Genomic DNA, 67,162 nt, shown 5'->3' with positions numbered 1-67,162 from the left:
TGTCATATTAACTATTTAGATATTATATGTGTAGGATCTATTAAATAATTTTGAATATGATGATTTAATAGTATTTAGATTTGAATGTCATTTCATATAGACATCATGCCCATACAATTTTATAATTTTAATATAGCATGTCTATATTTATTTTAATTAATATTTTTAACATACCATTTTCTATAGACATCATGACCATATGATTTTATAATTTTAATATATCATGTCTATATATATTTTAATTAATATTTCCTAACATATTAACTATTTAGATATCATGTCCGAAGAATTTATTTAGCGTGATAAAAATCATATAAAAATCATATCTATAGGATTAAAAGAGTTTTTGATATTTTATTTAGAAATTATGCCAATAGGATTTTAATAATTATTTATCATATTATATTAAAATCGTGTCTATAATATTTTAATAAATATTTCAACATATAATGGTATTAAAAACATGCTTACTATTTTTCATAAATTTTCAATATATTGTTAGAAATCATGCTTATAGAAATTTAAGTAAGTTTTCATAATATTATTTTATAATGAGATTATGCCTATGACATTTTAATAAATTTTCAATACAACATTTAGAAACCATATTTATAGTATTTTAATAAATATTCAGCATGCTATTAACTAAAAATCATGCTAATAGGATTTTATAAATATTATTAGTTAATAATTAAAAATTATCAAGAATGTCTTTATTTTATCATGTTTGAATTTTTTGCATTAAATATCATATATCTGATTGTATGCACACACATATAATTATTACAACTTTTACTATTTATCTGTATTTTCAAGCATGCTAAATAATTATTCTAGATGCTTACTTGAGATTTTATGTGCTTACTGTTCGTCCCATCTATTTGTTTTGGTGATGTGTCTAATTAGGATGACTATATTTTTTTTAGTCTAAAACCTACCATAATAGTACGTCCAATGCCTCTTGGATATTAAGTCGGGATGTTAGACATCTTTTAGGATGTTAGATTTTATTATTTTTTTAGATCATTTTAGGATTATAACAATAAATAAACTTAGGAGGGGTAGGGGTAGATAGGCCCTTCGAAAATGATGGAAGTCGACCCGAGCAGAAAAATGACAAAATACTATATTTTTGTCTTCCGATTAATAAGTCGGCGCTAATCCGAAGAATATGAATACATAAATATTTTTTTTTCTATTTTAAAATATTTTGTTTATACATATTTGGGGCTAGTTTAATGTTAAAAACTAAAATGTTCCTTTTAGGCGCCACTAATTTCTATTGCCTTTACTATTATTTAATTAGTTAATTTTATCCTAATTCTAACATTAATAGTTTAGTTTAGCTTAATTAAATCCCTTGAGGAGAAACCATTTTTTTATGATCGTTTGTTTCATTTAAATTATTTATCCCACTTTTATTTCATCATTTTTATACCAAGTCTATCACTCTTATAAATTATCTTAAATGTTTTAAAATTTATACTTCTTTCAAATTGTTTAATGCTTCGATTATTGTTAAAAAATACATTTTCCCAAAGTTAGTTAAATAATTTTCAAATCGCCAGACAACCGCATGTTAGCGGCTATTTTAAGTGCTAAAACCTTCTTAAAATAGTAATATGAACCTCGTACCTTTTTCTCTAAATTTTTAAGACTTAAATCTGTTAGGGTCTTTTAAATTAAGTTTTCTTAATTTCTTTAAAAAATTAAGTGGTGACTCTTCTTTTCCAAAATTGATTTTTCTCTAAAAAATTAAAATTAATTTTAAACCGTCTTTTTCTGACATAACAAGTACTTCATTCCAGAATGAGTTGGTACTCTGTAAGGACCCCATATATCACAATGAACTAGTTCAAACACAGATTTATAAGCATGATAGCTAACAAGAAAAGGCAGCTTAGTTTGTTTAGCTAAGAGACAGACAGTACAAGATAAATGCATAGTGGTATGTACAATATCAAGACCAGTAGACCTATTTATTATATCTATGGGGGCATGGCCTAATCTTCTATGCCACAAGGAGATAGACTTAGATTGACTTGATGGAGAAGAAGAGATATTGGTTGAATGTGCTGAATGAGGAGAAACTGGAACTGAGTTGATGAGATCTTCCTTGAGGATGTAGAGATCTTGATCTTCTCTACCAATCCCCCTGATCAGTCCATTGGAGAGATCCTGAAAAATATAAAAATCAGGAAAGAAAGTTGCCATGCAATGAAGTTCTTTTGTAAGTTGTGACATATATAGCAAGTTACACTTAAAATCTGGAACAAACAGCACACATTATTAATACTTTGGCCACCAAATACTTTTGTTCTCCTAGTATGTGAGACTGATACTACATTACCAGTAGGCAGATGGAATTCTCTCTCTCGGAACTAGGCACTATTTGAACTGTATCAAGCACATCAAGTCTAGCTTTCATATGGTCTGTGGCTCCAGTATCAACTATCCAATCCATAGGCACATATTTGGAGACTAAGGCAGACAAGATACTACCTGTAGTAGCTTCTTTAGTTGAGTTCTCTCCTGTATTTTCACGTTCTTTTGTCAATATTTTCATGATCTGCTGATACTGATCTTGTGTGAAGAAGGTTGCTGGAGCTGGAGGATTCGGAATGGTAGTAGCATTGCCAGCAGGTTGAGAGGTTTCAACTTGATTGGCATAGGAGTTGGTGGTTCCACCTTTCTTTTTTAATCTCCAGCCAACAGGATATCATTTAACTTTGAAGCATTGCTCCTTAGTGTGTCCCCTGTATCCACACACTTCACATACAACAACAACCTTCTGAGGCTTCTGTGGTTGTAGCTTGTATTGAGAGTCATAATGTCCTCTATTTGTATGACCATCACCACCTACTGATTGAATAGAGTTGTACTTTCAATAGCTATATGAAGAGAAGCAACTGAACTTGTATGAATCAGATTTCTCTGACTTTCATGATCTATGATGAGTGAGAACGCTTTGTTTAGATTAGGAGTAGGAGTCTGTAGCAAAATTTTGCCTCTAACAGCTGAGTAGGATTCATTCAATCCCATTAGAAACTGAAGTAGTCTTTGATACTCACAATGTTCTTTAAATTTTCTAGACTCATCATAGGAGCATTCTGGACAAGGCATGATGGAGTCGAACTCATTCCATAGACTCTTAAGTGTAGTATAGTAATTTGTTGCTGACAAAGTTCCTTGGCTAAGATTGTGAATCTCCTTATGAAGGTGAAACACATGTGCACCATTAATCTTGTCGAACCTTTCCTTTAGATCACACCACACTTTGTGAGCATCATCACCATACACTACACTGCTAAGCAAATCTGGCCTTACAGCATTCATAATCCAAGACAAAACAACAACATTGCACTTCTCCCAAATATCAAAATACTCAGGGACAAATTTAGATTTAGGAAATCGACCATCAACAAAGCCTAGTTTACTCTTTCCCAGTAGTCCAATGCGCATGAATCTACTCTAGATTGCATAGTTTTCTGATCCAGTGAGTTGCAAAGTGATTAAGGAACTACCTGAAGTGTCATTAGGTTGAAGATACAGCGGATGATTGTGATCTATAATTGGAGAACTAAATTTTACTGTTCCAGTAGTAGTATTTGTTGTGTTTGAGTTTAGGTTGCCATTTCCCATTGATCCAACTTCAAACTCTGTTGTAATTTCCATTGTTTCATAGCTTCGAGACCTGATTTTATACTTAGATGCTTACTAGTGATTCAACTACTTCTTAGCTTCGAATATTATCACTTTAGTACACTACACTGCAGTACACAGTGATACTTTTGGTCTGAGAACTACCACAGCTCTGATACCATGATAAACTCCATTAATGGAGCTTTGTAAAAATAGAAACTAAGGAAAGAAAGGAAGAAGAGAAAGTAGTTAGATCATCTTCATTCATCCAATACATGTGTATAACATGTATACTTACAGAGTGCATGTAGAAGTCACTCTTCCAACTAACTCTAACTAATTTCTACAAACTTCTAACAAACTTAGTTAGCTTAATTAATCATGATAGCTTGCCTAACTAACTCCCTAGTTAACAAGAGGGGGTGAGGATGAGGTAGGACATGGGGAGAGAGAGAGAGTATTTAACATTTATGAGAAAGACATCACGATAAAAAAAATTAGAAATAATATTTTAATATTATCTGCACATTGCACAAGTACGTATACTAGTTATAATTAAAAGAAAGAAAGTCTAGATTAGAATTATATCAAGTGGCAGCATAATATTAATACATGTGTATAGCATGTGTACTTATAGAGTGCATGTGGAAGTTACTCTTCCAACTAACTCTAACTAATTTCTAACAAATTTCTAACAAACTTAGTTAGCTTTACTAACCATGATAGCTTGCCTAACTAACTCCCTAGTTAATAAGAGGGGGTGGGGATGAGGTAGGACATGGGGAGAGAGGGAGTATTTAACATGTCCTAGAAAGACATCACGATAAAAAAAATTAGAAATAATATTTTAATATTATCTGCGCATTGCACGAGTACGTATACTAGTTATAATTAAAAGAAAGAAAGTCTAGATTAGAATTATGTCAAGTGGCAGCATAAGATTAAGCCTTGTGTTAATTTTAGGATAAATTAGTTAAGTTAGGTAATAATTAACTTTTATTTTAATTAACATTATTTGACTCCTTTTCCCCCTCTGTTTTTGATTCCTTATTTTTTTTAACTAAAATTATTTTTGTTTTTTCAAAATAATTAAGGAAGAATTTATATTAATTAAATTAAGTAGCAGAGGATAAACAATAATATCTTCTTCTTTCACAATACTTCTCCTCAAGTTCAAATGGAGATTCTGATGTCGTTGTTGTTATTCCGGCCAACTGATTTATTTTTTTTTGATCTTTATCTGCTAATTGGCATGTGATTTCTATGGCTTTGGTTTTTGTTGGCTTCTTTTTCCTTTTCCCTTTCTTTTGTCGGTCTTCTTCCTCGCTCCATTTGTTCATTTTTAAGGTGTTTTCTTTGAGTGACTGTTGAAATTTCTTATATGTTGTTCCTGCTTGTCATATTTGTCTCTTGATTTTGACTTTCAGGTAAATACATTTTTCCTTTCTTCAATTTGACCCATTTCGATGTTGAGCTGCTGCAAATTCCTTGTTGTGTTCCTTCTCTTCTCTGTTTATACTTCAACCAACTCATGCTCCTGTCTTCCTTTCATCTTCTGCACGACCTGATTCTTAAATAAGGAATAAATATTTTATCATTGTGTACTATTCTCCTGCCTTGAGGTTCCAACTCTTGAAAGTTGTTGACTATAATAATTCCTTTTTCTAGTACCACATTTGCTAGATTGTCAGCCAATTTATTCCCCTCTCTGAGTACATGTGTTATGATAATTGTTTTGCCTCGCATAATTTTTCAAATCATTTTCAAAATAGTCACAATTTGCCATGGCACTTTCCAAGTTCTTTCAATAGTATTTTTGATTAATAGAGAATCAGTTTCCATAATTACTTTTTTTAACCGTGTTGTATCTAAATATTTGAGAGCATGTAAGATTGTCAGTGCTTCTTCTTTTGTATTAGTGCTGGATGAATCCTGGCTTGTGCATGTATTATATTTTCTTCTATGTTTCTCTCACAAAAACCAATAAAACTCCTTCCTGGATTACCTTTTGAGGACCCATCTATATTCACCTTAACCCATCCTGTGTTTGTTGGTTAACAAGTTACTTTGATTACCTTGACTGCAAAATTGTACATAAATAAGGCCTCTACCAATGTACTCTATTTATGTGGAATATATCTACAATTCTTCCTCCTTGTCTTAATGAACAGGATCAAAGTATGCATTATCTGATAGATCAACTTATTATTGGCACACTTCCCCCCATGTCTTAGTGTGTTTCTCCTCTTCCATAATTTCTACACTATGATAGAGGGGGCAGCTTGAAAGATATACTTAACTTGCTGATGTGAATTTATCTCCCACCACTTATTAATCACTTGATATAAGAGAACATTATCAATATTGATACCTATTGGCCTACAAAAATGTTTTCATACCATTTGGGCTGTAAGAGAGTGTAGAAAAACATGAGGTATGTCTTTCACTTTGGGATTATCACAACACTAACATCTAGAAAGAAATTGAATTCCCCACTTCTTCAATATATCACCTAGGGGTATCTTAGCTTTCCACAGTTTCCACATAAAAAATGAAATCTTAATTGCATACATTTAATCCACATGAGATTGTATACTTTATTGACTTTCTGTCTCAGTCTAGTAAGTTGGAAAACAGTGCTCACTGTAAATTTTTCACTCGTTTCCAATTTTCAGTAAGATTTGTCCAATTCCTCTGTATCTATTGGTGGGAAGAGTCTATGTAGAATATGTTCTACCAGGTCTTGAGGTAGTAGACTCTTCAAGAAATCTTCATTCTAGTGACCTGCTTCAGCTGCTTCTTTGACCAAAATCACAGTCTGATCATATCCAAAGCCTGGGGGGATGATTTTATATAGTGCTCCCAATCTTGTCCAGTTATCTAGCCAGAAGTAACAATTACCTTACTTTATTAGCCACCAGATCTCAGGTTCTGTTTCATATTTACAATTGAGCATTTTCTTCCAAATATAGGTGCTTGTCTAGTTTTGTGCCATTACTACATGATTGTTTTTCAAGTATTTACTACTCAAGTAGCTTCTCCATAATGATTATTTAGTCTTCATAGTTCACCATAATTTTGCAAATAATGCTTTAGAAATGACTTGTAAACTTTTAAACCCTACTCCCCCTTCCTCTTGTGGGTGGCATAGTACTGCCCATGTGGTCCAATGTCTGCTAGAGTTACCAACTGAATTGCTCCAGAAAAACTTTGCAAACATTCTATGTAGTTGGGCTATAACTCCAGAAGAAGGATCACAGGCTGATAAGAGGTGAATAGGCATACTTTGTAGGACAGCCTATATTAGTGTTGTTCTTCCTACAATAGTTATCAATTTTGCAGTTCATGAACTCAATCTATTTTGCACTTTATTCAACAATTCCTTATAAAAGATATTTCGTTTTCTACTATAATAGACTGGTACTCTCAAATAGGTGAAAGAGAAATCATTTCTTGGAATATGAGTTACTGAGAACACCTGATCCACTAATCCTTATGAGGCTTGAAGATGCATGAAGACAACACTCTTTGATTTCTTGATCAATTGCTCACTGACATTCTCATAATTTGCTAAGGTGTTCATAATCAGTTCTAGAGAGTATTTGTCTGTTGAAGCAAATATGATTGTATCATCAACATAGACTAAATGATTCACATACGGACTCCATTTTGACATTCTATATTCCTTGTACCTATCATTTAGATGAAGTGCATTCAACTCTCTGGATAAGCATTCCACGGCCAATATGAATAGTGTTGGTGATAAAGGGTCTCTTTGTTTTACTCCTCTGGTAGACTTAAAGAAGCCCTTTGGTTGTCCGTTAACTAGTACAGAGTACTAGTTGTTGGATATAATTTTGTATACTATATTTATCAGTATCTCCCCAAAACCCATCTTTCTTAACACTTTAGTCAAGAAAAGCCATGATTCTCTATCATAAACTTTTGTCATGTCTAGTTTGATAACAACATTGGTTGTCTTACCTTTGATTCTGATATCATGAACTATTTTTTGCACTAGTAATATATTCTCCACAATACTTCTACCTTTAACAAAATCTGGTTAGTGCAGCGCGATTAGCGTTGGTAGCAACTTCACTATTCTCTCATGAATGATTCTTAAAATAACCTTGCTAGTAAAATTACTTGAACTAATAGTCCTCATGTCTAAAAAAGTGGTGATTTCTTTCTTCTTGGGAATTAAAATCAAATTTGTACATGTAATGTATCTGGGTAGCTCATGTCCACAAAAGAAAGCTTTTACCATTTTTGTCATATCTTTAGCAATTATATCCCAACAAACTTGACAGAACTTTCTTGTGTAGCCATCAGGTCCATCAGTTCTTTTTGCACTTAGCCCAAAAACTGCATTTTTTACTTCATCCTATTCTGGCAATTCTTGTATTTGTGCATTTTGTTCTGGTGATATCATCTTAAGGATATGGTACAACATCTCAAAATCAGTGGGTAGATTTTCTTGAGTAAATTGCTCTGTGTAAAATCTGACTGCCTCCTGTGTAATATCCTATTCTGTGTCTAGCCACACTCCTTTGTAATCTTGAATTCTATGTAGTTGTAATCTTCTTCTTTTTCTATTTACATGAGCATGAAAAAAAAATTTATTTCTATCTCCATCAGCAAACCATTGCATTCCAGCTTTTTGTCTCCAAAATTTCTCCTCCACAATATAAAACTTAATTAATTTAGCTTGTACCTTCTATAATTTTTCTCTGTTTAAACTGGTGGGATACTGATCGAATTCTTGTTCATGCACTGTACAACTTCCTCTAAGGTTGCTAACTGTACAAATATATCTCCATAAGTATCTCTACTCTATTTTGATAGTGTTGTAATGACCCTGAAGGTTATTTTTGATATTTTTGATAAAATTATTATTTTACCCTTTCTGTTAGTTTTTTTGAGTCACTTTTGTTTGGGTTTAGAAGTTAGTTTTTGGAAATCTTGTAAAACGTTGAAGTTTTTCTTGAGAAATGGGTTCTAAAGGTATAAGTTCTCAAAATTTGAGTTTCGAAGTCATTCAGAGTTTCAAGTCTCGGGATGGAATTTCGTCGATTCCATCAGCTCTAGAATACGAAAATTGGTCTAAGAGAGTTGTTGGAATCATATTCAGAGTTAAAATGGAAATTTTAGGTCCGAAGTTGGAAATTGAGTTAAAGTGTGATCCAAGTTTGACTTTGGTCAACATTTGAGGTTCGGGTAATCGAATTGGATTTCTGATAGTTCCAATGATTTCAGAATGTGATTCTAACACTAGAAATGACTTCGTTATAATTTTTAGAGGTCTCAATGATATTTTGGATATTTCAAGTGCCGAAACTAGTTTATTTGCGACTTATCGAATTTCGGGTCAAGGAGGCCTCAAATTTAAATTTCGATGATTCTATTGAGTTCGAAACGTCGAATTTAGTAGGGTTGCATTAATAGTTTGTGTGCACCAAATTCTTAACGAATCTCGAGGGTCTATTCCGTGACTTTGAGACTTGCCAAAGATCTGCTATCTGGTTCTTGATATTTCCTTTTACGTGTTTGTAGAGGATATGCCGGATACGCGGAGCATACTAAGTCCTTTCTCTGCTTTTGTTGAGTGTATTGAATCCCTTCTCCACATTCGCGGAGGGTGATCCGCGTTCGTAGAGATATATCTCCACATTCGCGGAGTAAGTTGTCCGTGTTCGCGGAGAACAAATGTGGCCTGAACAGTGTTTAGTCGGGCTTTAAGTCATTTTCCACCATTTTTGAGTTTTCAAGTTTTGGAGAGGCGATTTGGAAAGGGTTTCTTATGGGAAAAACATTGAGTAAGCTATTGTAACTTAATTTCTTAATTACCCATTACTTATTTGAATTTTTAGACGTGAAATTGATGATTTTGAGTTGGAGGAATTGCGGTTTTTCAAGAACAAGGTAAATTTGGTTTTCTAAGGATTATCAACTTATTTTAACCCAATTTTCAAATGAATTTTACCATTAGATTTCTGATTACTTAATGAATATCTTCATCTAAAAATAATTAGATTTCGAGTTCAATTTTTGATATGAGATTTTTGATTTTTTTCACCTAAATTTTTTTCTTGATTTTAGTGTCAATAGATTCGAAATGTGATTATGAGTCTATATTTGATTAGATTGTGGTGATTCTGTAGTCTTGTCAAAGATAAAAAGCGGTGATTTTTTATTGTTCATGACTTTTTGGCTAAGGCAAGTGGAGTTCTAATCTTTGTTAAGTATGTTGAACCTTATATTTTCCTATGTGAGGGATTAGGGTGTGTTGGGTTATTAGATTGCATTGAATTATATGAGTTGAAGGGTGATTGTCACGACCTAATTTCGTAGGTCATGATGACACCTACTATAACCCTCTAGTAGGTAAGCCAACCCGTCAACCCGAAACTTCAAGTAATGTGTTTGAAAGCAAGAACTATATAAGAGCATTGAATTATAAAAGTAAACAGAATAAATAAGCGGAAGTAAACCAAAACATGTTTTAAACAACTAAAGATCCCTCCCAGAACCTGGAAGTCACAAGTACAGAGCTGCTACAAAATAAAATACGAGTACAAGTCCCGAAAGTGGACCAAAAAGATATAAAACAACTGGCTAGTCTCAGAAGGAAAAAGACGGGCCATCCATGCTGAAGGAGACAAGAATGATCTAAAAACGCCAAGTACTCACCCTAGTCTCCGAAGTTGACTGCAACAGGCTCGATTTATCCACGGCGATAGCTGGTGCTCGGTCCTGCATCACGAAAGTAGATGCAGAGTGTAGTATGAGTACCAAGACAACAGGTACCCAGTAGGCATCATAGGCCGACTGAGCAGAAAAGGTAAAAACAATATGAAAAAGAAGAATAGCCTAAATAGGAGTCAACATAAGCATCAAAAGGGAAAAGAGTACTACCTATGAAAACTACAACTAACTATACCCAACTGGGCCCCCATAAGCCCAACCGGGACACTCGTGCGCAAGTTAAATAAAAACTCGGACGAACCCCCATAAGCCCGCCGAGTACACAAAGTAGCTACAACTACCAAGGCTAGGAACCAAGAATCTGCGATGTTAGAAGCCGAAGTATTATATCATTTCCAAACCCAGAATCTCTAAGAGTCAATCGATCTAGTGGTGACTTAGGGGTCGAGGCTGGGACTGGGACCCAGAGGCTCACCCGAATGTTCAAAGTGGTCAAGGCCGGGACTGAGTACCCGGATGCTTGCTATAATACATAAGTGCGGTCGAGGCCGGGACTGGGTACCCGGATGCTCGCCATAACACATCGATATGATCGAGGCTAGGAATGGATACCAAGATGCTCGTCATACTAGCAAGTCGGCGGAGGCCGGGGCTGGGTACCCGGATGCTCCTCGATAATTCAGAATGGAGGCCGGGACTGGGTACCCGGATACTCACAGATATTTTATCCTATGGTGCCGAATATTCTCCTTTCCAACTAAACAATAATAGTACCGAGAATCTCTTTTCCGATGAGTCAACCAATATGCCGCCAAAACTAAAACCGGAGCCAAAGTCAACGATCACGAAATCTAGTGCTGTCGATGCCTCACAAAAGTCACGATTATATCGAGTTATGGATGATGGTATTTTTAAGAGCAAGAGTAACGCCTAGCTAAGGCCAAACTACCAGGCACTAGCCCGCTACGCCATTCTACAAGGATCTAAGTCTACCGGAGCGACGCCGGGACATCTAAAGCAAGTTTACATCCTATACTAAGGCCAATATACCCCACCGTATCAACAACATGCTCATTCAACTCTACTTATAATACTTAACAAATAACGACAAGATACACATGCTTCTAAATATCCAAAAACCCGATAATAAGCCTAAAGCATGATTTCTAACACCTGAGATATACAATTAAACTATCCAACCAAAATCCCAACTATTTCAACATGCTTTCACATATTCCAACTCAATCTAAAGAAAGGTAAACCGTAGCCTACCTGTAGGCCAAACACGCGGGCTCCAAATCACTGTGATGTAGCTTTTCCCTTTCGAACGGCCTCAGAACGCTGCCAAGCTGTTAAAAATAGAACCACAACGTCGATATAGTCGTTTATACACTAATTTCATAATTTTTGGAGAATGACCAATTTTTGGGTCGAAAACGGGAATTATGGGACCCACATACGAAATTCCGGATTTGACCCCCAAACAGGTTCTAATCATCACCCCAAGCTCAAAAATCAGATTTATAATACAATTCGGGGTGGAAAATTATGCAAGACGATCAAACAACCAAAACTCATAAATTCGGACTAAAGGACAAAAAATGGCAGCATCGAAATCAATAGATTTTGGAAATACGAGACTCTTTCAACCCAAAAAAATTATACTATGATGATCCTTGCGAAAAACCCCACAATCTAGCCTCAAGAATCACTCAAAACGGAGTTATATTGACCAAGATACACTTTTTTCAAAATTTCACAAAATTTCATTCCGAAAATGACTAAATCAGTAACTAAAAACGCATTTTTACCTCAAACGAAGCTTCTCCTAGCGTTTCTGAGATTACCACGAGATTCCTCACGAAATAAGGGTTCAAAGTTGAGGAGAAAACCCAAAAATGTTTATTTTGTTTCTGCATCAGCTTTTTGCTGCAATAGGTGATTTTGGAAAATTCCAAAATCTCCGACGGGGTGCTCGGGATTCGTTCGGAATCCGATAAAAATAAACCAAATATGCTACCCCACTAAATTCGACATTCCGGACTCAATGGCGCATTCAGAATTTCCATACAAGATCATTTTAATAAAAAGTGGGCCCCACACCCAAAAGTCATTTTCCACAACGGGTCTCGATATTAGCTCGGGAGCCTCGGAAAGCGAACGAAAGGTCGTTCCTGACCAAAATTGACATTCTGGAACTAACCGCGCTGTCAGAATTTTTATTCGAGCGTGTTTTCCAAGAATGTTGACCAAAGTCAACTATAGGCTAAGTTTCAAAGTCAAAAGCGTCAAATGGCCCCAAACTCGTATCAATTGCCTCGATAGTCATTCCAACAGTGTTACTAGCCTAATTTGGTCATTCTGGAGCTGATGGAACCATCAAAATTTAAATCCGAGATCTCGTTGATCCAAAACTCGAAAAGTCGCAACTAAACTAACTTAGGCCTTTAAAATACCAAAATAGACTCGGGACCTCTAAAAATTCAACCAACACTTCTTCTATACCAAAAACTATCTCCCGAATCCAACAGAGTCGTCGGAATTCCATTCCGAGCATCGGAACTCCAAAAGTTGACCAAAGTCAAACCTTGGCTTAAAGTTCCTTAAATTCTCAACTCAAGGCCTCAAATCTTCGTTACAGCTCCAAAACTGATTCCGTAAAGTCTCCTAAGCCTATTTCGACATTTCGGAGCTGCTGGAATCGACGGAATTCCATTCTGAGACCCGTAGCTCCAATTGACCCCAAATACCACTTTTTAACACTTAAAGCTTATGAAACTCGGAGAAAACGTATTGCCTGGATAAGGCCCTAACTACTATACTCAAGTCTGCTACATTATGTCATACAATATTAGTCAATAACGGTAACTAACGGTAATTAACACTACTGTTCATCATCTTCATCGGTAGAAGACTGCCGGAATGGCTTCACCACCGCCGGTGGAGCTTCACATACCACCGGACCGTAATAAGAACATAGCTGAAGAAGCATCAACCTTTAATCCAGCTAAGAGTACTTTGAATCTGCAAAAAAATACTGACAAACCAGTAGCAATTTCAAGTAAGGCAGGATTGATTCAAGTTGCAACATCACAAAATCAAACCCACAGCTCCTCCAATCTGCAAAATACACCTGCGAACACTGTAGATATTTCTGAGGAGGAGCTGCGCCGTGCTCAAAGAATCATTGATTTGAAGAACAATGGTTTGATTCGAGTCACAAGACCTGTATCATCTGATTCCTTATCATTTGGATTACCTATAGTCCAAAAATTGGATCAAAATACTACACAAATCGTGAGCACTGATCCTGCAATTAGTGCGCTGGAAAATGCACAGTCGCCGGAGGTGCGCCTTGAAATTCGACCTAGTTCCGGCGATATTCGAGCCATCGCACCACCTGGGCTTTGTTCTCAAGGATATGGCGCCCCTCAGGGAACAAAAATCTCCGGCGAAATCATCGCCGGCGAACAATTCAGCGTCGGCGGCGGAGCTCCGGCGAACAAAACTGAACAAGATGAATACCAAAATGATCCTCAAGCTATTGCCCATCTTCCCAACCATGAGAGACAACTCAATTATACTCCAATTGTTTCGAATTCACATTTGAGTTCTGACAACAATGGAGTCGCCGGAGATTCGGCGACTGAATTCATCCAAGACCAATACCAAAAGGTGAATAACAGTGTGGAGAGGCATTCTAACAATAAAACATGTCTCGAATCTCCACAAATAAGTTCAAATTCAAAAAGTCGTCAAGACGACTTTGGGGGTGCCGGAGCTCCGGTGAACCAATTGGCATAAGACCAATTCCAAAAGGTCCATCAAGGTGTTAGGAGGTTCCCAAGCTATGTAAAGTGCCTCGAATCACAACCAACAAGCTCAAACTCAAAAAGTCGCAAAGACACTCATCTTAATGAAGAACACTGTGACAGTGTTCTTCAATCTGAATTTGTAACTGGTGCGGTGGATCATGATACATATGACCAACAAAAAAATAGAATGGGAACATTGGAAGGCATTGAAGAGTATGATCAAGTCCCCAAAGAAAATTCGAAGGGGAATTTCTTTGTTGAGCAAAGGAACAGTGCCCCTACAGTGGTTCCTCCAGGTAAGTCCTCCAACTATTTCAATCAATATATAATAGAACATACTAGTCATAATCACAATGTTGATCAAATGCATATTGATACTGTCAAATTTCATGAAGTTAGTCTAACTGATAATAATACTCAAAAAGAAAATATAGCTAATGCAGCTACTGTTAAGTCTACTGATCTGCATCTTGTTATGTCCAAAAATAATGAAGTACTGAAGACTTCTACTCACAATGTTGATATTGATCTTGTTGATAAACACAAGGAGCAGGGGAACATATTACCTGGAAATGTTGAAAAAACCAATCAAACTGCCCAGTTGAACAGGGGTCTCAATGTGAAATTTCAACATGTCCAAAAACCTTATGTTCCTAATAGTAACCCAATGAAAGTGTCTAATAACTTTGATGCTTTCAAATCCAATAATAAATCTGCTACTATGAATACTGGAAGCAATTTAGGTCCCAAATATCCAAACCAACTTAGAGCTCCAACTTTTAATACTTCTATTTCTACTAATCATGTGGTGTCCCCTACTAATCAGTTACATGTCAAACAAAACAAGCATCCCAATACTAATATTCCAACCCCTCCAAATCCTGTCATCCATCAGACCTTGGCTACTAAGTTGAGAGCCCAAGAAGCCATTAAAACAGCCATTATTGATATTACACCCCCCAAAATTACTACAAAACAAGGCTATCCAGCTATAGTATTTACAGAAGAAGATTTCTTGGTGAAATTGGCTATTGATTGTAAGTATACTCTGATAGGAAAATTCACTAATACTATGCCTAAGATAGAAACCATTAGAAAGGAATTCATCTTGCAAACAGAGCTCAGAGGAGGAGTGAAAATTACTCATTTTAACTCTAGGCATCTGTACATAGACTTGGACAATGAATATGATCACTCTACTGTATGGTCCAAAGGAAAAATGTACATAAATGGACAGCTTATGAGACTCCAGCTATGGACCCCCACCTTCAAGCCTGAAGAAGAAACCTCTCTAGTTCCTATATGGGCTATATTACCAGAATTACCTTGGCACTGTTATCGTCTTGAAGTGGTAACCCCTTTACTGTCCCCAATTGGAAAGGTGTTGTTCTTGGATTTGGCAACCTACAAGAAAACAAGGGGTAGTGTTGCCAAAGTCAAAGTACAAATTGACCTTACAAAAGAAAGACCACAGCATGTATGGATGGGCTATGGTGAAGATGAAAATGGAGCAGGAAGATGGCAGTCTATTCAATATGAAGGGGTGCCAGATTACTGTCAACACTGCAAACATCAAGGTCACACCATTTATGTTTGTACTGTTAAAAAAAGGGATGAGGATAAGCAAAAAAAGCAAGTTCAAGAAGAAGAAGCAAGACACAAAGATAAGGACAGCACTGACAAGAATAAGCAACAACAGAAAAATGAGCTAAAGCACCAAGAAGACAAACAAAGTAAGGAACAACAAAATACTAGCAGGGCTGCAGCTGAAAAAAGAGACCAAGAACATGCAGGTTGGCAAATTCAAAGGAGGAAAGGTAAAAAAGAAGAACAACACCACCAACAACAACCACAACAACATAAAACACAAGTATACATGACAAAAGGGGAAACTTCAGCACCCCACCAACATAATATCAGCAGCAGCAGAGAAGGGAAAAATCCACAGCAGGCAGGTATGGTTAATAGCTCTAAATTTAATACTTGTACTAACCAAACTTGTAATGTAGACTCTAGAGTCCAGAGCTTACTCCCTACTCCCCATACAACATTAGATCCCATCCCCCATAAGCCTATACAGCAGGTTCTACATGGTACTGGAAGTAGCAGACCTGCAGACAAACAAAAAGAGCAAAATATTACAGCTATTTGTACACCAAGTACTGCTGTGAACAATGTGGAATGCAACAATGCCTATGGAAAAATCCCAGGTATTGACTCAATGCTCCCACACCCCCATGGCTCCCCTAATTACTTTAATGTCTTAAATGGTATTACTGTTGTGGCTGATGAAGTCTGTGGAGGTGAGGATGGGGGAATACAGGAGAAAACCACTAATCTGCAGGAAGGGGAAACCAAGGGGAAGGAAAATTTGGCTGAACATAGAAAATATCCTAGAACCCCCGTCAACACTCTTCCAGCAGAAATAAGGTACTCTATGCATTGGCAACAAGATGATATTCAACAAGTTCCAGAAGACAGGTTACAGCTCACTAAAATGGATAAGGAAGGTGCAGAATCTCCAAATAGATGTGAAGGAAATATGGGTGCAGTTACTAAGCTCCTGAATAATAAATATACTCTATCTCTGAGTAAGAAGAAGAGGGATGCAATGAAGAAAAAGTTAGCTTAGAAACAAAAAAAATCTCTATCTGGAAAAACACAACACAGAGTGAACTATGTGTTGGTTGATGAACAAGTAGGGATTCATGTGACACCTCTTCAAATTCAATCTAGTTCTACTGAAGTGTGTGTTCTTGATAAGAAAGCCATATCACATGACAATGAGGATGAATACAGACCTATTCAATCTGAAGATGAAGAGGATCTGGACCAAAGGGAACAATCTCAAGATGAGGAAACTATTGCCTCTCCCTTTAGAGCATTGGAGGATATCACAGATACTACAATACAGGAGGAGGTGCTGCAGGTCACTGAGGAGAAGGGTCTATCACCCAGGGGTCAGCAAGATCAGAACAAGAAGAAAAAGAAACAAGACATCTCCACCAGTTCAGATAATGCTACTTGTAAGAGTGGCATCAAAACAAGGTCCAAATCCATGAAACCTTGATGATGAATACAATATGCTGGAATGCAAGGAGTATTGATACTCAAGGTGCTTTGGATAGACTCCAAAAACTCAAGGATTATCATAGTCTCTCTATGTTGGCAATTCTTGAACCATTTGCTCATCAATCACAGATCAACCAATACAAAAATCAGCTTAGAATGAATAATGCCTGTTATAATCCTAATAACAAGATTTGGCTATTTTGGAATCAGGATGTGGACTGTCACATTAGAGACCAGGATGAACAACAGGTCACTTGTGATATTAAACATATGTCTAGCCCCAATTCTCACACTATTACATTTGTCTATGCCAAGTGTAAAGATTACTTGAGAAGAAGTCTTTGGGAAAAAATGCTGCAGGTGGCTGATATAGATAAGCCTTGGTGTATTGTTGGAGACTTTAATGTAATCACTGAAGTGGAGGAAAAGCTTGGAGGGCTGCCTTACAATATGAACAAAAGCCTTGAATTCATAAGTGTCATTGAAGCATGTGGCCTCACAGACTTGGGTTTTCATGGCCAAAGCTTCACCTGGTGCAACAACAGGGACAATGATGCTAGAATATGGAAGAGGTTGGACAGGGCCATGGTGAATGATAGGTGGTTAGAGATAATGCCTATGACTACTGTGACTCATCTAGCCTCTACAGGTTCAGATCACTGTCCTCTTTTAGTTGAATGTCAAGATAATCATAGTAATCCCATCAAATACTTCAAGTTTCTTCACTGCTGGACAGAGAATGATACTTTCCTGGATACTGTTAAAACCTGTTGGGATAGGCATATGGAAGGAAATCCTATGAGAATTTTCCACCAGAAGCTTAAGAGGGTAGCTAACACTCTTAGCAAGTGGTCAAGACAACAATATGCAGACATATATACCACAGTTAAAGAGTTTGAAGAGAAAGTACAGCAGGCAGAAGAAGATATCATCCTTGATAATTCTGAGGAAAATAGAAACAAGCTTCATCAAGTGAATGCAGAGTACATTAGATATTTGAAGATTGAGCATTCTATCCTTAAATAAAAAACTCAGATTCAGTGGTTTAAGGATGGAGATGCCAACTCCAAATACTTTCATGCTATCATCAGAGGAAGGAGGAGGAGGTTACTCATTCATAAAATCACTGATGACCAAGGAAATACTATTCAAGGTGATCAGAACATAGCAACTGCTGCCTGTGATTACTTTGAGAAGATCTTTACTAGAAAAGAGGATTTGATCAATGAAGATATCCTAAAATGCATTCCCTGTTCCATCACAGATCAGCAAAATCAGATTCTTAATGCTATGCCTACCAAGGAGGAGTTGAAAGCTGCTGTATTTTCTCTTAGTGATGTGTCTGCAGCAGGTCCTGATGGATTTAATGGCAAATTCTTCCATACCTGCTGGGATATTATTAGTGAAGACTTGTTAAACTTAGTGAAGTACTTTTGTTGTGGACAGTCTATTCCCAAGTTCATCACACATGCCTGTTTGGTTCTACTCCCAAAAGTAGAACATCCTAATAAACTATCTGATTTCAGGCCTATATCACTCAGCAACTTCACCAATAAAGTCATTTCTAAGGTCCTTTGCCTCAGAATAGCCCCAATTCTCCCTCAAGTAATCTCTGAAAATCAATCTGGTTTTGTAAAGGGAAGAAGCATCTCTGAGAATATTATGTTAGCACAAGAGATCATTCATGGAATAAAACAACCAAAGATTGGAGACAATGTTGTTATCAAGTTAGACATGGCCAAAGCCTATGACAGGGTGTCTTGGTCATTTATATATCTAGTGATGAGAAGAATGGGTTTTGGAGAAGTATTCATTGACATAGTTTGGAGGTTAATGGCTAACAACTGGTACTCAGTTATTGTGAATGGAGGTAGGCATGGTTTCTTTCATTCTACAAGAGGCCTCAAACAGGGAGATCCTTTGTCTCCAGCCCTATTTATTTTAGGTGCTGAGGTGCTGTCAAGACTTCTCAACAACCTTCATCAACACTATTTGTACAAAGGTTTTCACATAGAAAAGAAGGGTCCTCTAATTAATCACTTGAGCTTTGCTGATGATGTAATTACTTTTACCTCAACCTCTAAGTATTCTCTCAAGTTGATCATGAAGACTCTGCAGTTGTATGAACATACATCAGGACAGCTTGTTAACAAAGACAAGAGTCAATGTATGATCCCTTTGAATACTGATCCAGCTACTAATGAGAGGGTCACTTCTATCACTGGTTTCAAATCAACTCATGGCCCTATTACATATTTAGGATGTCCCTTATATATTGGGTGTCAAAGGATCATTTACTTTACTAGTATGGTATCTAAAGTGATCTCCAAGATTAGAGGATGGCAGGCCAAAATATTGAGCTATGGGGGAAGAGCTACTCTTGTCAAATCAGTGTTGCAATCACTTCCAATTCACCTGCTTTCAGCAATCATCCCTACAGTCACTACCCTCAAACAAATTAAAGCCCTTATGGCAGATTTTTTCTGGGGATGGGACAAAGAAAAGAGGAAGTACCACTGGGCTTCTTGGGAGACACTCAGCTACCCTGTGGAGGAAGGAGGTATTGGTATGAAAAACATACAAGATATGTGTCTGGCCTTACAATACAAACAGTGGTGGACTTTTAGATCCAAGAAGACTTTATGGGGAGAATTCTTAAAGGCTAAGTATTGCCAAAGAGCACATCCGGTGATAAAAAAATGGAACACAGGTCAATCTCTTATGTGGAAGCATATGATGGCAAATAAAATTAATATTGAGCCTCATATACATTGGCATATCAATTCAGGTACATGCAGCTTTTGGTGGGATAATTGGATGGGTATTGGACCCCTTGCTTATCACAATAACTATCTACCTAGGCTCAATAATACTACAGTCTCTGAATACCTTATGAATGGGGAATGGAATGTGCAGAAAATCAGAAAATATGCCCCTCCTCAGCTTGTGTTTCAGATCCTTAACACTAAGGTATATTATCATCCCAACATAGCTGATAAAGCATGCTGGAAACTAACATCTCATGGTAATTTCACTTCCAAATCTGCTTGGGAACAAGTTAGAAAGCACAAATGTAAGAGCTTGACTGATAGTTGCACTTGGCACACTAACATCCCTTTCAAGGTGTCCTTTTTACTATGGAGAGCACTCAGATTGAAACTTCCAACCAATGAAAAACTAGTTCAATTTGGAGCTGAACCAGCAGAATGCTCTTGTTGCTACAGGCCTGGATTGGATACTGTTGACCATATATTTGCCTCTGGAAATTTAGCAAAACATATTTGGCAGCAATTTTCCAGATCTTGGGGAATCCTGCAAGACAACTGGCCTCTGAGAAACATCCTGATTAAGTGGTGGACTTCTAAGCCCAATAATGCAGTCCATAAGCTCATGTTGCAGGCAACTCCTATTTTTGTTTGCTAGCATATATGGAAGAATAGATGTGCAAGCAAATATGGAGGAAAGAAATCTAGTTCTACTAGAGTTAAGTTCTCCATTACTAAGGACCTGTACATGCTGATAAGCACTGTTTATCCTTACATTAAGTGGCCTAAGAGTTGGAATGATCTGGTTCTGATGGTAGAAAATTGCCAACATGACACTAAAGTGATCAAAGTTGTGTGGATCAGACCTCCACCTTCAATAGTAAAGTTGAATACTAATGGGAGTGCATTGGACAACCCTGGGAAGATTGGAGCAGGGGGAATATTGAGAGACCACAAGGGTAACTTGATATATGCATTTGCAACTCTATTAGGACATGGAACCAACAATCAAGCTGAGGTACAGGCAGCTACTATGGGCATCCTTTGGTGTCTTCAACATGGTTATAGTAGAGTGGTACTGGAGGTGGACTCAGAACTTTTGACTATGTGGTTGAAGCAAGATATCAAGCCTCCATGGAGCATACACAAATACATGGAAGAACTTCAGAATTTAGTCCAGTTACTAGACTACTTTCATTGCAAACATGTATTCAGAAAAGCCAATTTTGTTACAGATACTTTTTCTAAGCACAGCCATAAGCTTGACAATACTCAACAATTCTATAATATGCAACAACTTCCACAAGAAACCAAGGGCTACATCAAGCTGGACAAGATAGGGAGCTTCAGGAGAAAAAGATTAAAAAGGATCAAACAACCTCCTTGAACTATTTTTATCTTCAATGTTCTAACTTACTCTTCAAATTGGATATCAATATGACTAGTGATAACCACTTTGAAGGTTCTACAGTTAGGACCATTGTAAAGGGGAGAGTCTCCCCTGCATCTTACCTACCTAGGATTAGAGTAACCTTTTTCTTTTTCTTTCCTTTCCTTCTACTTTTTGACTGTGCAGGAACTTGTACACATGCAACATATCAATCCACAGTTGGAGGGCCAGCTATGTGTGCTGCATATTACAGCAGTGGCAGGATGGAGCACTTCACCATTTGGAGCTTGCAGCTTGTGGAATTCCTCCATACAACCAGAACTTACATCAAGGGGCTGGTGCTGGAGTGTCAGCAACTGAGCTTGGAATTCCAACAAATTGCAGCATACAAGGAGAAACAACAGCACAGTTTTTGCTGTGCAGAATTTTTCTTGTTCTTTTACTTGTGCAGGTACAATACACAACTGCAACCTCCAAGAACAAGTTCTTCAGCATACAACAAATCATTAGACCATAAAGCAACATCAAGACATACCTGCAACAGATGGACTACAGCTGCAGCAACAGCCATCAAAATTCCAGCACAGGCCACAGCTGCAGCCCCCAACAAAAGCATCATGCAACATCAAATTGACTCCAAACTAGGCAAGAATACAGAAAATACAGTAGTTGCAAAGCCCAAGAAGTTTCAGCTCAAACGGAAATTTAGAGACGTTAGTCGAGCGACCTTGAAAAGGTTAGCCGAATTAAGTCTCCAAATGGAACATTTCACTACTTGGAGCTTCCAGCTTGTCCAAAAGGCCTCCAAATGTTGCAAGAACACAGAAAATACAGTATTTGCAAAGCCCAAGAAGTTTTACCTCAAACGGATAATTGGAGACGTTAGTCGAGCGACTTTGAAAAAGTTAGCCGACTTAACTCTCCAAATGAAGCACTTCACTACTTGGAGCTTCCAGCTTGTCCAAAAGGCCTCCAAATGTTGCCAGAACATAGAAAATACTGTAATTACAAATCCCAAGAAGTTTCATCCCAAACGGATAATTGGAGACGTTAGTCGAGCGACCTTGAAAAAGTTAGCCGACTTAAGTCTTCAAATGGAGCAATTCACTACTTGGAGATTCCAGCTTGTCCAAAAGGCTTCCAAATGTTGCAAGAACACAGAAAATACAGTAACTACAAGGCTCAAGAAGTTCCACCTCAAATGGATAATTGGAAACGTTAGTCGAGCGACCTTGAATAAGTTAATCGACGTAAGCATAATGAGGAGGTTGGTGTCTATTTGTTTTTGGTCTTGTTGGCTTGTCTCTATGCATTTGCAGGTATCTGGAGATACATTAAAGCATGTTACAGTTGGGGACATGTTTACAAGCCACAACATACAAAAACTCCAACAACATGCACCACACAAGGACAAACTACAAGTCCACAATGGACCTGCAGAACCACAGCACAGTGTTTGCTATGCAGAAGTATTGGAGGTATTTTTCTTCTTGTTCTTTTACTTGTGCAGGTACAATACACAACTACAATCCCAAAGAACAAGTACTTCAGCATACAACCACTCACTTGAACATAAAGCAACATCAAGACAGACCTGCAACAGATGGGCTACAGCTGCAGCAACAGCAGTGGCAAAAGGGTTGTTTTTCTTTGCAGATGCAGGGATTACAAAGTGCATGGTTACACTTGTAGATGCAGCCAACAGATACCATGATACAACACCTGCAATAGCCCTCCTGGATTCTGTGCATACACACAAGAACCCTCCAATATCCAAGGCTGCTGGAACATCAGAAGCTGCAAAATTCTCGTTTCATCCTCCTTAGCTGATAATCATGATTGCGATGCTGTTGCATACTTCCCTTGGACTTACTTGGTACGACAAGACGAAAAAGGGCAAAGATGAAAAGAGCTTCTTCACCCCATGCAAGATAGAAGGTTCATATACTTGTTCTTCTTCAATTTAGCTATGTATGGTACGTAGCATAGTTGAATAGGACTAGTGTAGGTTACTTTCTTGTCTTTTCATGGAAGGGGAGAGTCTCCCTCATTTATGCTTTCTTAGTCGACTTGTATCGGGAGGAGTCCTCTCATAGGTTTACTGCTTTCTAGTTATAGATAGCTCCTTTTGCTACGGGGATGAGTTAGCCGACCTTAATAGGTTAGCCGACTTATGAACCAACATAGGATCGGAGGTAAGGTTTATGTCCCCCTCCTTGTATTTTTCTGTTTTATTTTATGTTAAGGCTTGGGGGTGATGCTCAACCCCTGACTGTGCACGAGAGGTGGGAGCCTCGTGTAGGGTCTGTTCCCTCAAAAAAAAAAAAAAAAAAAAAAAAAAGCTTATGAAACTCAAAATTTCCAAAGACTTAACTTTTCATAGGATTTTTTAAAAATCAACATCCGGTAACAATTAGAAATGACTCGGGGCATCTAAAGGGATGGGTAAAATGGTCATTTTACAAAAATTCCAAAAAAATGACCTTGAGGGTCGTTACAGTGATAGTGGAAATGCGGATAGAGTTAATTGTCTAAGTGTTGTGAACTACGGGACATTGGTCTATTATGTGATTGTGAATTATATGGTATCTTATGTGAATATTTATTCCATTTCACATATTACTTGTGCATATATTATATCAGTGATGGATGAGAAATGATATGACTGAGGTACTGTATATTGGGACTGAAGTTTCTCCTGGTCGAGGTGATTGCTGAGGTTTCTTTAAGTGGTCGAGGTCTCTTCTAGCGAATATTATGGCCGAGGTATCTTTTGACAAATATTGGCCGAGATCATTTCCTGTGGATACATGTCTAAGTGAGGCCCCCATGGGTTTTGATCTGAGGTAATCAGTGGACGTGTATCATAGGACTGACATGCATCACGATATTTGACATTGTATTTTCATCTATTTTATCCTGTGATTGATTATGATTTGAGATTTCATGTATTTACCTGAGTATAGTGGTGAGAATGTACTTGTACTTTCTATTTATGGACTGTGTAGCATTCTAGTACAATTGTGATATAAACTATATAGATTGGGCTGTCTGAGTGCAGGTTTGTAGTTGTGGAGGATTGTGGTTGGGATGTCGGGAGTACTTGTGTTTTGCATTGCTTTACTTAGGGTTTAGTTTCCATTTTGCTGAGTACCGTGTTATTAGTGCTCAGCCATTTCTTCTACATTTATGTAGGATCTGAGTCCGGCACCTCTTGCTCTTAGTACCCCTTGACCAGGCCGAGCTTCTGGACGCTTGAGAGGTAGAATCTTATCATCTTCAGCAGACTCTCGTCGTCCATTTACTTTATATTTTGTTCTACTTGGGAACTGTGACATATATACTTGTATATTTCTATTTCTGTTAAAGTAGTGTCTTGTACATGTGACACCAAGTTTTAGGTAGTTTACAATTTATTTTTCGCTTATGGATCTATATCGTTTTAGACATTATATTTCCTTTTTCATTTCTATTTATTTTAAACTGTTTAGACTTTTAGGCTGACTCGTCTTGGTGGGTTAGGCGAGTTCCATCACACCCAAATTTGGGTCATGAAAAATTGGTATCAGAGCTCTAGTTTCATAGGTCTCACATGTGTACAAGCCCAGTCTAGTAGAGCCTTGAGGATCGGTGTGGAGACGTCTGTTACTTATCTTCTAGGGTCTATGAAGACTGTTATAAAATTCTCTTTTGCTTCTTTCAATTCTGTATTGCATGCGTTCTTGTATAGGTGTTGAGTTATCGCGTGTTCTTTCGGCAGATGGCTAGGACTCGAGTATCAGCTTCTACTAGATGAGGGGATCCAGGCCCCAAGGTTGTTATTGAGACCCCAGCTCGGGGTAGTGGTAGAGGCAGGGCCAGAGGCTAAGGTACGAGATGGGACCGAGAAGATGCACCAGCCAGGGATCATAAGAGAGGCATTTCCCCTGATCCAGCAACAGAGGCCAGAGTGGAGCAGGTTCCTCTTGAGTGTGCGACAAACCATTACTATATGACACTTTATTTAGGGTGTTGGGCGTGCTTGAGACTATGGCATAGACTAGCAGTGCATCGGGCATACCCGGTACATCACAGACCCGCATGAGGGTCCAGGTCCCAGACCATCAGCAGGCTTCTGATGCACCAATAGCTGCATTGACTGAGGATGAGCAACGTCGTTATAAGAAGTTTAGAAAGATGGACCCATCTCAGCTCTAGGGTGGGAAGACCGATGATGCATATGAGTTCTTCACCACTTGCAGGGAGTTGCTTGAGATAGTTGGTTTGGCTGAGTCCCATGATGTTCAATATGTTACTCTTCAGCTTCGTGGGCCAGCTAGAGAGTGGTGGAGGATATATTCTGGATCTTTACCAATTGGATCCGCTCTAGTGATTTGGGAGTAGTTCACCGGTACTTTTTATGATCATTTTGTCTCTAGGATTCTATACCTCTATAGGAAAATCTATCCCGGAAGTACTACCCCTTACTACCATATTCCACAAACCTCGAGACCTAATAATGAAACACCCAATACATCGTATATTCACCCATATTCCATCAATACCACATTTAAGCCTAGTCCTATAACCATTCTAATACCATCATTTGAAACTCTTAACGAGAATTCATTAATAGCTTACTACCATCACTCGTATACCTACAACCACGTATTCAAGTCTACCATTTTAACCATTTTAAGGCTCCCTTGAAGTCATAATCACCTAAGAATTACCATGCCTACCTTAACATCTATACATCCATATTTTCATTAATTCCTACCAAGAGAATACCAATATATTCTTACCTATCTATTGCACACAACAAGATCCCGTCTAACTCTTTCTCTACGTCCATAACCTTAAATGGAATAAGCATACTTTAATCATTACAATATGGAACACCTACTCCTTCTCTATTTATCATGACTTGTCTAATATCATCAACCTCAGAACACATAACTGACCTTGATAATTAGGTACTCTATCTCCCCCTTGGGAAAAGGCTTCTACTTTCTTATCTCCCACCAATTCCTTCAACTTTACCAATGACGGATAAAGGTCTTCTTTTACTTAACATCTACTATTAAAGATGATTTGGACCCAATTTGCACCACCATAATCGGAACCACTCAACCTCACCCCCAATCTAGCCGACCGATGAACATCCCTTACAACTCCCTCTTTTATTCATCAACATGAGTCACGCTCTCCATAAAAATTGAAACTTGACTCAACGAGTTCTACAATCTATAAAAGCATAAGATGTATGCAACCAATCCATACCAATCATTACCATTTTAAAAAGGGAATTCACACTTATCGGATGAAGTGCCACGCCAAGTTTGGGGACCAACAAAGGGGTAGAGCTGAGATCTTTAATGACTATCCTTATCATTCTTCGCAACCCATGGACAATGCCTCAACTTATGGTCCTTTGCACTATAACCAAAACATACACCCAAACTGACTAAATAATCTCTCAGATGGAACCTTCCACACTTTTGGCATGCGAGAAAAGTTTGACCACTATCATTGTCACCTTGATACCTAGGGTTAGGCACCCTATCCTTGTGATACATAGGTACTGAAGCACTATCAAAAAATGATACATCCTCAATCCAGGCCTTCTTAGTCATCCTAACAACTGCTTTACCGGCCATGCCTTCTCCTTGGTGAGTCCTACCACCTCTCTCGCAAGGGGGAAAGGGACGTTCTTCCTTATTAGGGCCTAGACACTGGGGAATTAGCATAAGATGAACCATTATCGGTCCGCTCCTTTTTGAAGTCCCTATATTTCTCCCCTATAGCATTCCTTTTGTTCACCCATTTTCTTTTCTTACTATCCACGCTCATAGGAGTCACCTTTTGTTGATTCAACTGAATGGTCACAATTCGAGCTAATAACATGATGGCATTATGAAATTCTGCATTAGTCACTTGTTCGGCTAGATTGTCATTATAGGTTTGTTCCTCATTAGCATCAACCTCTCCTTGAACTGGAGCCTCCGAAACTGGAGTAACTTGGTCCTCGATAGCATCTATTGTTCTAGGTGAAGATACTTTTCTTTGAGGTATTATCTAGAGAACATGAAATAATTTATTAGATAAGGGAGTCTTATGACAACTCTAAGGCACGACGTGAATCATCAAAGAAGGGAAACTTTCCTAAACGCCTCATAATGTCCTATTCATAATTGTGGCGTGTTTCACAACCATGAATAAGATCCTATTTGATGCGGTATGTTGGACTCTGAGGACCATTTCAAAATCTCGTGCTGTGATACCAAACTTGTCATGACCCAAGCCTAGGACCTAGACGTAACATAGTGAATAAGACACCTGGAGGTACCTCACTCAAGTCTCTTAGTATTCATTTAGCTTTTCATAGGTAATAGCATACAATAACAAGAGGAAATAAAAATGGGAAACGAAACTAAGGGAAATATCATAGGACAAAAGTCTTTAACAACTTTTAAAAAAAATTCATTTGTATCCAAACATACCTCTACTAATAGACTTGGCGGGGGCTAAGACATGTCCCTAGCTCACCCTCGAAATAAATGTCAAGAAATACCTTAATAGAAGTCTTAATGTTATACATAACATAAGATAGAATAAAAGGAATGTTGTTCTCGAAACATGGGAACTCACCACAAGCAATCTTCAAGCTAATTCGAGCTAGCCACGCGGAGGAGGTCGAGGAGGAACATCGGTCCCTACATGGTGATATCATGTAGGCAAAAGTATGCATTAGTACTTTGAATGTACTAAGCATGTAGGCATCCATGACTTTCCAGAATCAATAGGATATTAACAGAATATGAAACATAATGCAATGCATGCATAATCAATCATGTACGTAATATTTGAAAACCTTTACTTGTGGGGAGATGACCATAACTGACATTTAAGACCATGCGAGCTATTACATGAAATTCAACATATTTACCTACGTTGGCACGGGGAGACTACTTGCCAAGTAAAACTCTGATCAACTTTAAACATTCTTTAATTTTAACTTTAACATTTGATGGTACAAAGGCCTAGCCGACAAGGGATCCTATAATGGCACATAATTAATGCAATATGAGACTTTATTTAAGAACCCCTTCGGTCGAGTCTCTATCTACATGCTACATTTGGTGCAAGGTCAAATCCCACGGAATAACGTTTAAACATTAATATAATATAAGCATTATATAAATTTAACATTTAAAATGTCAATCAGTGAAATAGCTTATTAAAACTTTTTGTTTATAATATCATCATTGCTGTCATGCCCTATTTACCGTTCTACTAATGAACTTTGATTTATAAGAAAATTAGATCTACATTCAGTTATGGTATTCTGGGTACCATGCTAATCGGACCTTTCTTTTTTGAAAAATGTTCAAAAGCATTGACGGCCTATAGGGATGTCATACATGTCTTATCATAACCTCAAACATTTCATTTGATTCAATTTGAGGATTGTTCTTTCACATTGAAACCTTACTTTGGCTAAGAAACCCTTTCATCAATCAATCATTTCATCAAGACTCCCCTTTATAAGCATTTACTTCATAACATTCATTGGAATTAAACTTCATTTCAAATTTACTTTATCATAGGAAACTAGGTGGGTTCATATCAATCAACTTTAAAGTCATTTAAATCAATGCTAGCATGCATGAGAGTGAAGAAATTTATCATTTAAACATCTTAAAACAACCCATCAATATAATTTAAAACTACTTTCAAGCCTTCATATAAGGACCTTGATAAATCATCCATTCCATGTAAATAAAAAGCAACATAAGTCAATATAGGTAAATAAACTTCAAATATTCAAGAGTCTATACATCTGGAATCGTTGTATGAAAATCCATAAAACCTCATCACTTGAAATTGAGAGTTAATATATATATATATCAATAAAGTAAATAAACTTAAAATATATCATAATCTATGAATTTGGAACCATCATGTAAAAACCCATACGATTTCATCATTTTGAATTGAAGTGCTAGGTTGAAAAATATTTGGACTCCATCGGTGGAAGGACCTATGGATGAAAACCCACATACCTAAGAGAGGAACTTGAAGATGAATTAGAGAAGTCTTGATGTTAGGTCTTTAATGAGAAGCTTGAATCCTTGAGTTTGAGAGAAAAGTTGTTGGAGATGATTTGAGAGAGAATAGGATGAAGTTTAGGATTTTGGGAAGGCAAAAGACTGCAAAAATGACCCCAAAATGCATCCAAGTTCGTCTATATATGTTTAGAGAATTGTCCAAGTTGCCTTTACTTGAAACTGGAAATTTTTGCTAAATTTTGAACTAAATGGGAACAAGTCCGTGATGCGGAGGTGTTCCCCCATAGTTTATTTTTCTCCCAAAATTAAAATTTGAGCCAAGATTGACCAAGTCCGTTACGCGGACTTGGCACGCACTCTTTTAGTTAAGAGGACATAAATTTTTACTTCAAACTCCAAATAATACAATCTTGGTGGCGTTGCAAAGAAGAAGCAAAGACCTTTAATTTGATAGGTAATGAAATAGATAATTCGTAATATACTAGGAAATATGGGTATTTGAAGTTGACCCTATTTCAAACTCATACAAAGACTTAGCCGATAGAAATTCTTTGGACTCGGCTTGGTGTTAGAGATCCCTTATGACTTTAAACCATATCTAACATTCTTTATATACTTAAAAATTGATCCTAACTCATATATACAATTAGAAGTCATCGAGTTCGAGACAAAAAAGGTCCTCCGAAGCCATTTTCCCCTACTTTACCCTAGTATGACACATTCCAACCTTTAAACCACGTAGAACCTTATAGCGAGTGATGCCTTAGCACAATAGGGTGGTAGAGGAGTTTCCTAGATAGGTGGCGGATATGGATCTCATTTTTATGCTTTTCCAGGTAGACTCGAGGCTGAGGCCTCTAATTAAGTCATCACAGGTATTGTTCCTGTTTGTCATCACCCTGTATGTGTGTTATTTAATCCTAGATCCACTTATTCGTATGTGTTAGCATATTTATCTTCTGGATTTGACTTTCTATGTGATCTTATACACGTGCCCGTGCATGTTTCTACCCCAGTAAAATAGACTTTAGTAGTAAATCGAGTGTACTGATCCTGTCTTGTGTCTTTGATGGGTTAAGAGATGTGGGTGGACATGATTATCCCTTATATGGTAGACTTCAACGTTATTTTGGGTATGGATTGGCTATCTCTGTATCGTGTTATTCTTGATTTTTATGCCAAGACGGTGATATTAGCTATGCTTAGTAGGTTGTGGATAGAGTAGAATGGTTCGAGTGGTTCTTATCCCAGTATTGTTATTTCTTGTATTCGGGCCCAGCGATTGATCGATAGGGGTTGTTTGATGTATTTGGCATTTATTCGTGATACTGATGTTGAGCCGCCTTTTAAGGAGTCTATTCTTGTGGTTTGAGAGTTTATGCATGTATTCCCTACTGATCTTCTAGGGGTTCCACCTGACAGGGATTTGAATTTGCAATTGACCTCGAGCCGGGCACCAAGCCCATTTATATTTCTCCTTATTATATGGCTCCATCTAAGTTAAAGGAGCTAAAGGAGAAACTTCAAGATCTGTTGAGTAAGGGATTTATTTGCCCTACTATTTCGCCTTGGGTCCCCCAGTGTTATTTGTGAAAAAGAAGGATGGGTCTATGAGGATGTGTATTGACTATAGATAGTTGAACAGGGTGACTGTCAAGAGAAAGTACTCTCTTCCCCATATAGATGATTTATTTGATCAGCTCCAAAGAGAAGCCTTATTCTCTAAGATCGATTTGAGATTTGGGTATCATTAGTTGAGGATTCGGCCTTCAGATATTCTTAAGACAGCTTTCCGAACCAGATATGTCCACTATGAGTTTCTTGTTATGTTTTTCGAGCTGACTAATGCCCCAACAACATATCTGGATTAAAAAGATTTTTTTCCATGCTTATTGCATATATTAAAATAATGGTATTCATTAATAATAACAAACAATAAATTTTATAACAAAGTTAGTCAAATGACTTCTCTATTTAAATTTAGATTTATTCAAAATTTATAACTTAAAATAAAATATGATATTATTAAAGGAAAAAAGTTAACTAAGATATCATCATAGAGAAATTGATGTATAAAAGAAAAATAAAAATGTGACATTATTAATTAAATTAATTTGACCAATAAGAAAAATGAAAAAAGAATACATAAAATAAATTAAATAATAGATAATGCAACAATGATATGCAAAGAATGGAAAGAGAAATGATATTGAAAATATTTGATATAAAATTTGAGAATGTATTGAAACAATTAAAAAATAAAGCATAAATCTTGTGTAAGAGATGAAGCTAGAATTCAAAAGTCAAGTTGTAAAACAAAATTAATTAATAATTGCACCGTATATTTTTGTAACAACAACAATAATAACATAGTCATTGTTATCTAATAAGTAGGGTTTGAGAAAGTTAAAGATGTACTAAAATTTTATTTATATCTTTGTGAGATAGAAAGTTTGTTTGTGATAGACATTTGACACAATGGAAAAGTAAATTCTCACTTAAGATTTTTGCTTAGATAAAAATAAATCATATTTTTTTCTATAAAAGATGATATTGAATGCACGAAAATAATTAAAAGAACTTATTTTGAGAGATTGTCAAATAATCTCTAAATTATAGTATTCTTATTTTTTAATCATTTTATACTTTCGAACTGTTTGTATCTAATTATGATATTTGGAGTACATCAAAAAGTTATTTGATAATTTTATTTATAAATAAAATTTATTTTCTTCAATTATTATTAGGTATATTGTATTGCAAAATAAGATAGTAATTAGGTATTTGTTGATGTAATATGATTTTACATGTTCAAATAAATAAAATCATAAGCATAAGTTTATAACGTCCGTGCATCGCGCGGGTACTATACTAGTAAAAGTAAAAACAATAAAGGAAGGAATATATGAGCATATCCTCTATCTAGCAACTAATTTTCTGAATCTCGGCATAGGATAATTAGTAGTATTAGGAGCATAGTCTTTTGATATGTGTGGTCCGTCAAATTTACTAGCAATGATACCAGTTACCTCGCTCTCACTAATTGCGCCATCACTATTTTTGTATGTTTCATACTGTCAGAGAAAAACACATAAGCATATGAAATTTATACAAATTTCATGTCAAATACATACACAGTAAATAATTTTATACCAATTTAATACAAGCTGTAAAACAATCTATATATAAACATAGTATATGTAACACCCCTCAAAATTTTCCCTAAGATTCAGACCCTTCTTGTATTCGGGTAGGGTCGAACTCGAGTATTGTGGAGCATTTGCATGAGTTAAGATGAGTTTTTGAGAAATTGAGCAGCGTTAGAGGTGATGTGGGGTCATGAAGGACCCCTAGGACCAAATCATATCCAAAAGATTCGTCGTGGCTAAGTTTGAGGAGGAGTTTGCATAAGGGGTTGACTTCTAACGACCCTATCTTTTGAAGGACGACAATATGGGTGGCCCATGACCTATTAAATTAAAGGTCGTAGAGTCTTCTTTCCAATGCCACCAAGAATGTAACTTTTGGAGTTCGGAGTCAAAAGATATGTCGATCCTAAGATGAACTAGCACATCTGGAATTTTCAGGCCTGGGGTTCAACTACTGGAAATATGGGCTTGGCGCCACAGTGGCGCGACGCGCCACTATCGCGCCAAGAATGTCGCCACTACGAGGTGTGCAGGATTTTCAAGCCAATTTCCAGAACCCAGAAAGATTTGGCCTTGGCGCTGTAAGGGCGCGACACGCCACTATCGCACCAAAAACATGCCTCAGTAGTTTGGTCCTTCTGCGCGGCGCGTCACTAAAAGTTGTGCAGGTTTTTAGGCGTAATCGGCCTGGCGCTGCACTGGCGCGATGCGCCACTATCGCACCAGGAGCATTTTTGCCTATTTTCAGAACTTTTGAGAAGGGGTAATTTGGGAACTTACCCAAATTATATATGTATCACCCTAGTCCATTTTGGGATCATATTTTTCAGCTCTCTCTCAATCTCTAAAAAAAGCCCTAGGAGTTCCTCTCTCTCTCTCTTCTTCTTCTTCTCCATTTCCAACAAGAAGAGTTCCAAGAGCTTCAAGATTCGAGTTCTCCATTGAAGACCCAACATCAAGGTTTTCTTCAAGAGTCTATTCTAAGGTATGTAAGGCTATCCAAAACATGGGTTGAGTCCACCCATGTGCCATACTCTTGCTTTGAGGTTAGATGTCCATGAAAATGGAGTTTCTTGGTATGGTTTATGCTTGAATGAGTTTTGTCTCCTATAAATTTGACTTTGTTTATGTTGATGTTGTTGAGCTAAGAAGTTCCTAAAACCTTTTTGTTAGTGTGAGTTGATGGAGAGGACTTGTTAATATGTTTTATTGATCTCTTTAACCATGTGATTATGTTGCATAGGTCAAATTCCTTAAATGTGTTATTCTACTTGAATTGTTGAGCTAAAGCCATAGAGTTGTGATGAGTCTTGAGGAGATGTCATAAATGCTTATCTAAATGAGGCTTAATTGAGTTGAAATGAGAATAGAGTTGATGAGTTGGCAATGTCCCACATGAAACTAGCCGTGAGGGCTTGTTTGAGATGATTGGAGGGAGTCTTATGAGCATAGAGTCATGGGAGGAGTATCGAGCACCGAAGCAGGTAAGAGTATAGTCCATACTCAAACCCCAGAAACTACGCCGCCAACGTAGGTAGGGATGAAACCGTTAAAGTCAGATGCTTCCTGTGGGATCAAACTGTTAAAGTCGGATGTTTCCCATTTTATTGTCCTAAAATGATAGGACTTGACTAATCGATGGTATCCATGATTAGGGAGGCGTTCATGCCCTGGCAAGGTATGGACGGATGTGGCAACAACGTCTGATTGTTGTACTGTCACTGACTCATAGGTGATGGTTGTCGGATAAGAGAAACTCCCATTTAGGTCTTGATAGTACTCCGAGTCAGTTGAGTTGAGTGGCTTGTGATTGGTCCCGTCTAAACCATTTCTTGTTAGACTTAGGACACTTGAGTGAGTTGTTATGTATATATATATGAGTTGAGATCCTGAGTTGATATTGATGTTTTCTTGATGTTTGTTTCATCCGATCATTTTACATACTCGTACATTCCATGTACTGACGCCATTTGGCGTGCATCATTTCATGATGAAGAGAAAGGTACTAGAGATCATCAACCGGCGCTCCGTTGAAGATCCACATACACTCTCAGCTAGTTGGTGAGTCCTTCTAGTTTCCGGAGGATGTTGAGCTTTCTTGTATATTTTTGTTGTCGTTTCCCTTATTCTGATTTTTGGTAGCCATGGACTTGTCATCGGCACCTTCTAGACTTTGATAGAGGCTTCATAGACTAGAGTGTGGGAAGGTTGGACTGCTATTTTTGAGAAGTCTTATTATACTTGTTTGATGAGTTGATAGTGATTGGCCCTCGGCCCTTATATTTTGAATAGTGTGTCTATGAGTGAGTCTTCTTCCGAGTGAATGTGAATGAATGATAGTGTACTGAATCAGGTGGTTCGCTTGAAGGTCAGAAATGGCTTTCGAGTGTCGGTCGCGCCTAGGGTACCCTCCCGGGGCGTGACAATATACCAATTAAGTGCCACCTATAAACACAATGTTCACCTTGCAACAACTAAAATCTCACTATATATTACATACATTAAGAAGGTCAGGTCACATATCGTTATGCCAATGAGCATAAATATAGATATTCAGTTTAAACTTGTGTGATTCACAATATATATCCGAATTCACAACAATTTCATGCCAACTAAAAACACAAAATTTATATCAAATTCATATCAGTTTCATGTCAACTACAAACACAAAGTATATCAAAATAATACCAACTTCATGCCAACACAGAATCCACAGTCAATACAATGACAACTATACTACCTATAAATACACTCTATATATACATCAAAAAGTTCAAGTGACATCTCATTATACACTAAAATTTCATGTCAATAGTAAACACAAGTATATTTAATATCAACTGTAAAAAGTTCATACATACACAAAATATATCAATTGTGCATCAAATTCTTGCCAATTTCATATCATTAACATTCAAAATAATTGATACCAAAAAAACTATAATTGCAATGAGTATAATTGTATTAAACACAAGTAATTTCATTTTTCAGAATCCACGTGTACAATAAATAGAGATTCAAAAATTATAATATACATACAAAAAAAAATATTTCATTCACATGGTATGCATAAAAAATTAAAGAAATGTGTTTTAAAAAATTAATTTATTAAAAATACCTTCACAACATGTTTGACCTTTTTTGACTTGAAAATTTTTTAATCATCTTTCAATGTTGCACCAGATCTTTTTTTGTGGCTTTTGAATACTCTCACCTAAGAACACTCTTTAATGTTTTTGTAGCTTTTGATGAACAAAATCTGAATCAGATTTTGAATATTCAGACGAAGGAGATGCCACCATCTTGCCCTTCTTTTTTACCTCTTCTGGATTGAAAAAGTTGAGCTTTTCTTCATCGTTGTTTCTTTTTTCTTCCTTCCTTGGGGTTTGATTCCTGTTCACTGGAGTGACATTCTTTTTCACTGTAGTGACACTCATCTTCTACAAATCTAGGGCTCTTTCTAGATTTAAGAAGAACTTTTTATTTTTGTGCATACAATATACATTATTTTTTATGCACCAAGAAAGATGGGCTACTGAAATCGTGAATATAAATATGGATGAGGTATGTTTTCTTTAGAAGATGGTGAAAGAGAAAGAAAAAATTTGCAGTAAGAGAAAAATAGGAGTTGGGAAACGTGTGTAAATTAATAATATCCCTTAATTCTAGTAATTGATAATTACAAAAGGAAGACACACTCATTTTTTCTCTCTTATTGATTATGATGAGATTTAATAATCAATTAATATAGATTAAAATTGAATATTTTATAAATTAATACAAATCTGTTAAAACGTGTAATTAAAATATTATAAGTGGTAAATATTTAAAACTACATTTAAAAGTTGTAATATCAACTCTTAATTATATATGTGTGTGATTTTTCTTTTCTTTAATTGATACATATTGATACAACCAATTGTATCTATGTATCAAAAAAATTATATTTGTGTATCACAAAACTAATATAACTATTATCAGATTGTATATGTGCATCAACTATTATCAAGAAAAAAACAATTGTGCACTTATATTAGGGCTGATACAACATTTTTCAACATCTTTTCCGTTTGTTCTTCATAAAAATTTGATACAGACAATATTTGTATATTTATTTTAAAGGTGACACAATGTATATCTGTGTATCTATGTCTTAGTTTCAAAGCTAATATGTGTATCTATGTATCTGTGTGCGAAACGGGAAATAGAAAAGAGAGGCGAGCGAGATTTGAGAAAGAAAGAGAAAATTGTGTATATGTGTATTTGTATATTTCAGTTTCAACTGACATGCATGCTGGATGTATCTTCTCTCCTCTATCTCTCTTGATTTCACTCGTCTCTCTCTCTTCTCTAAAACTATTGCTATAAATTGGTAATTAGATAAACTAACTACTCATAACTATGATTTAAATTGTAGCTTTTTATGAAAATTCTTCTTATTAAATAGGCCTAGATGAGTCATGAGTATTTTATGTACTTTTTCCTAAAGTTTACATAAATTGGGTTTGGGCCTAATCAATATATCATGAAATCCAAAATGAAGATGAAAAGCTACAGAGCAAAAAAAATTCTTATTTTGTGGCTGCTGGGATTCGAGCCCAGGTCTCCACGGCCACAACGTGGAATTCTTACCACTAAACTACAGCCACTAGATGACAAATTTCTCCCAACTTTCTGTATTTCACTTTCTTTGATCATTGATATTTGACATTGACTACATACCAGGTATTAGGGGTGTACATGGACCGGGTTGGTTCGGATTTTTTACAAACCAAACCAAACCATTTGTGTCGGGTTATTAAATCTATAAACCAAACCAAACCAATAAAAGTCGGATTTTTCGATATCAATTTTTCTCGGGTTTTTCGGGTTTTTTCGGGTTTTTCGGGTTACTCGGGTTTTTTGTTTTTTTCTGATTGTTTTGGGTTTCTCATAGTATGAAATAAAAAGCACAGAGCAGTGCTTCTTAAAACGAGTTTTAGTACAAAATATCAACATATAAGATGGAGGCACAACACTGTTTGAAGTTTTTAACTTTATAATATAACTTTATAAGATAAGTTTTTTTTGTATATTATTTAGATGGGCTAATCAAGTCCAAATCTAAATGTAAGAAAGAAAACAAAAATTATGAAAAAAATTTAAAAAATATTTATAAATTACATTTTAATAAATATTTTTATGTATAACATAATTTAAAAGTAGTATATATATAATCGGGTCGGTTTGGGTTCGGTTTGACATTTTTTAGTTAAAACCAAACCAACCCTATAATGGTCGGGTTTTTTTTTCAAACACCAAACCAAGTCAAACCAAACCACTAGTCGGGTTTTTTTTCCGGTTTGGTTCGGTTTGTCGGTTTGGTGCGGTTTATCGGTTTGTCTTGTACAGCCCTACCAGGTATATACTACTCCTTCTATTTCAATTTATGTAATGTAATTTAATTGAGCACAAAATTCAAGAAATATAAATTTTATTTTATAATATTTCAAAATTATCCTTAAAATAAATTAATTTTTTAATTAGAAGAATACACCTTTGTGGCTTTTAGCCAAATAAATGGGACTCAACATAGGTAAAATGTAGATAATGTCATTAAATATTTATCAAATAAAAAAATGGATAATTTTTTTAGACAGACTAAAAAGAAAAAATGTGTCATATTGAGACATAAAGAGTACTTTTTATGTAGGTATAAATCATACTCCCTCTTTTCAATCTATTTGGCTTGATTCAATGTACGAATGTCAAGGTAACGAATGCTTGATGTGAATTCAAATATTGAATCTTCAAATTTTTATTTTTTTTTACATATTTAGAAAGAACATAAAAAATATTGTGGATCACAATAGTTAACAATTTACAATATTTATTATGTTCTTTCAAAATATGTAAAAAAAAATAAAAAAAATTGAAGATTCAATATTTGAATTCACATCAAGCATTCGTTACCTTGACATTAATATTTGAAAGTTATGATAAATAAAAATTCTTTAACTATTTAAATAGTAACTAAGATAAATAAATTGAAATGGAGAGGGAGTAGTAAACAAACTCAGTTACATAAATGTTACACCAACATGATATTTCACAAACAATGGATTTATCATTACCTCATAGTATTGGTTTTGTCATTTGATCTCCAAGTTTAGGACAATTGAGTCATATCAATCTTCCTTTTTTTTTTGTTAGCCTACTCAGTATCCTATATTCACATTTGATTTCGGACTAATTTGAATTCGCCATTTATGCTTTAAGTAGTTTTCCAATGATCAGTTGGAATTTTATTTCCATTTTTTCTTTGAAATTATATATAGAAGGGAAAATAAACTGAGTCGAACTTATTAGTGGACTCACAAATTTCAATTCCTAGATCCGTCTTGAGTCTACTATGGAGTACACGTATGTGATATATCAAGCTGTGATCCCCCTCAATAACGAGTTGCCCACTAAATTGGAGTTGTTAGTGAGGGAGACTTAACTAATTGTTGAAGCTCAATACTACATTATTTGAATTATAATGATGCTGCCATATTTATCAAGATCAAGCCTCACTGTAAGAAAATTGATCCACTACAACGAAAGCCTCAAACAGATAGAATTGAACCTTTTCAATTGTATAGCTCCTTCCTCGATAGAGATAACAACTCTACCATCGAAAAACAGGGAATAATACATAGAAACTTGAAGGTCAAAAACTCACAACTTCTATAGCTTGTGAGAGCGCAGGTTGTTAAAATGTGTTTCAAATGTATATCAAATCACCAGATGCAAGTTGTTAGAGACCAACCAGCAAGCTAATCTTCCACGCGGAGTCCCTACAATAGAAGTCCTATCTATTCCACCTTTAGTTAGTTTTTATCTTAGAGATGGCAAAGTCAAATCAGTTACTGCAAACATCGGAATCCTTCAAGGTGTTATGGATTTCCCTTTGGTGGACTCGAAGCTCTATTTTCTGTGTTCTCCAAAGTTAATGGTGGTTTCTTTTTAGTATTTAAGAAGCTTCTTGCATAAAGGGCCCCAAAGACAATAACCTGAAAAAATGAAATCAACCGTTAAACAAACTTTCTCCCCAAATAAAACAGAAACTGAAAGTTTCAGCTTCCAAATCTACGAGACAGTGAAGTAAACGCTTACAGCTCCAATGCATTGCTCCCAGCTAAGGGGATGGCCAAACCACAAGCACGACAGCAAAATGCTCAACAACTACATCAATTTAATCGAGCATCATCAATATTGGTTAGGCACAAGGCTACCAAGGGTGCATTTGGTAAGACAGAAGTCATTTTCCTTGACAATAATTATGGTGTTTGGTTTGTAAGTGAAAAAACATTTTCCAGAAAAAATAATTTAATAAAAATTAATAATAATATCAGTTAATTGGTGAGTGTTTTGATGAAACTTTTGAATTCTAGAGACTAATAATAATGTCTAAGTGTTAGTTGAAATAAGTAAATATAAAGTCAAGATTAGATAGTTGTAAGGAAAAATGACTTTCACGCAGAACAGAACTGGCAATAGCTGGGACATCCATGCCATCTCAGGAGATTGGTACAGGATTGGGAGGTCGATAGTCTATTAAGCCTGCTTCCCAAACGGACTTGCACCATAGTTGAAGACACAACTGACTCCTTGATCTGGGGACAAAACAAGACTTTCTCTGTGAAAGAATGCTGCAAGAAGCTACACTCTCGAAATGGGATAATTGACTCTTGGCCTAATATGTAGGACAAAATTACCACCCAAAGTTTATCTGCTTCAGCTAGATTACCTTAAATGAAGTTCGTCTTATACAAGATACCGAAGGGGCTTTCAGTTTGCTCACAGAGGTCATACGTGCCAAAATAGTCCTGAGACACTCAATCGCTGCTGACCTGTGGAACATCTTTTTATTTTTGGACTTCACTGGGTAATGCCACATAATGTGAATGATGCGTATGCTAGTTGTAGTCTATGGAGAGTTAATAAAACCATCAAGAAGACTTGGTTAATGATCCCTGCAACATTTTTGTTTTGTGGGCAGGTATTGTGGACCAATAGGAATTGACTCTTTAATAACATCTTAAGTGGAAAACATTACACTTTCTCTCTCAAACCCTTGAACTATTTCTTATTACCTGTCTTGTGGTCATTATGGTTGCAAAGGTTAGAGCACCAAATGTGCGGATTGTGTATGAAATAAAGAATTGACTAGCTGTTGCTACCTGCAATAAAGAACGTAAATGGATATAATTACATTTTAATGACACAAATGAGTCTGCACAATTTGGCCAAGAACAGAAAATCTCCATTTAAGCAAATCAAGATTTATATATTTTAAAAACAACTTACAGTCGAAAGCAGAGCAATGTCAAAGAAACAATCATGATGGCGAGATACGAAATCAATTGCCATGAGAAGATTGCCCTGCAATATCATACCTAGATGGGAAATAAAACACAAATTCTAGTCATATCTAGTCATTGGAACATAAACTAGATAAACATTCTTAATACAAATGCGGAATACCCATAAACATTTAAAATGTCATTCAACCGAATATCCTGCCTAACAAAAACAGACAATACACTAGCAGCTGCTGCATATCATCGAATCTTGTGTTCTTAAGTAGCTGTCAAGAATTTCTGCACTTGTGAATGCAGATGTCTGGGATAGAGTTTCATCCACACAATCATGTAATATAAAGGTCAAATAATATGCGGTACACAGCAAGAATGCTATTCAGAACATCGAGGAAAATTGGAAGACACCTAGTGCTATGAATAGTCAAAACTTTAGATCTAAACTGAAACGTAATTCAAGCCCAAACACACTTAAGCTTGGAAGCTAACCAAGCCTTATTCTCATCAGCTGTTGCATGAATTTGCATTTAAGATTATTTTATAGAATCAATTAAAATGTTTCAGCAAATACATAGAACAACAACAACAACAAACCCAGTGTAATCCCACAGGAGGGGTCTGGGGAGGGTAGTGTGTACGCAGACAATACCCCTATCTTGTGGAGGACGAGAGGCTTTTTGCAATAGACCCTCATCTCATATAAAGAAAAAGAAAGCATTTCAAAGCAGTTTTGGAAAAAAGAAAGTGAGAGTGAAGAAACCTAGGCAAATACAAAGGAAGGAATTGCATTGCATTCTGAAAGAAAGTAACAATAACAATAGATAAATAACACAATAACCAAAGTATAAGAAACAATACATAGTAATAGGAATCGAAGAACAAGACGTAGCATTCTGAAAGAGAGTAACAATAACAATAGCTAAATAATACAATAACCAAAGTACAAGAAACAATACATAGTAATAGGAATCGAAGAACAAGAAACTACAATAATAACGCTAATACTACTGGTATGAAAGGAGAAGCAGATACTGTGCTCCAAACTACCACCAAGCCTATCCCACAAGAGACTGAGGCAACTAAAAACTAATCATCTACCGTGATTTGTAAGTCTTCCCAGTAAACCATACAAATTATTGGAGACAACGACAAGCTTAGTGAGAAGACATGGAAAATAACAAAATTGTTAACTTTGTAGAAGTGTTCAGCAGCTTGTCCGGCAATCTTTTTAGATGTAAGATTATTATTTTTTAACCCTGGTTGCATGCACCTCAACTAATTCCACAGGATACCTATTACATCCACCAAGGCTTGGAAAGATGGGAAGAAATCACCTAGCGTTTTTGCCTCAACTAGGATTTGAACCTGAGGTCTCATGGTTCTCAACCCACTTCATTGACCATTAGGCCGCACCCAAACACCCTTGGGTGTGTAAGATTGAATTTCTTAATATCAACTCAAGCACACCACTCATTAGTTGCAGAAACGGGTTTTGCAACTGCAATAAATGAGATCTTACCAGTGAAACTAAGAAGACAAGAACAGACGGTTGTGTAGAATATCTGAGTGTGTATTTCCATATCATAGCCTTTAAAAAGTTTATCCTGGAACGTGCTCGTAAATCCATCAAACCTGTGAGATCAAATGCTTTATTAAAGGCTTGTTTCAGAAGCTAACAAACTACTATCCAATTCTAATAAGGAGATAACTAAATTTCTCCTTTTAATAAAAACTAATGAAAGAGAAAATTGAATAAGGGTATATTTTCTTCTTAAGTTAGAATTGTGTATCTACTTGTGGGGTGAAGTTTTGATGTCTTTTTTTTGACTCCTATTATCTCAAAATAACTCCTCTGCTATTGAACAATTAAAAGAGCTCGTTGGGCAATAGCATTAGGTAAATAGAATTGTAAAAATTTGTTGGGAATGCAAAAGAGATGGATTTAATATGCCAAGTAACATATATTTTGTTCACCAGAAAGCTAACAAAAGATGATTTTCTATGTATAACATGTTAATCGCTCAAAAAGTCTATAAAACACTTTCTGATAATTTCCACCTTTTGATTAACATGTTAGCCTCCCCAGACCCCACTTGTGGGATTTCGCTGGGTATGTTGTTGTTGTTGTTGTTGTTGTTGATTAACTAGGCTCCAATCGTAGAGCATTAGGAGTTAGATAATTTTTTTCTCGAAATCGTAACGAATAAGGTGAAAGACAGTATATCAAGGAAGGAAAAGAAAGAACATTATAAAAACCTTTATGATAAACAAACTCATTCAAATACAAGATACGAGATAGAAAGCTTGAACCTAGTTTTCTAGAGCACTCATTCTCAAGAGTAAGTTTAAGCAAAACCAGCTGGTTCTCTTTTTTTTACAAAGAGATCCAGCTGGTTCTCATAACGTTCATTAATTCAATGACCAAAGGTTTAAAATGCTGGATTATATCAATTCTCATACCCAAGATAGCCCATCATAAGAGAAACTCCCCAAATGGTGCTCTCCCTTTCTCTACTGTATGGGCTAGTGTCCCCTTCTGCCTAGAACCAAAAACAAACTGTAAAAATATTGCCTTGAGGATATAACTGCAGAGCAAAATATATTCTGAATACTTCCCAGCACAAACATGTGTGCCAGAAACAGTAATTTTGTTGGTGAGTTCGTATTTTAGTTTGGAAAATCAGCCATAAGTACATAATTCTGTTTAGTGCTAGTAAATTGTATAAAATAACTGGCTTCAAAACAGCCCCTTAACAAGGTAAACAACATAAATGACATGCAATCAAGTTCATTCCAAAGCTAGGGAATCAGTAAATTATTTGTTCTGGTGTTTCAGGTCAGCATGAAAGCAGCCCAAAAATTTGATGTCTTCCCAAGAAAAGAGTGTAGGAATTTCAACCCAGTAATCCCTCATTCAGTGCTCGTAACATATTTAGGCCATTGTACCTGTCCATTAGACCATTAGACATGTATGGTGCCATATCTCCCTTTTTTTGGAGATCCAATACAACAACTATACCTTAATCCCAAGCTCTAGTTGGGGTTAGGTATCAAAATCCCCTCTATTCATTTCGCTCCATTTGAAATCATATTATTCCAATATCCAATAATTTAGGTTGTCTAGCATTAGAAGTTCTTTATATTTTCTGATGACATACAAATGTACAAGATTAAAATGACTCCTAGCAAACATTGGACCTTACTGTGAACTTAACAACATGATTATGTCTTAATCCAACTAGATGGTATCACCTATATGGATCTTTTACTACCATTGTGTTCTATTTTTCCCTAAATCTGCAAGGATTCCCAGAGATTATAACTCTTTTGAGACAACTTCTCCTCTGATAAATCATGGTTACTAGAAAAGGTTAATACAAAGCAAAAGATTTATGAAGGATTCATGCAAAATATATCCTGAAAATAATTCCTAAAATAATTTGGCTTACTGTCAATTCAGAGAAACACAAAGGTGTTTAGAAGAAGACATTAGTTATTACCGGATACAGAATAAATAATGAACAGCCAAGTGTGACTAGGAATGCCAAGAAATAGTCCGGTCCTTTGTACTTCTTTTGCATGATGATAGTACCCCAGATCTGAATGAAGACAAAAGGAAAAGTAAGATGGGTCTCAAATGGGAAGCATACTCAATAATGTTACTTGTATAACCAAAACAATGTAGGTGAAGCTGAAAAGAATTCATACATACGGGAAAATTCACCAGTTAAAATTTTCATACAAATGGGAAAATTCCCATTTCAAAGTATATGGATATGGTATCACGATTCACGGACCAAAAGTCATAGTTAGAAGCCTTGAAACAGCAATGCCAACATTCAAAAATTATATTATAGAAGCTGACTACACAATTCTAAACCAGTCTTACCCAAAGGAACTATATAAACTACATTTTCCAGCAATTACAACAACCTAAATGGCAAGTTAACTTACCATTACAGGTATCATTTTGGCACATTTTGCCAGGGTTTGAGCAGGAAAGCTGACGTATTTGAGAGCCTGAGCAAGAATCAAAATGATCAGTACTTGTTAGATATTACTTCACAACTACCAAAGCTCTTTACATCTTATTTGTCCAAATCTTATATGTGTATGTTTTTTGTTTTTCACAATTATTTTTGTTTAATGCTTACTATATGTGTTCTACTTTGTCTTTTACTTCATTTCATATAACCATAAGGAAGAAGATAAAACTTGCCTCGTACTGACAAGTTGTTGTAAGGATGTTAGACACAGAAACAATACAATACTTATGGAGTGGAGCTACTGGGTCCAATGCCTTCTTACTTACCTGCAAATCAGCGAAGTGGAGGCAAATGCTTAGTCTAGTGTGTGACAAAAATTCCCAAGAATCACTTCTCAAATATTGAAGACAACATTCTCTGCCTCATCAAGAGTCTCTCAAAAGAGATTGGAATAATGTAAGGGTACATTTGCAGTATTAGATGAATAAGTCTTCTGTGTTTATAAGCCTGGAATTGTTCTATTACCAGTAAAACTCCAGCAGAGACTGCAGAAGTGGTAATCCGATTGCAGAACACAAGAAATAATGAGTATATAAAATAGTCTTTGTTTGGTCCATAAGGTACTCTCATGATCTTTTCCTGCAAGAACAAATTTCATCATCATGTCAAGGAAATAAAATTACACAATATCCAACTTAAACGCAAAATGTGTTGCTTTATTAATATGGGATTAAACATGAGATCAAAGCGTGACCGGTTGAACAGCACATAGATGCTGCTATACTTATATATGTGATTTCTCTGAAATATGCAGCTAAGAAAGAAAGTGCAAACGAAACCTCAAAATTACTAATGTTAACTGGAGGAGATGCCTTTTTGTACTAATAATTGCATCTTCAATTTAAGAAAATGGAGAAGAGGATATAGATCAAGGAATTGGATGCTTCAAAGATCATTGTCAATAGTTGCTTCCATGTGATCACATCAGTCCTTTATTTTTGGTGTGCGGGAGGTTGCAAGTTACTATGAGTCTATTCAACATGTAAACTCTGGAAGTAAAAAAAGGAAAATGTAGCAGATTTTGCATGAGAATCAATTGAAAACAGAAAAGAGACATATAATCACAGAGAGAAGATTCGTTTTATGTGTAATACTGGTAAGCTTCCTAAGTAGAATCTACATGACTATATTGCACGATGTGCTCCCACTGTAAAACTCAAATGATGTCTAAATTACAACACACTCAGGCTAATTATCAGTTAGGGCGCATATCAAGGTTTGATTAGCCTAAGTCCTTTAACTTCGGAAATGGGCATAGAAACAAATTTGCAGAAATGACAACTGCTAAAGAGAATAAGTGAATGTAGACTACTTATTAATTATTAATGAAAGAACAACCCTAAAATTTTGTAGTTTTCGTTTATGCTAATTAGTTTTATGGCTTGCTAAATATAGTATTATGCTCTATTCTTCTCTTCCATATGCTCCCCTTCTTTTCTTTTTCTTTTTTCTTTTTTTTGGGTGAAAATAGAAGAAGGTGAGTTTGAACTCTAATTCAAGAGCCCTTACTCAAAATGGCTTCTCTTCCTCTCATTGTCAGAAGTCAAATGGTTAAGTCTACTCGAAGCAACTGGGACAGACGACATTAATAGCAGAGTTTCTGTAGTAAGCTACAAAGCTTTTGTCTGGGTCTCCAATAAACGTACTCAACTGGCACAAACAGAATTGTTCGTCCAAAGAGTGATGACACTAGTGAGTAAACTACAAAACGGTTTTGCTTGGTATAATCTAAGCGGATTAGTTAGTTGTAATTAACTCATATATGACTTCTTTTCTTGGTTTCGGTTGCTTGACTCAGTAATGGCCCTTCAAAGTCATTGACTCCATATTTAGGGAACGGTTGAACTCTGGAATTACACAATTGTAACTACTCATGAATATTTTTTGGAAAGTCATTACACCACATATAAATTGACTGTACACAACATAGATCTCATAGCCACTCCCCCATTCATGACAAGCACAACACTATGCTTGTAAGAGAAATGTTGAAAAAGCCAGAGAATAACCCTCCTTCTTTGTGTTCTTCTTGAAACTTCACATATGTGGTGATGGTAACCTCAACAGCTTTATTTAAGAAATCTCTCAAATGAGCACGTCACATGTGTTACATGAGATCCATACTTCCAAAATACTGTATAGGCAGATGAATGAAGTGAGGTAGCTCAATCATACTGACTTCCAATAGCTCTTTTGCATGTATATTTCTCGTGCATGGAGTCTTTGTGCCTCTTGTGACTTGCTTATCAAGAGATTCTTTAGAAAAGAGCTTTTCCTGCAGGCTTCTTGTGACTATATAATGAACTTATAAGAGATTTAATTAGAACAGAACTTGTCCTGCAGGACACCCGCACCTTGTGGCTTCCTCTGTAAAATCCTTTGGGCCCCATTGTAAGCACAAAATCTTGAGTACTAAAAGAATTTGAAACTATACAGCAAACCCATTTCAGGATAGGATTATATTTGGAAACTGCAATATCAAATAGGAAAGACTCTCTATTGTGTTCTTTGAATATCTATTATTTTCTGTACTTTGATTACTCTATTTTATCCCTGTCGTTCTCGTTATTTGCTTTCTCATATATGCCTTATCTAACCTCTTTTATGCTTTTATGCTTTTATTGAGCCGAGGGTCTTTTGAAAACAGTCGTCCTACCTTGGTAGGAGTCAGATCTGCGTACACTTTACCCTTCTCAGACCCCACGTTGTGGGATTTCACTGGGTTGTTGTTGTTGTTGTCTCTATTGTGTTCTTTCAGCCACATAGAATAAGCCTGTTTCAATCCCATCAAGGACCAAAACAAAAAAGAAAAGCTGAAGACAATCATGCGGGAAGAAGTCAACAACATACCTTTTTGATAGACCTTGGCTCAAGATAAAAACAGTCCAAAAGGACGTAATAGAAGTGCAAGAGAGTAGAGACAATAAATAATAACAAAAATAACAGATAGTAGCAGAACAGTACTATACCAAAATAATACTATAATTGAACTACAGGAAACAACAGATAGTAACAAAAATTGAAGAAAAAGAAATTACAAGAGTAATACTACGACTACTAGTAAGGAAAACAAAGCAATATACTCCTACCTACTAGTATGGACGCACTTCTACCTACTAACCTTCTACCCTAATTCGTGTCCTCCATACTTTCCTATCTAAGGTCATGTCCTTGGTAAGCTACAACTACGATATGTCCAATCTAATCACCTCTCCCCAGTACTTCTTCGGTCTAACTCTACCTCTCATGAATCCATCCATAGCCAAATCACGAGGGAAGAAATCCTTTAAAATAAATAAATTGAAAATACTTTACACTAGAATTTTTAAAACCAAAAACGTTCCTTTCATTCATTCCTAATAAGAAATGGAACACTCAAAACTTCTAGAATTAGCAAAATTAGAGCACATTAGACAAGAACTTGCCCAATGTTCTAAGCTTAACTACCCAATGATATTCCTCCATTTCCTTTTGTTGCATACTAAACATCCAAAAGCTTTAAGGATTATCAAATTTATTAAAAGAATCTACCTATTCAACCCAAAACTTTAAGGCAATGAGTTGTATATGAGAGCCTTTCATATACAACTCAATGCCCTTCTGCACGTGTAACCTAAATATGAGGTTCACACACGAACCCATGCAGACCTACGAGTATGAATGTTGGTGTGCCCAAGGTTGCCTACTATACCATAGTAAGGAATCTAAATATTTAAACTAAAACCTAGCGGCAATGAGTCGAGTTGACCAAGACCTTTAAAAACCCTTTTGTATATATGACGTCGAATAAACAACTCAACAAAGTTCACAGTGCATTAGACAAAAAACGTCTTACAATGCTCTATGTAGTAAACACTAATGAGTAAAGCTTATTTTTCCCCCCTATCTTTCAATTACATGTGAATAAATTACCGAAGTTGCAAGTATATGCCCTCATTTTCCTTTTCCGTACGATCATGCAAAATGCCCTCTTCCTAAAGCCCTTGACACTATTGTACAATTACAATTACCTCTCCTACCAAAATAAGTACCGAGCAATACAATGATACTTAAAGCAATTATAGATTTTCATAATGTCAAAGAACATACTCTATTTGTTTTAATTTATTTGACATTCTTTCTGATATAGAACATCCCTTCTTTTCAATCAAACTTTCACAAGTTCTAATAATTCAAATTAATAATCCATTAGTCAAATGAATATCTCAAACGTGCTCAGTCAAATACAGTCATTTAAATTGAAATACATACAAAGTTTGATCACGCTTATTTCTAATCACATAAATATATAATGAAGATCATGGTTTTGAGAAATATGCCTGTAATATTCCGTATATGACGAGAGTAAACGTGATTCCACCCACAGCAACAACTCCTTTGAGCAGCTTGTTGTCCTTCAACGGCGGCGATGGTAGCTCCGCCATATCCCATCCAATCTACCCGCCGCCACCACCTATATCTACAATACAACACACAAAACATCTATATATATACACACACAATACGTGCGCCACTGTGTGTGTCCATTTTACGTTATATAAATGTACAAACAGGATAAAGGGGAAAGAGAAACATGAAGATCACCACGGTTGAGAAGTGTACGGACGGTCGCCGGAGTTGACTTCTGCAGATCGCGGGTGATTTTTACTCCGGGAGGGAAGTGGAGAATGAGGTTTTAGACTTGGGGGAAAAGACCGGCGGTTTTTCACCGCTTTCCTCTTTTTTGTTTATGTTCCGTTTTCGAATATCTTTTTAAATTATTTTTTGGGTAATTACTGAGGGTGAGATGACACGTCAGATGAATGGGACCCACTCTGTGACCGTAACGGTAATGACACTAACACCATGTTTGGATACTACATTATTTATTTTGATTGATACGTAAATTTTATTAAATTCTATTATTTAAATTTATTATTAGATAATGAAAAAAAAAAATTGTGTACGATCAATTTGAAGGGTAAGAGCTTAATAGTTTGTTATAAAAATGCAGTGCTTTACAATTAAAGAGAAAATGGCTAAAATGGCTCCCTTGTATTTTAGTAATTGAAGCACAATATTCAATTCAAATTCCCTTTTTGTTCCACTATTAATAAAGATGTTATTTGGATAAACTTATGCACAGATGGACTATTTCACCAACTATACATTACTTCCCATCACATGTTGAGTGTGCACATTGTCCTTGTTGAGTTAGTTTCTAATATTTGGAAGTCTTAGATTGAACACCAGTTCAAAGAGAATTTTTTGAAATGTGAGCCCTCAAAAACTATAAAGACTCTTTTAAGCGAAAGTTAATTTGTATTATACTGAATCTTTGTTGAATCTAAGTAATTGTTTGTCCCCTAAAGAATGTAACAAGCAAGATCTCTTCTAAGGAGAGTAATTTTTCATGACAAAGCCGAAACTTATGCAATTTTATTATCCTACTCCAATAGTAATTATGCCCAACAAGCAACAAGGCTTAAACATACGGGGAAAAATCACCAAATAAACGAAGAAATGACCATAAAAATGTTGAAAACAGAAATGAAATCATTAAGTTATAGCTATTTCACTTAAAAAATCAGTTTTATACAAAAATGTTGTGTCACTGCAACCTTTGTCTCTTGTCTATATGGACAAAATTGTTACAATTTGGACCTAAATAAGGTGATAACATTTGTGATGATGCACAAGACATCTCAAAATAAGGTTGAGAATTGTTCATCAATGATGAACCAAAATGACTATAATTTTGAGTAGTACTATTCTGTGTCGTCAACATCATGCCACCTTCACAACTTTTAATCGAAACCGGAGGAATATGTAACGGTTTAAATTGAGGCGGATTACGCCATCTAGGAAGCGGACCAGCTACAAGTAATGTCTGCAATAGTGGCCCCGATTCGAGCACAGCTTGAAGCAACTTGCCTTGTTGAGGCAATGTCTTTCCCTTCACAAGTCTATCAATAACCAACGAACCTTGATCATCAATATTTGTTACTTTTTGACCGATAACATGGCATGAAACAGGAATAATGTTGTTGTTCATGAGATCAGGTGATGAAACAACGTCCAAAAAGGACTCAACCGGGGATGAATTGTGTGTATCACTAAGGCTATTTGATTCAATCGTGCTTGAATTTGCTTTAGGCAAATTCGTAGCACGAGGACTATCGATGTGGATTTGAGATTGATTGATTTTGTTGAGTAGTTTGTGAAGGTGATCTCTTGCTTCATCTCTTTCTTGATAAGCCAATTTTATGAGTTCGATTAATTGATTGTTCTTCCTCTTTTCTTCACTTGCTTCCATATTGAGTCTTTCAAGTTCCAGGCTTGTGTAAAGAAGCTTGTGTTTCATTTCATCCATTGTCTACAAAATATATCAAAAAAACAAGTTAGAGAAAAAAAAACAATCAATTTTTTTAACTCACTCATTTTTTATTGAAAATAAATAAATTATGACCATGAATATTTTTCACTTTTTTCGGAGTTAAATTTCATATCAAAACTCGTTTGGCCATAAAGTCTGAAGTTGAATTTCATAATTTTCAAAAAATTGAAAAATAACAAAAAGTGTGATAACAAAATTTTCAAGAATTTGATAAACAACGACCAAAACACAAATTAGCCATGTGAACACTCATGAAAGATATCCTAACATAAAGAATGCAAGTAACAGAATTTTCAATGCAACTCCTACTATTTTATAATTATTCGAACACAAATAAGTTATTCAAAGTTGGGAGTATTAGTAAAGTCATAGAGAGGGGCCACTAGGAAGGTAATGAAGGATATAAGTCAACTCCAAAGCTTTTAAAATTAGAAAATTTCTGGTAATTAAATTTTGATAGTCAAATTTTTTAATTTTGATTATAAATTTATATATATTATATCAAAGTTTAGTTTTTTAAAATAAAATTTACATATTTAGAAATTTAGGAAAAATATATATATATCATAGTAATTAACAATTCAAAATATTTAAAAAACATAAGAAAAATTACAATAAAAACATATCTAATTGTCGAAATTCAAATAATAGTACATAAATTGAGAAAGAGAGAATAAATGTAAAACATAATTAATTCTTAAAATTACACCTTGACTCTAGTAATAAAACTCTACTACTCTAAACTAGTATGAAATGGGATTGTACCACTTTTACCCAACAAAAAAGTTTGTAGTAAGCCACTAAGCCTACCCAAAAAGCAATCAATAATTACTACATATCAATCCAAATTATATGAACTCAGAAAGTGTATATATTTTTATTTAACCTCGTTTTAGTCCAATATGAAAAAATCATCAACTAAGAAAAAGAGAATTCACCATCATTTACTTTTACAAAAATACAGTATTGACCAATTCAATGTCATTCAATAAATCCTCAGTACAATAAGGACCCTTCAAACACAGAAACAGAGTAAAAAATTTGAAGAGAAGTATGAATTAAATTAAACCCGACTCAACGAACCCGAGAAAAGACTGCATAATAGTACTAGAAGTAAATGACACATTAATAACCAATGAGGTTAAAAAAAATCAAATCCGCAGAATCTACAAAATGAATTAACACTTAGAAATTGTGATGAGAAATGAAATAATGACTTACCTCTTGGTAACTCCATAAAGAATCAATTTCTTCCATTTTTCTTCTATGAACTTGCAAGAAGAAGTAGAGGGAAAAAGAGGAGATAATCTTGAAAAGTTATTGAGAGGGAAGTTTATATAAGAAGAGAGTGAGTTGTACTATGTATTTTATAGAAGGAAACTAAAATCAAAAAGGACAAAAGAAGTTGTAGTATACACCAACCAATCCCCACCATAGAAAAGGCAAAATTATTTATGGAATCTTAATAAATACCTTCCATAACATAATATATTTAAAAGATTTTATTTTCTGTTTCAATTTATTTCTCTTACCATTCTTGTTAATTTATTTTAATAATTTTTTCATTTTAATTTTTTAAAAGAATATATTTAAGATTATAAAATTAAAAAATATTTTGATATATTCTATACATTATAGTTTACTATTATATGATTCAAAAAAAATCCTTACTTTGTTGAACTTTGTGTCAAATTAAAATCACATAAATAAATTAAAACGTAGATACTAAGTTTTATACATTGACAAAGATTTTAAAAAAACTATATGTTATACAATTAAATCACTCAAAAAATAATGACTTGAATTCATGGGCGGAGCTACGGACAGAAGAGAGTTCATTTAAAAGTCTTTTCATCAAAATATTATACTATATATAGAAGGTTAAAATTATTTTTTGTGTATATATATATAATAGATATTAAATCTCCCAACTTTTTCATGTGTTTATTTATTTATATTTTTGAATTTCCTTATTGAAAATCTTTTTTTTTTTTTGGAAGGGACCCTACACGAGGCTCCCACCTCTCGTGCACAGTCAGGGATTTAGCAGCACCCCCAAGCTTTATCATACATAAAATATAAAGATACAAGGAAGGGGACATAACCTTACCTCCGAATTAAGGTGGTTTATAAGTCTGCAAACCTACTAAGGTCGGCTAACTCATCCCCGATACTAGAAAGTGCTTTCTAAATACTAGAAAAGCAGTAAACCTATGAGAGGACTCCTCTCGATACAATGCGACTAGGAAAAACCATAAATGAGGGAGACTCTCCCCTTCCATGTGAATACAAGAAAGATACCTACACTAGTCCTATTCAAATAAGCTACATTTTATACATAGCTAAATGAAGAAGATCAAGTATACGATGCTACATCTTTCTCTTCCCACTTTTATCATACCGATTTTGTCCAAGTTAGGAACATTAGAGATAAAAAATGTTCAAGGAGGTTGTTTGATCCTTTTTAATCTTCTTCTCTTGAAGCTTGCCATTCCTATCTTGTCTAGCTTTATGTAGCCCTTGGTTTCTTGTGGAAGTTGTTGAAGGTTGTAGAAGTGTTGTGTATTATCAAGTGTATGGCTGTACTTAGATAATGTATCAGTTGGAAAATTTGCTTCCCGAAAAACATGTTTGCATTGGAAGAATTCTAGCAGTTGGACCAGTTGTTAGAGTTCATTAACGTAGTTTTGAATGTTCCAGGGTGGTTTGATGTCTAGATTCAGCCACTTGATCACAAGTTCAGAATCTACTTCCAATATTACTCTATTATAACCATGTTGAATGCACCAATTAATGCCAAAACTGGTTGTCTGCACTTCCGCTTGATTATTGGTTCCAACTCCCAAAGGAGAGGCAAAAGCATATATCAGATTACCCTTATGATTCCTTACTATGCCTCCTGCTCCTATTTTTCCTGGGTTGCCTATGACACTCCCATCAGTGTTAAGTTTAACTATGTTAAGGGGGGTTGAGCCATTTAACCTGGATTACTTTTATGTCATGCTTATAGTTTTCTATCCAAATAATTAGATCCTTCCAAGCTGGTGGCCATGGGATATATGGAAAAGCTGTAATAATAAGCATGTATATTTTCTTGATTATATTGAACTTCACTCTAGTAGTACTAGATTTCTTTCCTCCATATTTACTTGCACACCTGTTCTTCCAGACATTCCAGCAAATAAATATAGGGAGGGCTTGCAACATGAATTTATGTACAACATTGTTTGGTTTGTAGGTCCATCATCTCATCAAGATGCCTCTAATGGAGTTGTGGTCCTGCATGATTCCCCCCCAGTTGGAGAAATATGTCCAGATGTGTTTAGCAAAGCTTCCAGAGACAAAAATGTGATCTATGTTGTCCAAACCAGGCCTGTAGCAGCATGATGAAAATCTTGGTTTCACCACTAAGTAGATTCTTTACAATTAGATCACTCAAAAAGATAATGAATGTCAGACTTATGGGCGGAGCTAGGGAATTGAAGAGGGTTAAATCCCCTTTCACCGGATAATTACACGAGGGAAAATTACATAAAATAGATCAATATTTGGAAAAAAGTTTTTGGCCAGGCCCAAACTATTTATCCTTAATAGACTCATGGCCTAAACTATTTATTCTCTTACCCCACTTTCTCCTTTTTAATTTCGCGCATGACGTCACGGTGATGCCAGCATCATTGTTATGAAATAATTCTCTGTGATAGTACCTCGGTATATTGATACCATATTGGTATCATATAGGATTAAGTTTAATTCTTTGTCGGTATATTAATACCCTATCAGTATCATATAGGATTGAACTCTTTTTTTAAGGAATAAAAATAACACAATTAAGAGAAAAATATTAAAATCACAATCTTATTTATTAAACTTTACATTAGTAAATATATTTTTTGTGATATTTTTTCGGTATATTGATACCATATCAATATCATATAGTACTATCATCTATGATACTTCATCAATATATTGATACCCTATCGATATCACGTAGGATAGGCGCTGATATCAGCATGACGTCAGCCCGCGAATTTAAAAATAATTTATGTCATTTTAAAATAAAAAGGGGGTATGAAAGTAATGAAACATTTAAGAATAAATACTTTCTCTTTTTGGGTATAAATGTTATTTTTCTATTACATTATGTATATAGGATTAAATTATTTTTTAAAAAATATATATATATTTCTTTTTATTTTAAATTTTCTTAATGAAAATTTTGGCTCAATTATTAATCAGACTATTTAGATGACATTAACAGTCCAATAATGTTATAATAGATTTGTGTCCGCATGTAATTTAAATTTTATTTTTTTTGAAATTTTTAGAAAAACTCGCGGACGCTATTTTTGGGTGCACATAAACTCGTATAAGTAGTAATCTATAAATAGTACAATAAATCATATGTTAATGACTAAAATCCAGTTAGATTTTCCTTAAATATTCCATTGAGTTTGAAAAATAATTTTTCCCTTTTCTTTTCCCAAGTGAATATAAAAGCAAGCTGTACGTTTACACGGTTTTGTTTGTTTATACTTTTATTTTTCCATTAAATTTAAATATCCACTTGGAAATTTTAACACAAAATTATTAACCAAAAGTTTACTCAATCTACTTTGAAATTTATTTTGTTCTCAATTTTTAAAGAACCATTTTTAATTTATTTTTTTTGGAGATGTCTCTGTTACTATGGTGGCTACAGCTTATCCAAAAAAATGAAAAATATGATAAGTCGTGTTCACTATTGGAGAAGATAAAAATATGAACTAACAAGCACCGTCTAATAAATGAAAATTCCAAACAAATTCCTTGTAAAGGGATTTTAAAAATGGGGAAATTATTTTAATAATCTAATAAAAATAATACCTACTCTACAATTAAATGTTAATGTTATCAAACAATATATATAGCTTTCATTTCTTAATGTTATTAAAAAAAAAAGTAAACACTATTCAAATTTAAAATTTCAAAAAATATCACTATTAAAAAAAATTAATATTTTTCTACTGAAAAAGATTCAGTGACTATTTTCATAAATAGTTTGATTGAATCGATGAGAAAAGAAAAATAATAACATTTTCATTTTAAAAAATTAAGAAGTTTCCCATTGTTTTAGTGAGAATTTGTTTTCCAACATACATTTTTTATTGAGTTGAATTGATGTAAAATGAGTGAGAAAATTATGATTTATAACACAATTTTTTTATTGACACAATGAAAAAATCTTTATATTTAATAGTGTACGCATATTTCACTAATTAAATTTGAAGAAAGCTAGTTAATACATTATTCTAAATGTTAAACTTCGCCACCAGATTACCAAGAGAATGAAATCTTTTAATGATGAAAAATGTATATACATATTCACATAATAATATTTTATGATGTATTAAAGGTTTGACATATTTGATCAAAATTTATAGACCTATTATTGCTAATTTTAGAGATTCTATTGTTATAAAAATGGTTGTTATATCATCTAAAAAAGAAAAAAAATCATTATAGAGGGATATTTTTATAACGATCGTATTATTATAAAGAGAGATATTGTTGTTATAATAAAAACTATTATAAAGAGATAAAATATAAGATTACAATAAATTTTGACCTTTATAGTGAAATAAGTATTGTTATATAGAGTGATTGACTGTATATACTGACTTTACTCCATTAGGAGTCGTTGATTTGAGCACAAAGTTATTTCGATCGGATTATAATTCGGAGATTATAATTTTGGGATTAATTTATCTCACTTAGAAGGTTGAAAATGAAAAAATTATCTAAATACATAATTTATTTTATCATATTCTTTAAAAAAAATTATCATTTGAAAAAATTATAAAAATCTCTACTCTCTTCTATTTTTTGATACATCAATGCATGCGATGTATCAGTCGAATACGTCATTTACATGATGTATCAGGACGTCATATACATCACTTTACGTGATGTGTTGGTCGGATACATCACTATATGTTATGTATCAGAACGTACGTGATGTATCCGAAAGTGTTCAAAAAGAAGGGATTTCGGGTAATTTTTTTAAAGTAAGGATATAGTGTAATTGAGAATAATCACTATGGGGTTTAGGTAAAATTTATTAAAATAATATCAAGTTGGATGAAATAAGGTGTTATATTGAATATTAAGATTGATATTAAATTATACTCTGTTTAATTGAAAATTACATTTATCCCAAGGTAAATTTATACCTCCAACTAAACATAATATAATTTTAATCTTAAATTTAATTCAGAAATATTTCATCTTATATCGCGTACCAAATAACGACCCATTACGGTATATTATTCATATATAAAGTGTAATCATGGCGTAAATTAAGCTCTTTCCTTTGAACTTTAGCTGCTTCTCATTTTTTTTGACTGGCAGGTATAAAAAGGTTAACTTATATTTTGCTATAATTAGTTTAACAAGAATTGTCTTGTATTAAAAGAATGTTCTATATTTTTTTCCCTATTTATGGAAACAAAAATTAAAATTTTCTTTCCTTTCTTTTGCATTTGTCATTGTTAAGCACGTATGTGATTCATTTATGTGTACCACTAATCTAGTTGAAATTTGACTCTAATAGTAAGGTTGGCAGCGGACATAGAATTTTATTAAGGATTCAAAATATAAAAAAAATAAATACAAGAGAAAAAATTAAAGGAAGTTCAATATCTATTACATAAATACATAAAAAAATATTTTTTAATTATATATAAATAATATATTTTTATAAAAAAAAATTCGGATGAGCCCCTCGATCCTACTTAACTCCTCCTCTACTCGGCTATAGTGAAGTTTGATTACTTTAAAGTCACAACTTGAGTCTAATATCTCACATAAATAAAATTAAAAACTACTTAAGTGTTCACAATTCACACCAAACCAAAGAATATAAAACATGTTTAAATACAATTTTTTTCACTTAATTATTGATTAAATAAAACATTTAATTCATCATTTAGACATGACAAATTGGTGTGATTTGGTATAAAAAATATTAGGTGTGCATAAATAGACTTCAATATATTGAATGAAATTCTTAGAGAATTAAGGAGAAAGGTTAAAAACTTACTAACACTGTTTAACACATTGAACCTATACAATACATGTATCTGGCGAAATTAGATACATGTAACTCAAATTTATACAACAAAGATACATTTAATTTTATATATCTAAAAAAAATGTTAAATCTGTTGAATGAAAATCTTAGAGGAAGAGAGAGTTATTTAAAAAGTCATGCTATACTAATACAAGAAATAAATATTTTCTAGTGTCCATTTTAAAAAAAAGAAACATAAAACTTCAAACTTCACAACTTCTAATCGTGGCGTAGTCACATGTAGTTGTGGATAGCCAATCAAATATCATCCATCGAAAAATTATAATATATATTTATTTTATCACTATTTCTAGAGGTGTACGTGATCGGATTGGTCTAGATTTTTCAAATATCAAATCAAATTATTTATGTCAAATTTTTAAATCTATAAAACAGACCAAACTAATTAAATTCAGGGTTTTCAACCTCAGGTTTTCTCGGATTTTTTCGGGTTTTTCATGTTTTCGAATTTTTCGGTAAAGTATTCATACCAACATATAATTAACTTGTGCTTCAAATATTTCTTTAGTCCTATCAACATATAACTATTTAACGTGCTTCTTAAGAAAATAACACAAAATTAAATATGAGATGAATGATGTCAGTAAAATATTCAAGAAAAAATAATAATGAAATCACATAAAATAAATATTACAAATTAATATGTCATAATGAAAATGATCATAATTTAAAAGTACTAAATCATACTAAAATAAGTCTAATAAGTATTAAACCAATGTAAACTAAAGAACAAATATTCAATATTATTGTCATTCGTAGTGTTGAATAATCTTTTTTGTTAGCATTAGTATTAAATTGATTTTGATTTGAGCTTTATTGGAGTTAGTAATATCTATGGACTTTACGTATTTTTTAAATTTTAAAAATTATATATATAATATCGAATTTGTTTAATCTCAGATTAACTTTTTGTAGTTTAAACCAAATCAATTCAAGTATAGTAAAAAATTTTCTTCCAACACCAAATCAAATCAAACCAAATCACTAATCAGATTTTTGTTCAATTTAACTCAATTTATAATTTCGTTCGATTTTCAATTCAATTTTGTACAACAAAAAATGTGAATTCGACATTCTTATTTTCACATTTATCTCAACTAGTCTCAAAAAATGACTTCTAATGGTGTATAAGTTACAAAAAATAAACGTAAACCACAAACTTCACATCAACAGAAGTTTACCCATATACTCATACAACTGTCACACGGTTTTAAGCTATGAGCATTAGTACTAATTAATTATTATTATTTGATATCACCGCAAATTCTGTGAATCCCTCTAGAAGAGCTTTACTTTTGACACAATACAATCTTTTTTCAAAAAAGAAAAATAATATATATATAGAGAGAGAGAGTCACATATGATGTGATATATATAATTTATTTTAATGCAAGCATTAGTTATTAGGGATGAATTTAGAAAAGAGCGAAGGTGTTCACCCGAATTCCTTCAACAAAAATATTATACTATGCGAGCATTTGGTCTCAAGTTTCCAAATATTCTTGGTAAGTAATTTTTGATTGAAGTTTTGGTAAATTTTCACTATGCGTTCAGCCAAAAATTTTCTCAAGAATATTTATCTATTTTAAAAAATATTATTTTGTATTCGTAAGTTCTAAAAATTATTAAAAATACTCATAAGTTTGTGTTATCATTTTATAATGAACATGTTTCGTTAAAAAAAATCTTACAAAATGATTAATAACAATCAACAACATCAAAATAAAAATCTGGCAAGAGCAATACATTAATCGAATTAAAAATAAATTATTCTTTTTTTCCAATCTTGTTATACAAACTATTCTTTTTCGGATGAGGTAATAACAAACTATTCTTTTATAAAATATTCTCATTCTATGAACCATCTCTTCCCGATAATAAATGGTGGGTGTTTTTATAAAATATAAAAGTTTGAGATAATTTTAAATTTTTTAAAATTTTCCAAGTTCTAAAAAAAATTAGAACTTGAGAACTTGGGATATTTGTCAAGTAATGACAAATTATATAGCCAAATACTAGTTCCCAAGGTTTTTTCAAAAACTATTTGGGGCAAAACGGCACCTATATATGAGGTATTTTTTAAAATTTTAGTATATATATATATATATATATATATATATATATATATATATAGAGAGAGAGAGAGAGAGAGGGAGAGAGAGAGAGATATTTTGAATCTCCTGAACACAAGACTAAAGATTGATTCAGTGATTTAGAAAAATCAAAATTTACTGTAAGATTTTAAGATCCACCGTTGTTAGTAACTACTTTTACGACTTAAACTCGTAACCTATAAATTACATGGTGAAAATTCCAATCATGTTCTCTAACTAAATATCAAATGAGAAAAATCATCATAAAGGATTAAAGAAAAAGTAGTATTTCATTACTAGTAGTTGTTTGAATAATGTCATCATGTTGTACATTTGTACTCAGATTAATTTGTGTTCTAAATTGGAGGAAGCTAATTCTAGTAATTTTCCTTTTAGTAGCCTCAAATTTCAATATGATATTTACTTTTTTTTTTTTTTTTTTTTTTTTGGGAACAGACCCTACACGAGGCTCCCACCTCTCGTGCACAGTCAGGGGTTGAGCAGCACCCTCAAGCCTTACCATAAATAATCAAAATAAAATACAAGGAGGGGGACATAAACCTTACCTCCGATCCTATGGTGGTTCATAAGTCGGCTAACCTCTTAAGGTCGGCTAACTCATCCCCGATACAAAAAGAGACTAACTATAACTAGAAAGCATTAAACCCGTGAGAGGACTCCTCTCGGTACAAATCAACTAAGAAAGCATAAATGAGGGAGACTCTCCCCTTCCATGAGAATACAAGAAAGTAGCCTACACTAGTCCTATTCAAGAACAAGTATACGAACCTTCTATCTCGCATGGGTTGAGGAAATTCTTTTCATCTTTGCTCTTTTTAGACATGTCGTACCAAGTAGGTCCAAGAAAAGTTGCATCAACACCAATCGTAGCCAATTTGGGAAAATATGATATTTACTAATTATTGACTTAATGCTCACAAGAAATTATTAAGCTCTAATTTTTCACCGGCACGTCAAATTAATCATTTACTGCAAAAAGGCTATTAAATTAAAGTTGGAATAAATATGATAATATGCAATGTAAACATGTGAAAAAAATTAGGACAGAGGGTGAATATATATGTCTAATTAAATACTAATTCAAGATTTAGAATGAATAAATAAATACATTTAACGTGACATCATTATATATACTAGTACTCTTTCTGTCAATATTAAGATGGTTTAATTTTTAAAGTAAATACAAGCCGTTTATATTCAAAATACATATTTTAAAAAATAATTATAATAAAATATACAAATTTTATAAATTTAATCAAACAAAACTTCCTCTAGCAAAATTAAAAATAATAATAATAATTAAAAAAAAATAGATTGTGATAAAGACCAAGAACGTGGCTGAGGTATTCTCCTAACGAAAAGCTGGAATATTTCATTCTTTAATTCAATATAGGGGCGGAGTCGGTCTTTAAAGCTACAGATTTAGAAGAATTCAATAATGCTAGCTTAAATTTATAATTAGAGCATTTTTTTAAAAACTTAATAAATAAATATGATAACAGTACTATGATCATATGGATTTATAAACTAAATTTTTTATTTATGGCTTCGGATTGCATACAGTGAAGGAGCCAGATAAGATTGAGGGTTCATTTGAATCCTTTTTGATGGAAAATTATATTATTTATACATGATTGATATATATATATATATATATATATAAATATTAAATTTCGTGTCAAATTAAATTAGATTATTTTTTAGAGGAAAGTATTGTATTAAAAGGAAGGATAATTAGCTCATCTCTCATGCACATGCAATGTATCTAGCAGTTGTCTACTTGGATAACAAAATGGCATATACACACGCAAACATAATTTGTATATTTATTTATTTTGCTAAATAATCTTTAGTTAATGATAGTTGGAAATCTAAAATTTATCTAATAGCTAATATTTTAATTCTAATAAGAGAAAATTTAAAAATGAAATTATTCATTCTCAATTGGTTAAGGTGGATAAGTAAAAGAAAAATAATATATTTTTAAGATGAGAAGAATAATATTCTTCTCCCACCTGCCTAGGTTTCTTTTTAGTAAAAGTTGACCCTGAAATACTGATTGTATGTCCTTGGAATTGTTTTATTTGAGTGTTTGTTTGAATGCACTTCTACCTTATAATTTATAAATTAAAAATCATAAATTTAAAAATTATAATTTATAATTTTTGATTTATTTGTAAGTTTGACTTTAAATAAGTGCTTTAAATTATTTATTTTTACTCAAACACTATTGTCATGATTCGAATTCGGGTGTGATGACACCTATTCTTTTCCGTCGGACAAGTCAGTTTAAGACCCAACATTTCGATAAATAAAATGGAAACAATCTAAATAAGTAAATAATAAACAAAAACGGAAGTCTGTCAACTTAAATACCCCAAAAATTGGTTGTCACATATACAAGCCACTAAAATAACAAGACGGAAATAAAAGCACAAGTCTCAATATGTCTTCAACTCTCGAACAGAATAAATCATGAAAATGCAGGAAGTGCGAGAGTCCGCTGGATATCAATAACTACCTCTCTCAAACTCTCAGATGCCTCGAATGATCAGAAGAGACGTTGATCAAAGTCCAGGTTCAGAACCTACACAAGTGTAGAAGTAAGTGTGAGTACCAAACAAAACGGTACCCAACAAGCTAACTAGAAAAACTAAGTAAATCTAATAGGATTCATGAACTTCTTTTCCAACACAACCGAACCTCCAGACAACAACCTGCACAGAAAACCAGTCTAACCTAACATTTCACGCTAAACTATTCAATAAGGATCAGATCACAACTCAATATCACAAGGTATGTCGTACAAATAATCACAAGTCACAATTAGGCATCAAAACTGCCATACACAGACATGTAGAATATGTATATGCACACTCAATGGTCATACATGTTTACAATTGCCGGCAAAGACCTCGGCAGAATAACTCTGACCGAAAATGACCTCGATCTCATAATCTCTGACTCGAGATGACCTTGGTCCCTCAACCTCGCCGAAAATGACCCCGACCATATAACACCGTCGGAAATGACCTCGGCAACATAGTCCTGCCAAAAATGACCTCGGCAATATAATTCCGTCGAAAATGACCTCGACCTATCAATATCTCGCTGAAAATGACCTCGACCTATCAATATCTCGCTGAAAATGACCTCGGTAATATCATATCCCGGACCAAAAATGACCTTGGTCTCACAATTCTATACCTCTCATCACAGTATTTCAGAACCAATACAAACAACATGCTCACACAAGTAATGAGGGATAATCAATTTAGACAAACCACAATCATAATTAGACCATAAAGTATTTCATCAATACACATAGATATCTAGATTGCGGCATGTATAATTCAATTCTCAACAAGAGCACACATCTTTTTATTAACCCCTCGATTCATTTTAAATTAGTTCAAATCATAATTAAACCCGTAACCTCACCCCCATTATGCCCCAACACATATACACCGAGATATTTGGGACTCTAAGAGATTCATAGAGTTTTAAGAGTCCATTTGCCTTAACCAATACGCGATCAATCAATCCACGTGAGTCTTTTCCTTCTAAATGCACTCCAAATCACTACAATCTATACAAATTCAAGTTCTCAATCAAAATATGAAACCAACGATATCCAAATCATATTTTTAAAAATCATACCTAAACTGACCCAAAATACTTAAAATAGCTTGATTTCGAAAACAAGCATAAAATTCTAGAAATTTTTACATGAATAACCTCCTCAAGGTATTTGGGATTTATTAGTGAAAATGAAAGTAGATTCGAACTTAAAACGAGCTCACAATCATCAAAATATTGAAAATATGTTTTCTTGAAAACCCCTAAACTTTTGGACTCAAAACCACAAATTAAAGATGAAAATCGATATGGAATCAACGGAAAATAAGTAAATGGGTTGAAATCACTTGCCCATAAGTTTTAATGCAAACCCCCCCTTGAATTGCTTTCCCCCGAGCTCTCAAAGTCTAAAATGGGGGAAAGGGTCTAATTCTCATCCTTTAGGAAGAACACTATCCAGGCACGTTTTACTCTTCGCGATCGCGATGACTTGTCCCTCGCGATCATGATGAGTCAGAGGGTCAACTCATTAATTGACCCTCATAATTGCGGAATGGGCCTCGCGATCGCGATGATTAACCCAACTGGTGCTTCGCGATCGCGACTAGGCCTATGCAATCGTGAAGAACAATTATCCCTGCACCAGATTGCAGATACACAGTAGATTCCTCTTAGTTTCAAATTCCCAAAATCAACCCTCGGGTTCGATCAGGATCCCGTATACACAAACCATATATGCAACCCTACTAATTTCGATGGTCCGGACTCAATAGAACTATCAAAATTTGATTTTGAGGTCTCCTTGACCCAAAAACCAAAAAATCATAACTAAATCGAATTTATGCCTCAAAAGACCAAAACGCCCTTGAACCTTCCAAAAAATATACAGGAACTCTCTCTAGGTCTAAAATCACTCTCTAAATCTAACAGAGTCATCAAAATTCAATTTTGAGCATTCGATCCCCAAATATTGACCAAAGTCAAACCTATTGCCAAAAACTCAAGTATTTCCAACTCAACACCTCAAATCTATGATATGACCCCAAATATGATTCTGTCAACTCTCCTAGACTAATTTAAACATTCCAAAACTGATGGAACTAATGGAATTTCATTCCAAGACTCGAAATCCTGAATGACCTCAAATACCACTTTTGAGTCATTCTAGACCTCTAAAACACAAAGTTTACCAAAAGTCTCAACTTTTTAAGAAAACTACGAAACCAACATTAGATATCAATCAAATATGACTCAGAGAAACTACCGAGAGGGATAAAATGGTCTTTTTACAAAAAAATTTAAAAATAACCTTTAGGGTCATTACATCATCCACCACTAAAAATCATGTTCGTCCTCAAACATAAAGTAAAAGAAAATACCTGAAGCCTCGAAAAACTATGGATATCGAGATGCATGTTGTCCTCTGACTCCCAAGTCGCCTCTCCAATTGAGCGATGCTTCCATTATACCTTCACCAAAGCTATCTTCTTGATCCTAAGCTTATGGACCTGCCTATCAAGAATGGCTATGGGCTCCTCTTTAAAAGTCAAATCCGGACCCAACTCCACCGTGTCAAGAGATAACACATAAGACTCATCCAGAACATACTTCTGGAACATGGAAACATGAAACACAGGATGTGCCGCTGATAAGCTAGGTAGCAAGGTCAATCTGTAAGCCACCTCTCCCACTCGCCCCAAAATCTCAAATGAGCTAATAAACAAAGGGATAAGATTGCCCTTCTTTCCAAAACGCATAACGCCCTTCGTAGGCGACACTTAGAGCCAAACTTGGTCACCCTCCATGAACTCCAATGGTCGAACTCTCCTATACGTATAGCTCTATTGCCTACTCTGTTATGTCAAGAGCCTATAAGTAGATCATCCGAACCTGCTCCATGGAATTTTTAAGCAGGTCCGTGTCTAAAGAGTCCATCTTAACTAAATTGAACCATCCAATAGGAGATCGACACCGCCTACCATATAATGCCTCGAATGGGGAAATCTGAATGCTAGAGTGATAATTGTTGTTGTAGGCAAACTACGCTAAGGGAAAATATTGATCTCACCTAGAACCAAAATCAATAACACAAGCTCAGAGCATGTCCTCCAACACCCAAATTGTCTGCTTGGACTGGCCATCAGTCTGTGGGTGAAAGGTTGTACTCATATTAAGCCTAGCGTGCCAAAAGTGCAAAGTAAACACTGAAACCCAATCTAAAACAATGGATACTAGAATTCTATGAAGCCGAACGATCTGACTTATATACAGCTAAGCTAGCCTATTATCCATGTACTTCACCTTAACAGGGATGAAATGAGCAGACTTGGTCAGTCTGTCAACAATAACCCAAATAGAATCATACCCACCCATGGTGGGAGGCAAACTCACAATGAAGTCCATAGTGATCTGCTCCTACTTTTAAGTAGGAATGGGCATCCTCTGACTCACACCTCCACGCCGTTGGTGCTTACATTTGACTTGTTGACAGGTTAAATATTTGGACACGAACTCTGCGATGTCCTTGTTCATCCCACACCACCAATAATATTTACTAAGGTCATGATACATCTTTATAGCGCTTGGATGAATAGAATATCAAGAGCAATGAGCCTCCTCTAGTATCAATCTAATCAAGTCGCCCAACTTGGGCACACAAATCCAGCCTCCAATCCTCAAGAGACCCTCTGAATCAAGTATAGCCTCTTTGGCTTCACCCCTCAACACCTTGTCTCAAATAAGACATAAATTCTCATCATCAAACTACCTCTCCCGAATCTACTCAACCAAGGAAGAGCGGGCCTCAATAAAAGCAATAAATTCTCTACTCTCCTCAGAAACTCATAATTGGACAAGGCTGTTGGCTAACCTATGAACATCCCTAGCCAAGGACCTCCTGTCGACACTTATCACCACAAGACTCCCTATATTAGGAGCCTTCCTACTCAAAGTATTGTCCACCACATTGGCCTTCCCCGGGTGAT

The 67,162-nt window shown here is 34.8% G+C and overlaps 2 protein-coding genes and 1 non-coding gene across 11 annotated transcripts; all 3 read right to left on the bottom strand.

Moving 5' to 3' along the window:
- Positions 1–37,166: 37,166 nt before the first annotated feature.
- On the bottom strand, positions 37,167–37,238 carry TRNAH-GUG (transfer RNA histidin (anticodon GUG)). Its single transcript has one exon. It is a non-coding gene; the product is annotated as a tRNA-His (tRNA).
- A 1,885-nt stretch (positions 37,239–39,123) lies between these two features.
- LOC129899146 (UDP-galactose/UDP-glucose transporter 5B-like) lies at positions 39,124–49,704 on the bottom strand. 9 transcript variants are annotated; one of them, XR_008769479.1, is made up of 13 exons: positions 49,562–49,704; positions 49,297–49,436; positions 45,443–45,556; positions 45,151–45,243; positions 44,886–44,951; positions 44,432–44,530; positions 43,392–43,471; positions 42,451–42,563; positions 40,921–41,009; positions 40,707–40,793; positions 40,361–40,463; positions 39,727–40,226; positions 39,543–39,623 (listed from the first exon to the last, which is right to left on the bottom strand). XR_008769479.1 is itself a non-coding variant. In XM_055973970.1 (12 exons), the coding sequence occupies exons 2-12, from the start codon at positions 49,399–49,401 to the stop codon at positions 39,507–39,509; spliced, it is 1,032 nt and encodes a 343-aa protein (XP_055829945.1). In that variant the 5' UTR covers positions 49,402–49,436; positions 49,562–49,704; the 3' UTR covers positions 39,124–39,506. The 9 variants fall into 9 exon arrangements, 7 of the variants coding, with proteins under 7 accessions (XP_055829945.1, XP_055829946.1, XP_055829947.1 ...); XM_055973970.1 differs by lacking the exon at positions 40,361–40,463 and having other exon boundaries at positions 39,124–39,623; positions 39,727–39,795; XM_055973971.1 differs by lacking the exon at positions 40,361–40,463 and having other exon boundaries at positions 39,124–39,623; positions 39,727–39,795; positions 49,565–49,704.
- An 849-nt stretch (positions 49,705–50,553) lies between these two features.
- On the bottom strand, positions 50,554–52,670 carry LOC129900704 (uncharacterized). Its single transcript, XM_055975723.1, has 2 exons — positions 52,575–52,670; positions 50,554–51,332 (listed from the first exon to the last, which is right to left on the bottom strand). The coding sequence occupies exons 1-2, from the start codon at positions 52,608–52,610 to the stop codon at positions 50,568–50,570; spliced, it is 801 nt and encodes a 266-aa protein (XP_055831698.1). The 5' UTR covers positions 52,611–52,670; the 3' UTR covers positions 50,554–50,567.
- Between the last annotated feature and the right edge of the window lie 14,492 nt (positions 52,671–67,162).

Source organism: Solanum dulcamara, chromosome 8 (genome assembly GCF_947179165.1).
Source record: "Solanum dulcamara chromosome 8, daSolDulc1.2, whole genome shotgun sequence".
Classification (NCBI taxonomy): domain Eukaryota; kingdom Viridiplantae; phylum Streptophyta; class Magnoliopsida; order Solanales; family Solanaceae; genus Solanum; species Solanum dulcamara.
Note: the sequence above shows the minus strand (reverse complement) of the source record. Positions and strands in the feature narration are given on the sequence as shown.

Excerpts from the sequence above, each read along its gene's own strand:
- LOC129899146 (XM_055973970.1), bottom strand. The coding sequence starts at position 49,401 with ATGGCGGAGCTACCATCGCCGCCGTTGAAGGACAACAAGCTGCTCAAA. Across the intron at positions 43,472-44,431 it reads CATTATTTATTCTGTATCCG|GCAGAAGGGGACACTAGCCC; the intron begins GTAATAACTAAT and ends TTTTGGTTCTAG. Across the intron at positions 39,624-39,726 it reads GGGAGCAATGCATTGGAGCT|GTTATTGTCTTTGGGGCCCT; the intron begins GTAAGCGTTTAC and ends TCATTTTTTCAG.
- LOC129900704 (XM_055975723.1), bottom strand. The coding sequence starts at position 52,610 with ATGGAAGAAATTGATTCTTTATGGAGTTACCAAGAG. Across the intron at positions 51,333-52,574 it reads CTTTATGGAGTTACCAAGAG|ACAATGGATGAAATGAAACA; the intron begins GTAAGTCATTAT and ends TATATTTTGTAG.